This window comes from Elaeis guineensis, chromosome 2 (genome assembly GCF_000442705.2).
Source record: "Elaeis guineensis isolate ETL-2024a chromosome 2, EG11, whole genome shotgun sequence".
Classification (NCBI taxonomy): Eukaryota; Viridiplantae; Streptophyta; class Magnoliopsida; order Arecales; family Arecaceae; genus Elaeis; species Elaeis guineensis.
Window position 1 is genome coordinate 124,984,471 of NC_025994.2, and position 71,164 is coordinate 125,055,634.

Sequence of the window (71,164 nt, forward strand, 5' to 3'; positions counted from 1 at the left end):
CATAATGATCACGAATCTCCTAGGTCAGTCCGCATCCGACACGTGTCCCACTCTCTCTGGCAGGCGGCTAAAAGCGGCTGACGGTTGGCAGGATCATAATTGCGCCGTACCTAGGCCAGTGTACCTGCGGGATTTTCGAAGTGTCCCCTCGTACCGCTCCAATTCGAAAAGACTCCGGCACGCGCTCATTTAATGCCAAAATATCTGGAGGCGGCAGCGCGCAGGATTCGAAGGGACGGTTCCGGCTGCGCCGATCTCTCTCTGTACTTCCTTCGTTTGAAATTCAAACTCGGAAGTAGGGGGACTCGTGTTGGGTATAAAATACCCACAGCCGAAACCCTTAGCGGAACTGACTGCAGCACAGCTCCGCCCGGACTCCTACGGGAGCCGGGCGCCGCCGCCGACACCGACTGCAGCACAGCTCCGCCCGGACTCCTACGGGAGCCGGGCTCCGCCGCCGACACCGACTACAGCACAGCTCCACCCGGACTCCTACGGGAGTCGGGCTCCGCCGCCGACACCGACTACAGCGCAGCTCCGCCCGGACTCCTACGAGAGCCGGGCTTCGCCGCCGACACCGACTACAGCGCAGCTCCGCCCGGGCTCCTACGGGAGCCGGACTCCGCCGTCGACACCGACTGCAGCGCAGCTCCGCCCGGACTCCTACGGGAGCCGGGCTCCGCCGCCGACATCGGCTACAGCGCAGCTCCGCCCGGACTCCTACGGGAGCCGGGCTCCGCCGCCGACATCGGCTACAGCACAGCTCCGCCCGGACTCCTACGGGAGCCGGGCTCCGCCGCCGACACCGACTACAGCGCAGCTCCGCCCGGGCTCCTACGGGAGCCGGACTCCACCGCCGACACCGACTGCAGCGCAGCTCCGCCCGGACTCCTACGGGAGCCGGGCTCCGCCGCCGACATCGGCTACAGCACAGCTCCGCCCGGACTCCTACGGGAGCCGGGCTCCGCCGCCGACACCGACTACAGTGCAGCTCCGCCCGGGCTCCTACGGGAGCCGGACTCCGCCGCCGACACCGACTGCAGCACAGCTCCGCCCGGGCTCCTACGGGAGCCGGACTCCGCCGCCGACACCGACTGCAGCACAGCTCCGCCCGGGCTCCTACGGGAGCCGGGCTCCGCCGCCGACACCGACTGCAGCACAGCTCCGCCCGGGCTCCTACGGGAGCCGGGCTCCGCCGCCGACACCGACTGCAGCACAGCTCCGCCCGGACTCCTACGGGAGCCGGGCTCCGCCGCCGACACCGACTGCAGTGCAGCTCCGCCCGGACTCCTACGGGAGCCGGGCTCCGCCGCCGACACCGACTGCAGCGCAGCTCCGCCCGGACTCCTACGGGAGCCGGGCTCCGCCGCCGACACCGACTGCAGCGCAGCTCCGCCCGGGCTCCTACGGGAGCCGGACTCCGCCGCCGACACCGACTGCAGCGCAGCTCCGCCCGGGCTCCTACGGGAGCCGGACTCCGCCGCCGACACCGACTGCAGCGCAGCTCCGCCCGGACTCCTACGGGAGCCGGGCTCCGCCGCCGACATCGGCTACAGCGCAGCTCCGCCCGGACTCTTACGGGAGTCGGGCTCCGCCGCCGACACCGACTCCAGCGCAGCTCCGCCCGGGCTCCTACGGGAGCCAGACTCCGCCGCCGACACCGGCTGCAGTGCAGCTCCGCCCGGACTTCTACGGGAGTCGGGCTCCGCCACCGACACCGACTACAGCACAGCTCCGCCCGGACTCCTACGGGAGTCGGGCTCCGCCACCGACACCGACTACAGCGCAGCTCCGCCCGAACTCCTACGGGAGCCGGGCTCCGCCGCCGACACCGACTGCAGCGCAGCTCCGCCCGGGCTCCTACGGGAGCCGGACTCCGCCGCCGACACCGACTGCAGCACAGCTCCGCTCGGACTCCTACGGGAGCCAGGCTCTGCCGCCGACACCGACTACAGCACAGCTCCGCCCGGACTCCTACGGGAGCCGGGCTCCGCCGCCGACACCGACTACAGCGCAGCTCCGCCCGGGATCCTACGGGATCCGGGCTCCGCCGCCGACATCGACTGCAGAACGGCTCCGCCCGGGCTCCTACGGGAGCCGGGCTCCGTACTCAACAACGACTGCTGGTAATCCCCGTCCGACTCCTACAGGAGCCGGACTTCGCCTTTAACTCTAATTGCAGGGAGACTTCGCCCGTACTCTTATGGGAGCCGGGCTTCATCCTCGACGCCAACAACTGCAGCCGCCAGCAGACTCCGCCCGGACTCCTGCGGGAGCCGGGCTTCGTCCTCGGCTCCAACGACTGCAGACAGATTTAGTCCGGGCTCCTACGGGGGCCGGACTCCGACCACTGCCGAACTTCATCCGATGTGTCTGCACCCTCTGGCAGGCCACCATAACGGCCACGACCCTGTTCCACTTCCTGTGGCGGATTCCACGCAGCTCCATCATTCCCTGGCAGGCCGCAGTAACCATCGCCGCTCTGCTCCACGTCCTGTGGCGGATTCCACGCAGCTCCACTACCCCCTGGCAGGCCACAATAACGGCCACGAACCTGCTCCACCTCCTGCGACGGATACCAGGCGATTTTCCCACCCGCTGGCAAGTCACGACAACGGACGCTGCTCCACTCCCCGCAACTGATTCCACGTGGCGAGCTACAGAGATAGCCACGATTCAGCTCCACTACCCCTCGCAATAAATTCTCCCTGACTACGGGCGGCCCACGACCAGACGGTTACAGACATCGCCATCAATCCGTTACCTCCTCCGCCTATAAAAGGGGGACCCAGATACGTTATTCTCTAGGCTCATTTCTTATATCAAAACTCAGCTAAATTCTCCGTTCGAGCACTCCATTCTTGTTGAGGCAGAGAACTGACTTGAGCATCGGAGGGTCTTGCCGGAGCAACCCCACCTCCGGTTTAGACTTCCTTTGCAGGTCCTGGCGGCGACCGCGGCTTCCTCGACTCCAGCTTCTCCGGTGCAAGCAGATTTTTGCACCAACAATCTTTAATTTATATTTTACAAAAATTGCTAATTATTCAAGTTACAAGATCGATTGAAACTTAATTTTGGTCGGGTCTTTTCTGTTGGAAAAATAAATTGTTTTATCGTGCGCAAAGGTGTGATCTGCAGATTTGCCGAGTCAAGCTGCTTATGTAATTTGACTTGCTAAAAATTTGATTGTAATATAGAGATGACCTGAATATATATCAAAAGAAATTTGCTACAATGGAGTTGCTCTGGTGCTTCTTAATTAATTTTTAGAAAAACGGTAGGAAATATTTTAATCATCCATTAGATAGAGATAAATGGAATTTTCGTTTTAGCAGATCACCACGGTTAAATCTTGCTTTAATTTTTTTGAAAACCGATCAGCTCCCCTCATCTCATCCATAGGGTGGGTTTTTTTTTTTTTTTTTGAAAACCGATCAGCTCCCTCCACCTCTTCCATGGGGAGAGGCTAGAAAAAATATCTATTTATATTTAAATATAGGCACAATCAGGTCTTAAATCACATGAAAAATATCTTAAAGAAGCTTAAATCATGTGGGAAAACATGAAAGAAGGAGAAGAGGCATAAACCAATCATATAAAAAATATTTTTTTCACATCATTCCCGTCGGCAACGACCTCCTCCATTTCATTGCGAAGGGGAGACCTCCGGAACCGTGATTAATTTCTTCAATTGGTGATTGTTTTTACTCCATTATTATTTGTTGATGTGTCAATTATGGATTGATGGATCTGATTCAACCAATAATTTTTCTTCATCTGCAGCCCTTCTCTCCTCTATAATCCTCGACCGCCGTCGTCGACGCGAGACCACCGTATGATAAGGCTAAACCCATCGCAGCTCGAGCGCGAATCCTCTGCAGTGTGCACGCGGCACCGTAGTGCGGCATTGTTTGATGGCCGTCCATCCTCTGATAGCGCCATAGCGGCCATCCACGCGTGCACCGCACTCTGCGGTGCCGCGCGCGCACCGTCGAGGATCCGTGGGGTCGCAGGTCTCCTTCCGCCACGTCCCCGTTCTCTCCGACCTCCTCCGGCGATCCTCCTTCCCCTTCAATGTTCCGCGCCCGTCTGCAACCGCCAAATCAAGCCAGGAGGAGAACGTTGGTGGACGTCGCAGCGGTGGGTGAGGCCCCCTCAATGGCAGGCTCTTTGGGTATGGGTGGTATGGGACACGTCGTGATGGCCTCAGGCGGGACCCTCCCGGTGAGCCCCGGGCGTGCCGGTGCCCGGATTTGGGCGTTGTCGGGTTGTTTAGTCTTCTGGAGCCCGATCGATGCTTTCGATTCTTGTGGTATGCTTTCCGAAACCCAAGCTTAAATGTTTTTAACGGCGATGCGTTCTTGCCATGCTGCGGATGTCACAAGATGAGTTATTCTCGAACAGGCTGATGGTGGTAATAATTAAACTGAATGGATATCGATTTGATTTGGTGGAGTCTTTTGCATATCTTTTATTTATGCTTGTTATATTCTAGATATAGTGTGTATCCATTTGATTTGGTGGAATCTCTAGCATATCTATTTTATATGCTTGTTGAATTCTAGATATAGCATGTACATGTGGAAAGGAGGTGGTGATTGTTCAATTCATTTTTCAGAATTTTCTAGCAGATCAAATTGTTTGTGATTTATGGCGATTAATCTCCTACGCAACTTTTGAGTTTTGTTCACCAGACCTGCTTCAATAATATGAGCCATGACCTCGAAATTGAAATTATGTGAAAGCTAAGTTTTCAGCTTGGATTAGACATCAGAATTCCCTTTGGACAACCATTGTGTGAATAGTTACCACTTACTAGAATATAATAAATATATAATTAATTAAATAGTATTAATATTTTTAATAAGCATTTTATTTAATTATCGCCTAGTTCAAATCAGTCAAGCTTTACAATAGTGTTATCTAACTATTTTATTGTCCAAGTGCCTGATCAATCTGAAGAAAAAATTTCAGTTAGTTCCCTAAAATCATTTGCTTGCAAGAATATGAATTACTATTGTTATTGGCTTTATATGCGACATCGTCACAAATGCAACAATTTAAAGAGTTCAGCTTTTCTGGAATAATCATGTCTCTCCTATGGTGAAGTAATTGTTAAAATAGCTATGCAAAACTTATCAGGCCTCGCATATTACTATTCTGTAAAATAATAAGCAAGTTATAATTTGGGAAGGTTCATTAGCTAAGGGAATTAAGCCTGACCTCCATGGTAGAAGAATTATAAAAGAGATATAATTAAACAAATTCATGGAATACTTTATGGAGCTATTGAAGAAGTATAGAAACTGCATATAAAATACCTAAATATTCTGAACTGGACATGGAACTGTTTTATATGTATTAGAACAAATTCCAGATGGCTGAATTAGGTTCATTTACGTTTTCTTTATACCTTGCTTCTTATTATTCTTGTTGTTATTTTATGGTTATTGCTCGCGATACTGGTCAAATATTTTATTATATTCTTTTTAAAGACTGAGTCGGGATAAGTTAACAGGCTGCTCATTCATGTCCCACAGCAGATTCTGTATTTGATTAATCATGAATTTGGGAACAAATTGTTGGTGTAGAGTGCGAAGGTGATGCAGACAATCAGCAGAACAATTAAAATACAATTCTAGGTTTCATTGGCTCCAACGTTTTTGTTCTGATTGTCTACATGGTTGTGTTCATTGTTATTGAATTCATATCCACCCAAATTTTCTCTCTCCTTACTTATTCATAGTATGCTCTGATATGTGACCTTTTTTGTTAGAGGCTGCAATTGATAAAGGTCAGACAATAGCTTTCCAACTTAGACCCCTTGCCTTTCAAGTTTCTCACTCAATGTTTGCAGATGATCTATTACTTATAGCCAAAGTGACAGTTCGTAATGCACATACCCTCAGGAGGATTATGCTTCAGTATTGTAATCGATCTTGTGGTACGTGAATCTTTCAAAGTCACATATGCATTTTGGACATAAAACTGAAACAACTGCCAATTTAGCATTCAAAATGTGCCGCTTATTCCTGTGAGATATGGTACATGGAATTATTTATGTGTTCCCATGTCCGACTGCTGACTGAAATCTAGTGATTTTTCCTTTCTTTTTGACAGGGTTAATAATCGACTTGATACTTGGAATTGAAGCATCTATCCCAGGCTGGCAGGGCAGCATTGCTTCAATTGGTGCTTACCTCCACTTCATTATGCTTGATTCCAAACTGCCTTGTGACTCAGGCTGTTATTCAGGCTTTTGAATGAACTCTCAAAACATTTTTGTGGGAACATAACACAAGCCAGAGGAAACTACATGTGACTTCTTGGGATAATGTATGTGCATTCAAAGCAGAAGGTGGGTTCTTAGAACAGCAATCCCTGTGGAGCCAGGTAGTTTCATCTAAATATAGATTTCTTGGGACCTAGAAGGATTATATAAAGTCGTGAAACTCTTCAGTAATCTGGAAGGTTATTTGTGGCAGTGCTTCAGCCAATTAGATTAAATTATTAGAGGATGTGTGGCATGATTAGGTGTCACGTAATCAAATACCTCTGCTGCAGAACAATACTAAATTTAATTGTCTGGAAGCTAACTGTTGCTCTAAGGGTTCAAATGCTCTGGTGGAAGATCTATTGGGATCGCCTTCCTTGTAAAACTTTGTTAGCTCAAAGGCTTCTCCTAACGGACCAAAGCTCCTGCTCTCATGTTTGCACTGGTTGAATGGAGGATATTCCTCATATTCTGGTCAATTGTCAGATGGCTCAGGAGGTGTGGAGCTTCCTTGCTGCAGAACAAGCTATTCCTGAGCTTTTTCAGATGGGGTCATGATGGAGGATCTTGTGGAGCACCAGCTAACAGAGACAACCAAGTCCTGGACCTATTATGCTAGCTGGTTCATGTGGTATGCAAGGAATCAAGGGAACTTCCCGTCTAATATCTCAAAAATTCTGCATATTAAGGGGATGGCTAACCATTTGTCAGCCAAGTTCATCAATGCTGCTTCACCCATGGCACTGGGGGTGCTTCATTTCACAAACCCCACAAGTTCACCTATTTTCATGTGGTGTGTACCCCCTCCCCATGGTGTGGTTAAGGTCAACTTTGATGGTTCACTCAGCAGAAGCGATGTGGGAGTCAGCTTCATCTTCAGGGATCATACAGGGGAGGTTCTCTATGCTGGTTCAAGAGCACTACAATCTAATTCTGTGCCAATGGTTGAATTGCAGGCAGCATGGGAAGGACTTTCTGCTGTGCACAAGCTGGATCTTCATCACATTTGGATGGAAGGTGGCTCTGCAATGGTTGATTCAATGGATCAACAATGCCACACTACCTCTAAGATGGGCCATGATTACTCCACGATATCACTGAGCTTGAAAGCACTCTCTCTCCTTTTTCCTTGCTGCATAAACTTATTGGGAGGCTAACAAGGCAGCGGATTGGTTAGCTACAAGAAGATCAAAGCAAGACTTTCTTGCCCATGCAAACATTCCCCCTGAACTCTCAATTCTGGTGGATGCTGATGGCTTCCATTGTCTTTATTTCCATTATACCTCCCATTTGCCCAAATAATAAAGTTCTTTTGGTTGGATCGTCCATTCAGATGTAAATTACTCATATCGTCTATATACTGTAGTCTAAACTGAAGCAAGTGTTGTATCAGGCCTGACTGAGTTTTTATATGGTTATTTGAAAATGGCAACGGCTTTGTTTCTTTTTGGAATGATATTAGCTGAGATTAATGAATCAACCTCATTTCAGGATTCCCCATTCTTTACCCTATAGAGATCTAGCCTACTGGTTCATTTGGTTTGGTTATTTCATTGTACCCTACTGTCCTAAACCATCTTCTCCTTCATGAACGTCCACGGAAAAAAATTGTTAATTAATTAGCAACCTGAATAACTTGGGTAGTTCATTTAGACCATGATCCGATAATCTGGATAGTTTGTCCTACATCCAATCAGTCAAGCAAGATGACTGAATTAGCAGCTTCCATATTTCAGGAGGCTCGTGATGTTTAGGATCCCATTTACCATCCCCAAGAGCTAGATCTGCAAACTGGCAATTTGGTTTCATCTTTAAGAAAATGGCTGTAGCGTTAATGTTAGGACATCCTGTTGTTTGCTAATGGTTTTTAAGTGGTAGCATTGTTGATTAGGTAGAATCCGCGCACCTCATTTGATAATTATTTGTTCGGGACTACCTTTGGGTGTAGAATAATACACCAATCTTGCGTTTTGGACTGACATCCCTTGCTGAAAGCTTCTTCATGTATGATGTACTAAATGTTAATTTGTTATTTTTAGATGAGGACGCTGTGTCGATAAACTTGAGATGAGTCAGAATGAGAAAGTTCCAAGCCACTAAAAAAGAGAGAAGGAACAGAGTGAAGCCTTTTAAAAGTTGGCTTTTCGCTCCTTTAAAGAAGGAACGTACAATAAAATTGCGAACCTCGCTGACTCAAAAGCCAGCAGTGGGGCAGCTAATGAAGAGGTGGAACTGACGCAGCGGAAGCATCTGAACAAGCCCAAGGGCACCAACCGCCACGACATTAAACAAAAGAGAGAACCCCAGAATAGGACCCTATTATAATAACCTTATCTTAAACAAACGCATGAAGGACAAATCTGGTCTTGGCCCAAAGAATGAAATGGACCAAGGAAACGAATCCTAGAAAGGCATCTCGATGGTGACGGAGCTGAACATAAAACTAATTAATTATCAATTGGTCCAACATCAAGATAGTCTACCTAGGCACGATCATGGGGAGCCACTGCACAATTGCAAATCTCCTTGGCACTTGTCACTTAATCACACCTGGAGCGGTCCTGAACCTTACACCTCAAAACTGTAATTTTTTTTTTGGGTACAAAGTCAGAGACGTTGCCTGGAATGAAAAGTATAATCATGCAGACAGCGGTTCTGTAACTAAAACTGTTGCAAACAATGTTAAGCTCTATATATAATACCATACACCTACAGTTAAAACTGTACTTTGTTACTTGCAGTTTCACATTTTCTTTGCCATCCATCTAAAGTATAGCTTCAATATTTTCTCACCCATAGTTCTAAATGTTTATATTGGTTGTGACTGGTAGTACTCTAAATTCTGTTTGCTTATATTTACGTTACAGTAAAAACTGGAGGTGGGACTGTGGGTACCTTGTTAGAAAATTAATGTAATATTGTTATAGCTGCATATCTAGAAATATTCAGAAATCCGGACTGCAAGATGTATATAATGACTCCAAGCTCAAAAGTAAACACTTGTTTCGTCTCTCTTAGAGAAAATACTTTTGATCTCATGCATCAAATCATTCTTTCAGTACATAAAGGAAGGCTTCTTAGAAAATTCACCACAAAAACACTCCAATTTCTATACTCTTCCTCATTTTTATTTTTTAAAAAAATCCAGTTTGCCCAACCGAACCATCTTCTCTGTTGACGACTCCTCAGTTTATTACCATCCCACAGTATGTACGTAACTCGATTACAGTACTCTCCCACTTGCCCTGCTGCGAACTGGAACCTACAGCAACCGATCCGACAAGCTTGGAAGCCGCCGGAAGAAGTTGAGGCTGGCCGGCGGCATGGGGTCCCTAAACATGGGGTGGCGGAGGAAGTAGAAGCCAAGCGCCACCGCCACCATCTTGGGCGGCACCACGTACAGCACCAGCGACACCAGCAGGCACACCCCGATGAACAGCCTCGTGGCCCTGGGGTCCCTCCAGCTCACCAAGGCCTGCACCCGCTCCACCTGCGCCGCGAAGTCCCCCATCACCCTCTGCACTCTCGCCGACAGAGTCCTCAGCCTGTCGTACCTCGCCCTCACCACCTCCGCCGGCTTCGCGCTCGGCACCGGGTCGAACTCCTCGTCCAGCTCATCCGCGTCGACGGTGTCGGCCTGTGACAACCTCATGTCCATCCCCACCGGCGTCCTCGGCCGGAAGCGGTAGTACCACGCCCCAACGAGGAACACGTAGAGCGACGCCGTGGGCATTACCAGCTCCGGGTACCAAACCAGCACCAGGTACAGCACGTGCACCAGCACCGTGGTCACCGGGTTGCGCCACCGCCGGACGTCGTCCACCCACCGCGCCAGCCCCACCGCCCACGCGATCACCCCCATGATCCGGAACCAGTTCGCCTTGCTCCGCCGCATGCTCCACGTGTGGCCGTCCACGTCCAGCATGTAGCGCACCACCTCCGGCCCCAGTGGCGGCTCCGACCGCGCCAACCACCCGGCCACCATCCTGATCGCCGCCACCCGAAGCACCTCCTGCTGCAGGACGCCGATTGGACGGAGGTAATGCATCCGCGGCAGCATCGGCTGACTGTACATCGCGCACGTGTCCGGCAGCAGCGCCGTGCACGCGAATCGGACGGCCACCTGCACCTCCCCCATCTTCTTCACACCCGATCTCAGCAGCACCAGGAGCGGGTACGAAGCCGTGTACACCCGGTTGCTCTCCAGCGTCGACACCCGGATCCGCACCTTTCCGATCCGGTAGTCCGGCCGGTCGTCGACCACGTCGGCGAACATCCGCCAGTTGTCGAACACCCCTATGGTCAGCACCGTGCAGGGGTCGTACACCTGCCATGTGTACTGCTCGTTCCACCGCGGGTCGAAGTTGTCCGTGATGGTCCGGGTCCGAACCCACTTCTTGCCGTACTTGGCGACGCAGTAGGCGTCCGTAGATCCCTTGGCCCCGCCCTTGGTCTTCATCGGGAGCAAGCCACGTGCCCCGATGATCCCCAGCTCCAGCACTCCCACCGGGGGTTTCCACAGCTGCTTGGCCGTCGGCCGGAAGTCGCTGCACACGTGCGCGGCCTCGTCGAGGACGTGATATCCTCCTTCCAAGCACAGCCTCAGGTGGACCCGCCCGCTGTAGTTGTTGGGCCCATGCTCCAGATTGTACCACTTGGACGCCACCACGTGCCGCTCGTCCCATCGCTGTTCCACGGAACCCATCGGCACCGTCACGAGGCCCACGAGGCCCACCTCTTTGATTGAACGGTCCTCCACGAGTATGATCATCTCGTCGTCGAGCGGCTCGGACGCCACGAGGAAGAGGTCTTCCATCCAGGAGAACACAGACAAGCTGCTGTTAACCGTCGATCTCCTGGTCCTTGCCGACTGGAAGCCTAGCTGGATCTTGACGCGTATGTCGCAGGGCGTGCCGGGGGGCGGTACGGTGATTCGCAGGTCCTGAGCCTCCATGACGGAGACACGCAGGTACCAGAGCTTGGGCGACTGGTACACCTTGGACCGGGTGTAGCTCACGTAGGGCGCGGGCGCGTCCGAGTTGAACGACTCGGGAAACGCGTCGTCGGCCTGGGTCCCCATCCAGACCGCAACCATGATGTCCCCCATGTCCTCGCCCCGGTCTTCGCCGCCCTCAAGCCGGTACCACTGCGGGGCGAGCGGCCCGTCCGGCGGGTCCCGGACCGGCACGTCCGAGAGGTCCAAGCACACGCCGCCCAGGAAGCCCTCGTTGGGTCCCCCGTCCCAGACCGAGATCTCCAGCGTCGACTCAGGCTTGGCCTGGTTCAAAGCGAAGACCTGGTTCCACTCCGGATTCCCGGACCCGTTCCGCGCCGGCTTGGACCGCATCGTGTGCGACCCGGTCCGGACTTTCACATAGGGGCTCTCGCACGGGCGGAGGCCCCGCGCCTTGACGATCCGGACGAACAGGTACTGCATCGGCTCCACCAAATCGTGCCTCGACCGCTGCCGGTCGAGCGACTCGCTGCATGACACGAACCGGCCGTAGATGACCCTCGGCGCGGCCGCGCAATCCCCGCCGCTGGAAGTGGAATGCTTTGGGTTCCTCTGGTCGCAGCTGGTCTCCACCTTCCTCACCTCCGGTGGGTACACCTCCGTCTTCTCTTCCGTCACCGGCGTGTGCACCACCGCCTCCTGCACGTTCGCCATGGTAGCAGCCGAAGGCGGAGGCGGCGGGGCTTCCTCCACCACAACGACGGAGACCGGATGAGGCGGGATGGACTGCGTCTCCACGGCGGTTGCTGTCGGCGCCGGGGGCTCCTCCGCTGGGGGTGGCGGGACAGGGGATTGCTGCTGGGGGTCCGCCGGCTGCTGCTTCTCGGGCTGCTTCTCCTCGATGGGCTCGTCGGAGTAGTAGATCTTGAGGCCGATCTCGCCGCGGATCCAGCTGAGGAGGTTGCGCTTCTCCAGGGGGAAGTAGATGAGACCCTCCTCGCCGCGGCGGTAGAACTGGGTGCCGTAGATGCGGACCCGGCCAAGGAAGTGGTTCTTGCGGGCGCCGGCTGCGGTGCTGCCGAGGCGCTTGTCGTTGTAGACCTCGACGTCGAGCTCCTCAGCCTCCATGGTGGCGGGGTCGGAGACGACGAACTCAAGGTGCTCGTGCCACTGGGGGTTGAGGTCGCGGGGAACGGTCCGGGTGCGCTTCCGCTGCCCGTCGAAGTCCACCACCACGTAGGGGCTGGAGGTGCCCTGCCCGTCCTTGGGAAGGAGATCCCGGGCGTCCACCACCTCCACCACCAGCTTCCGGACGGTCGGCGGTGGTGGTGTGGCCATCATGCTCTCATCTCGATCACGATCTCAATTCCAATCTCAGGCGAGAGGTAGGGTTTGGTTGGAAGAGAGGAGAGGAGAGCTGGTCTCTTTCGGTGGTTCTTTTTGGTGCTGTGGTTGCTGGAAGGGAGGAATTTTTTTTAAGAAAGCGAAGAGGGGGAGGGTGCTTTGCTTTTGCTTTATCTAGAGAAAGCTTTTGCCGGATTCCAAGACAAGGATTTCTTGTGACGGAAGCTCTGTTTTCGCTTATTCTCTCATCTGCTCCGTCCGATCTCTTCGTCTTTTGCTCTGCTGACTCTAGTGTCAGGTTCCTTCCCGCGATTTCCCGAATGGAATGCGGCTTTGGCCGATTATTTATCAATATCCAGCCTTAACCATTCCATTTATTCTCGCACTGTACGGGGAACGTTCTAATATAATACTGTTGCTGCTGATTAAGATTGACATTGAGTCCGAGCCGGTCCGATGGCCTTCGGATCGGGTCACAGACTATGTCCGAATAAAATCAAACATAAAATTAAATCAGATTTGAATTTAAATATATAATTTATTTTTTTTCAGATCAAACTCTGATATACTATTGATCTGGCCTGAATCCGATCTCGATTATAAGTCCGTTCTTTGATCCGCTTAATTCTCCTATCCCTTCTCTTCCTCTCCCACCCCTTCGACTCAGGCTTGTTGAGCGGTGCGGTGATATTGAATCCAAGAAGAGCGAAGGAGATAGAGATCTTGCAATAGAATTAGAAAGTAAGAAAGAGAGAGAAGGGGAGTGAGTGAAAGAGGGATCTGAATCGACGGTGTGTGGATTGGATCGGAAGAGAGCCACATTGTATGGATTCGATCAGGCACATAGTACCATTCAGCATCGAGATTCACATTGGGTGACATTGCAGCCTGAGGTATTTAAATCAGCCCCGCTCGTAAATTGGGATATTCTTTTCGAGATCCTCCTGGACTCGTCGAGATCTCTCTCTACTTGATTTCGAATCTAGGGTTTCATCTCATCTCGTCGCTCTTCCGCCTCTCCTCTTTGAGATCTTGATGGATGCCTTGGATTTGGCGGCTGAATCCCATCGAGGTTTCGTCACCTTGTCAAGAGGTGCCACAAGCCCGATTGCAAAGGTTAGTACTTCGAACCTGCACCAATCTTTATCCCCACCATCGATCTATCATGATTTTTTGATTTTTCGAATCTACAGCGATTCTTGATGAATTTATTGGTGAGCTTTAGACTCTTTCTGATCGCTTGTTGCGAGTAATCAAAGATAAAAATCAACTCCGATTCAACTATTGGATAGAATAGCGTGAGTCGGATGTCGAGTCCACAGGGATCAAATGGCTAAATTGGTTCAACAAAATAAAAATTAAGAATAAAAGATTTAAGATTTTATAGAATTGAAAATTTTTTATAAATCAAATATCTTGAAAATTATGAAAATAATTAATTAGAAAATAAAATTAAGAAAAATCATATGAAAATGAAAGCTTCAAGGTTTCAAATCCATCTTTAATTACAATCTTGGTATTTTTCTAATGATGCAATTATGATAGTCAATTAAAATATTTTATAATCAATTTTTTGGCATATTTTATCTCACTTGAGCATGGATCGTATCTTCCAATCATGATCCGTCTCCTTAGAGTTATAAATTATTCAAAGCATGAATCATAAAAATCTTGAGATTGAAAATAAGGAGATTTAAGAGTAAATCCTCAAGATAACCTATTTCGCTTGAGCACATATCATATTTTTCGATTACGATCTGTCCCTACAAATACATAGGCTATTCAAGAACTAACTACACATACCATAGAGCATAAGAACTTAAAAATAATCTCATGAATAGACAAATCTAATCAAAACTCAATATGAAAGAGAGAGTCTTACAAGTTTACTAATAATTAATTATGCTAAAAATACATACATAAAGATATTCAAGACTAAATACAAGATTGAAAATAAAAAGCTTCATCTACTCTCTCGAAGACTAAGCATTTAGCCTTGCATGGTATTGATTCCGCTCGCCATCGCTCCCTTCATCTTTTTTCTTGCTGGAACACTGGAGTAAAGGCTTGGATTTATTGGATAAATGCTAGGTTAAGGTGTTGGGACTAATTTATAAGTGCTAGGAGGTGTGAAATTTATTTGTTTTAGCAATGTGGGACTAATGAAAATAAAGATGGGAATAAGGATTGGTGGCTAGGGTTTCTTAAGTGGTTTTATGAGGCTCCCTAACAATGGATGGTTGTGATTTAATTTGGGGATCAAGGGGCTTGAGATGAGGAGAGAAAGGGGGGTGTTAAGATGTTGGAGCGTGTAAGAAGTTGGGGTGCTTAATTAGTTGGGACGTGAAAGATGAGAAGGGTTGTGCGCAAGAAAATAAAGAAAAGAGTTAGGGTGTGAATGGTTCGATGAAGTGGCATGCAAGAAATAAGGGAGGAGGCACAAGTTTGTTGGGAGTATAAGAAAGAAGGCATGAAAAAGTTAGGCTAGAGAGTTTTAGCATGAAGTAAAGAAAAAAAGGAGATTTGGGCATTGGATTTGCATGAGAAAGAAGAAAAGGTGAGGAGTTATGAGTTGGCATGCTAAAAATAAGGGGGGAAAGGGCATTGGTTGTTTCATAAGTTGACGCCTCCTAAAAATAAAGAGAGAGTTTAGGATTTCTTAAGTGATGCCTCTTTTGATGGCCTTTGGATCTTGAGAGCTTGCTTCTTATCCCTTGAATCTTAGATCTCTAGAGTTTTCATGATGTAGCATCATAAATCTTGATCGTTGAGTGGAGCATTACTTCTTAGCTATTAGATTACTTTCTTTAGCCCTTCAAATTGATTGCTCTTAACCCCTTGGTTCTTCAATTTTATTTTGGATTTGAATCAATTTGAATCTTGATTAGTCCAAGCTCTCAATTTACTACAAAAAAGATAAGAAGTATCAAATTTTACATAATATATATTAATTAATAAAAGATTTAATGCTTGTATGTCCTAATTAATGTACTTATCACTTTCAAATCTTTTAAATTATTGCAATCCTTGTTTTATTCTTGACGGCATTTGATGGATCACTTGCAAAATTCATGACTCGACGGAGGGCTCCCCAGAAAGGGAGCGAGAGGAGAGGAGGCGAAGGATTGGCCCAATCGGGCTCCTTTCTTTTTATCTGGCATCGGGTTGGCCCAATCAGGCTCGAATTAGTTTTTTTCCAAAACAATCAGGTCTAAGCCTGGTCCGAAGCCTAAAAAATTATTTTGGTTCAGGCTTGGATAGGGATATAGCCCGGCCCAGTCTGGCTTAGTTCCAGCCCTACTGCTGACGGCCAATTTGGTACTGGAGCAGATAGATCTGTAATGACTGGAGCTTGATGCCACACCAGATGAGAGAGAACCTACAAGTCAAGTTCTTTATTAGAGTTGTTTACGATGGAGATCCTTGGATGCTCAAATTACTCACTAGAGAATATTGAAAAGGAGAGGGAGAGTAGAGCCTAAGAGCTTATTTGCAGGTCTCCATGCCCCCTATTTATAGGTGAAGTGGCCAACCAGTTTTGGAAGGAAGGGCGGGAATGGTAGAGAGGATCATGATGCTTCTGCATTATCTGGCTAAGATAAACTGTTATCCGTTGATTTGGAACATATCCAAATTGTGGAATAGATTGGGTAACTATTTAATTTGCAACTGCCACCGCACATCACATCCTGTTACCTCGGCTCAATATGGCTCGAGCTGACCAGGTCAGTGTCTAACTAAGGTTAAACTACCATCGAACATGGTCGAGGTAAACTACTATCCCATATTAGATGCTATCCACTCTCGAGTCCCAACTATTAGTAGTTCGAATGATGAGAATAGAAGTGCAGAATGAAGTGATAGTTATCATGCTTGATGCCTATCATGCTAGCTCATTTAATGTGTGGACATGTGGCATAGACTGGTTGGTTGAAATGAACCATCATATGCCTTGGGCATCGTAGTGGAGATCCGTGGGAACTCGACTCAGCCAATATCGAGCTAACACATGGCGAACATCCTTGGTTAGGTTGGGGTTGACGTCGGATCTAAGCCATTCCTACTATTTATCTATAAATAGTGGTCTACAACATTCAACGCCACTTCCTTGCACTATTACTGGCCTTTAGCAATTTTCAGGGAGAGCTCGACGAATGAGAGTGTGGTGATAATAAGGAAAGAGGATATTATTAGTCCTATATTAGTTGTGAATCAAGAAAGGCTCTGACTTATATAGGAAGTCATCATCTTTTCTGTATGAGGTGCTTTTTGGATTGAAATCCAGAAGGACAAAATCGTGAGCTCTATGGGTCAGAGTGGACAATACCTTATGCCGGACCATAAGTCCTTAACTGCAACATTGGTGGCCCATGCAAGTCTTGAGCCTGTGATTGTGATGCACCTCCCACTCGTACTCAGACTCTCTCTTGATTGAGGGGGCTATGGTGATAATAAGGAAGGAGGTGAGTACCATTAGTCTATATTGGTTGTGAGTCAAAGGGAACTCTGACTTATATGGGAAGGAACTATCCTTCTCCACATGATGTGTCTTTTGAATTGAAATTTAGAAAGATAAAACTATGAGACCCATGAGCTAGAGCGGATAATACCTCCATGTTAAGCTATGAGCACTTGGCTGCAACATTGGTGGCTTATATATACAGACTCTCCTTTTATTGAGGGGGCTATGGTGATAGTAAAGAACGAGTAAACCTCCTATATGTACACAGACTCCTTATTGATGGAGAGGGCTATGGTGATGATAAGAAAGAAAGGGACTAATGGAGGGCTATAGTAATAATAAGGAATGAGGACACCATCAATCTCATATTGGTTGTGAGTTAAGGAGCACTTTGACTTACATAGGAAGGGACTACCCTTTCCGTATGAGGTGCTTTTAGATTGGAATCTAAATGGACAAAACTGTAAGCCCCATAGGTCAGAGTGGATAATACTTTATGTGTCAGATAGTGAATCTTTGACTGCAACAAATATTATTACAATTTAGTAGCTAACATAAAAGATTATAGTATTGCATGTATTGAGGTTGGTGCTGGAAGTATATTAGTTCACATGATAGTTGCATTAAGGGTGATCTACTTGATGCAAATGTTAATTTTGGATCGATCATTGTTGCCATCCAAAATTTAACTTAAAGGAGTTGTTGTGGAGTTGGCATCGACGAAGATTGATTGGCTCATATGCTCTTGGTGTGCATGGCAAAAGCAATTAGGGTTGCTGAAAATATATCAGTCAAAGGACTCTTTAATATTTAAAAAAAAAAATCAGACAGTGTTTTGGTAGACAGAGGAGACATGAGGGTGCCAGACATAAGTTAAGAGCATGGTGAAAGGTCTCTTACATAAGGATTTCTTGGTCTAATTTATATAAAGAGGAGGGTGAAAGTCTGGTCACAAGATCTCCAAACAAGCGGTTTCACTCTTCCTTATCAACCGCTCTGGGCCATTATATTTTTCTTATCTACTGCTACGAGATCGTGCCAACCTGTGACCATCCAAAACTGTTCGCTTGGAGATTTGCCCTAACGTTGATTCCGTGCACTGTGTGTCGCTCAGCCATTAGTTGGCCGAGTTGACATCCATGATCTAAGGGTCATATTAATCATGATTGTTAATGATTATTCTCTTCAAAATACCTAGCTAACTACATATTTTTAAATGATGGCTGCAGAATTTGATGAGCAGCGCCATGTGAGAAGTTGAGCAAATCGGCAGCTTCCTTGAAGACCAGGTGAGTTAAGGTTGGGATTAACAAGCATCAGTACTTGGATGGTAAGCTAAAGTAGGAATGTGGAAAGTAGAAGGGTTGATGTTTTCATATTCATAGAAAGGTTCAGAATGAAGAAAAGCTTGATGGATGTGATGCAATTAAAAACAGTGGCAAATAGCTGGTGTCACAAAAAGATCAATTTCATTCTAAAGTGTATAGCTTACTTAACCGTTGGTGATATTGCCTCAAACATGTTCCCCAACCTTATGAAAATTATGAGCTCCATAATGGTTATGTGCAATTCCATAACTGAAGCCAGATGAAATTCATAGTCAGGATCCGAATTAAACTTTTGTGATAGTTTGATGATCTGATTGCATCAAATTAAAATTTAAGATGAATTTAAAAATCTCTAAATAATTTAATATTTTCTCCATGATTAAGCCTTACGTGTAAATAAAATCTAAGTCGAATGACAAAAACATAGATGATGATCCAACGTGACAACAATTCAACCTTATTCGATTGTGTGCTTTTCTTCTGCATCCAACAATAAGATTTTTCTTTCGTATGTATATGGTTGAGTCATATCAGCCTTTGAATTCACAAGCATGCTTTCTTTTTTATTTTTTATTTTTTGCTCCATAATTATGCAAATTGTTACCTACTTAACATTCTATAGTTCACTTTTTTTTACCTTGTAAGTATCAAAGATATTGTTGTGGCCATGGGCTCATAGGTTGGCATATAAGGTATTGTCCACTTTAATCCATTGATTTTATTATTTTATCCTTCAAAAAGTATCTCAAATGGAAAAGATTATCTTTTTCTATATAAGATAGAGTTTTTTTTTATTTACAATCAATGTGAAACTAATAATGTCCTTCTTTCTACACCATAATAGATATTGTTGGGAGTATTCTTGGGTTGGCCGAAGATGTATATTGGCCGAAGACGAAGCGTAGAAAATCTTTGAACCACCCTAACCATTATGTGTCTGCACTTGAGTCAACCGCACCTAATAGAGGTATTAATTGTTTCCCTCTTTCACGTCCTATTATGAGCAAAGACAAAAAAAAAAAAAGGATGAGGCTTGAGAGAAAAAAGGTGGTAGGGAAGGAAGAAGAGGAGAGATGCATCCGCACATCCAACTTTGACCCACTGGTGCCCACACCCTTTGCATATGTCTGGACCCCATTTCAATCGATGAACCCATAGCGGCAATGGCCCCTACATCGGCTACCGATCCTAATATCGACCTTTAGCCTCAGGCTTTGGTCATTGGCCCTCAAAAAGCCTTATGATAGTTTCTGTCTTGTCATCCCATTTAGAAAAAGACAATAGCCATGGATAAGTCATTAATGAAGGCGGCTCCCACTTGCTATATAGTGACGCTATTTTTCATCCCTTAAAAAATCAAAAGGCCAAACACAGTTCCCGAGGACATCGTGAGGGACAAAAGAAAGGAAACTCAAGGACTCTCTCCCTCTCTCCCAAGCTCCCCATGTGCCATGAGGCAGCATGCCAGATACTACTTTCGAAGAACATTTAGTGGGAAATAAAATATCTGTGACTACTCATGTTCTCCTATGGCTCCAACCTCCATATATAAATAAAGGTAAAGTAAGGACCAAAAGGTACACTTTCTCTTCCTCTTGTAAAATGCTCGCTCTATTCCATCTGTTACAGAGAAAGCTGATTTGAGCATCGGAGGGTTCCCACTGGAGCCACCATCGATGGAGATTTTTTTTGTAGATCCGACCGCTGTCGACACATCGGATGTCTCGTAGTTCCAGCACTTTCGATTCAGGACGGATTTCATCGGATTCCACACACTTCTACTACCATTGGAGCCCAGATGATGCCGGAGCTGCTGACTCACGGCCCTGTGATTCCTGCATGTACGTCATGTGCTATTGCTGTTGTCTTCTGTACTTCTGTATATCATGATAGTCTACTGATCACCCTAAAGGCCTATTCACTAGAGCATCTTTTGGTTTACTCTCCATCTGGTCATGTGATTCGACATGAACTTCCGCCATCCTCCACAGGGTCATCTATTGGTAGTTTAAGGGTTGGATCTGGTTCTCTTTTATAACTTAAAGATGAGGAGTTATATGTAAATGTAGAATCGGTTCAATGATAAGATGTCTGCAGAAGATTTAATTGGCCTGAAAGAGAGGAAAACATCCCCAGAATTGTCTTTGACCAATAGAATGCTGAGACCACCATGGGTTTTTCTTAATGTGAGGATGAAGAAACCTTATGTTCTATGTCATCGACTAATAATATAGCTGGTGAAAAGTCAGCAAAGAGTCATGAAAGATCCAACCGGTACCTTTCTAATGCTGAGGTTTAGATTAGCTGTGCGAGCATTCTAATATGGCAGACATTTAAGATTTGTTTTTATTTGATGGATCTCTCAAAAGCTTAAGTGAAGGGATGATCTCAGCACATCTTTGACAAATTAGTAGTACTCCCTTTGTCCGATCTGATTATGATTCGGACTCGAGAGTAAGGGGGCTATTGTTAGGGGTATTCTTGGGTTGGCCGAAGATGTGTATTGGCCGAAGATACAGCGTGGAGAATCTTTGAACCACCACAACCATTATATGTCTGCTCTTGAGCCAATTGGATCCAATGGAGGCATTAATTGCCTCCCTCTTTCACATCCAATCATGAGCAAAGACAAAAGAAAAAGAAGATGAGTCTGGAAAGCGAAAAGATGGTGGGGAAGGAAGAAGAGGAGAGATGTTTCCCCACATCCAGCTTTGGCCCATCGGTGCCTACACCCTTTGCATATGTCCGAATCCCATCTCGGTTGACGAACCCGTGGTGGCGATGGCCCCTACATTGGCTACCGATCATGACATCGGCCTCTAGCCTCAGGTTTTGGTCATTAGCCCTCAAAAGATCTTATGATAGTTTCTGTCATGTTATCCTATTTAAAAAAAGACAATAGCCATGGATAAACTATTAATGAGGGCGGCTCCCACTTGCTATATAGTGACGCCATCTTCCTGCCCTTAAAAAATTAAGGGGCCAAACACAATTTCCGAGGATATCATGAGGGACAAAAGGGAGGGAACTCTAGAACTTTGTCTCCCTCTCTTCCAAGCTCCTCACGTGCCACGAGGCAACATAGGCAGACACTACTTTTGAAGAACATTTAATGGAAAATAAAATAACCATGGCTACTCATGTTCTCCCATGGCTCCAAGCTCCATATATAAATAAAGGTAAAGTAGGGACCAAAATGTACGCCTTCTCTCGCTCTTGTAAAATGTTCGCTCTTTTCCATCTGTTACGGAAAAAGCTGACTTGAGCGTCGGAGGGTCCCGTCGGAGTCACTTCCGATGAAAACTTTTTTTAGAGGTCCAACCAACGTCGACACATTGGACGTCTCGTAGCTCCAGCACCTCCAGCTCAGGATGGATTTCATGTTCTCCCATGGCTCCAAGCTCCATATATAAATAAAGATAAAGTGGGGACCAAAATGTGTGCCTTCTCTCGCTCTTGTAAAACGTTCGCTCTTTTCCATCTGTTACAGAAAAAGCTGATTTAAACGTCGGAGGGTCCCATCAGAGTCACTTTCGATGGATACTTTTTTTGCAGGTCCGGCCATCGTGGATACATTGGACGTCTCGTAGCTCCAGCACCTCCAGCTCAGGATAGATTTCATCCGCAACAGATACGAAACCCAAACTGATCTAATAAAAGAACTTTGTATGCATGGTGGCACATGATAACTGGCTTGCAAGCATGAATTCAAGTAGTCCTTCCTGTCAAAGACAAGGCAAACCACATCTTTCCTCTTACCGGAACAAACTTCTCTATACTAACAATAGAGCATCCGTATTAGTAGTACGAATTCATGACTTGGCATGGGAGATGTACAAAGTCAGATTTGTTTTCAGTAGAGCAAAGAAGATTCGAAAAGGCTTCAGTGGATAAATTGATAGAGGTGAATGATCTTGTTACCAAATTTTTGATGTCCTCTTTCCAGTTCTCTTACTAGATAAAATGTCCTTCGAAGTTCTATTTGATGAATTAGTACCTACTTGTGTATCTAATAAGTTTGTCAACACATGAATGATTTATATACTTCTCATGATCGCTTGCTCGATGTTTTATATCACTTTTAATTCAACATCTGGGGATGAAGGTCCATCTCTTTCTACATGTTTGAGTTCGAGGAACTCGTGAGATTGGTGGTGGATATTATTATTCTAATAGCAAAGAAGCGGCTTAAGTCCAGTCTAAAAGAAAAAAAATCGACTTACTGCTCTTTTCTATACGATCCTGGTGACAGAATTGGTCATGCTTGGAAGAGCAAAGATGATACATTCATCCCCTTATTTATGATTAATTCTTTTATTTACATTCATGTTGTATCACAAACATTAATAATTCAGTTCATTCGCTTTTCACTCTCCTTTTATATATATATATATATATATATTAATGGCTCAGCAAATAATACGTCTTCTTTCTTGCGGCATGAAAAGAACCAGGACATTCAGATTGATCTGAAATATGATCGGTCATAAAGAGGTAATTTAAAAATAAGAAAATAATTAAAAAAAGCCCTAGTGTGTCCACAACCCAGGATCCACCTGAACTTTGTGTTGGTTGAAAAGTTAATTGTGCTAGGATTTAGTAGAAGTCCTAAACGGCTGAAGTCTGGAGTAGCTATGCAGGTTATTCTAAGGTAAAAATGCCTGCAAACCCTGCCATCCTACAAGAAACAGCAAAGACATCAATATTGTCATCCATCACCAATAACTATGGAAAAAGCAAAGTGGTTCCTGTCGATTGCGGATCTTTCAGTGCTCCTTAAATCTATCTAAGCTAAAGAAAACCAAGCCTATCTTCCCAAGGTTCCTTGCATTGATCTTTTTAAGCTCGGGCAACATGTTAGTACCAAGGTGCACGCACCACAAAGGGCTTGAACAGCTTCGGAATCGTACCCTCCTTTCAACTTGCATGAGAACAATGAGGCAAGGAATCATTGGCATGATGCTTCCCTCTGACATCTGTTTTCTTGCTCAGCAAACAGCCTACTCCATGAAGGGGCAATCGACATGCAAACATAAGGAAGGCATCAGGGTTCACGAATGTATCTGGTTTCAAACAACCTCTGTGCTGCCCCACTGGGTACAGATGATTTGTGCACTCCCTGTATCCCTGACACAACATTCCTAGATGTTTCTGAGCTCTTTCCATACAACTGTTTGATGATTACTGCTGGTGGTGAAGGATGGAATCTATTCTCTCTCGCTTTGGAGATTATGTTTTCAGGAACATTTGATTTTATGCAGGGGACCACCAACATGCAGAGGAATGTAGGAGAGATGAGAATATTTGGCATTCTTCTAATCTAATTTGCTAGACCTTGCTTTTATGACAAGAGTCTAAGGATGGTCTAGTGACTGAGTCAACAAATTATCTGAAACATCCTGAAGGTGCCAGTTGAGAATACAGGGGCAAAAGATTAGTGGTTCCATCTATTTTTAGATTGGGCGACATGAACCTTAGACAAGGTGTGCACAAGTATTGCAGTGCATCCCATGCAAAGTTGAGCTCTGTTGTAGGTTTGTCAGTTATTTGGCTTGGTCAATCAAGCAAAACTGAGATGCCTTTGTGTACCCATTTGGTATCACCCTCCACCAAGGTTGCAATGCTCTTATGGTTTTGTTGGCATATGAAAGTAGATGTGGCTCTCTCTTGCTAGATCTATACATCTAACAGATATTTATCTCCATTTGTTCAATTGAAATCCTCACTAGTTTGGCACAACTAAAAAGCAAAGGCGTTTGTACCAAAAAAAAAAAAAAAATGCAAAGGCGCTAATACCCAATGAGAACCATATATGAAAAGTCCAAACAACCTAGATACCCCTTTAAGACAAAATCTAGTGAAACACATTGACAAGACTGCCAGAAAATTCATCTGTTGCAGATCCTTATAAGCTAGACAAAATAGTGTGAATTTTAAGAACATTATTATGTGTGTCTAAAATATAATTTAGTTTAGTTTCTATATCCATATGCGATATGAATATTGCATATGCCTCGCAATCCTTATTGTATATTATTTAGTTATACCTATGTTCTCTACCATCCAGTTATTTACGCTCCCTTTTGTACATGATTGAGTATAGCTATAGCTTATGTGCTCTACCATCCACGTATTTATTGGGTATAATTTAGGCAGGCGATTACTTTGTAGCGTTCCAAACAGAATTCATCGTGCTGGGCCCAGCATCTTTGCGTGTTCGAATAAAAGTACATAAAAGTATGACGTGTCGGGATTCGATTGCTTGGCAGAAGAAATACTTCACAAGCTTCTTAACAGCCGATGACTACGAATTTTGCGCCTGGCGATGTCGAATTGTTACAAACGCCCGGGAGACTTCATAACGGCATTTTTTGAGTTGCTATTTATAGACCTTCTTGAGAGCCTCCACGTAAAGATCGCCAGCGTATCCTTGCTGCTTTTATGCAGCGTTCGCTCTCCTTGGCCCTCTCCTCTCTTCGACGTGGAGATGGAAGCTCCCTCGCTTGATCCGTTACCCCAAACCCTTCTTCCCGGCTTCCGGAGGACTTTCCAAGAACTATGCTCGAAGAGCTCCTCCGATCGTCGGCGCAGGGTTGGACCTGACGCCGTCTCTCGCCAACACCGGGGAGACGGAAGTGTTGTTCTAGGAGACGCGCGTTCCACTTGAAGCGCACCCAAACGGTAACTCCGATCTTGTTCGATTTGTCTCTCTTTCCGGTTCCAAATTTGTTGGAGAGATGCCGGATTTCGATCCGTTACTGCTCTTGGCGTATCTTGAGGCGATCGAGGTTCTTGCGATCGCCTTGAGATTCGCGTGGCTCTGGGTGGCAGCCCAGTGGTCGGGGTGCTGCATCGATTTTTTTTTTTTTTTTTTGATTCTAGGGTTTTCTTTTTGAAGAACGGAGAAGGTCTCCGATGCCCAGTATTAGAAGAACAAACACCAAATACAAAGATATTTGTGAAAGAAAATAATATTGGAGAGAATAAAATACTTTAATTAAATAACAAAAGTATTCCGGGACTCACAAATCCAAAAGCCAAAGAACTGTTGTATTCTCCTCAAGAACTCAACGCCAATATCATGGGACGCTCAAGATACTCATAACACTGAGCCCTCCATAATCCTCAATACTGACAGGAGGGGGATGGGTCGAGATGGCGGCTGGTGGTAGTGTGTAATCTGGAAGGGAAGTGGGTTTTGCAATGGGGAGTCACCCATTGCGATGAACTGGGAAGGTAGGCCACAACCCTTTGTTATCTTTTTCGTAGAATCTTCATTGAAAAGAAAAAAAAAAAAGGAAACGAAGGACAAGGAAGATGTTTTTATCTACATACCAGGGAAAAAAGAAAAGAAAAGTAGATCTTTATTTAATCTCAAACTAGTATTAAGTGCCCCCTGCATCTGTTTTCATTTATGTATTTCTATATATTATTTTGCAAACTAGACTTGCATAGTCTGAGTTAAAATATGTAGTCTGTTGGCTCTAATCTGCATGCCATGTGGCATAAGGGGATATGTGCAGTTTACGGGAATTCATGCGGTATATTGGGGTTGATCGAATGTTGAGTTGCCAAGCCAACAAGGCAACTTCTTGTGCACTAAGTGGTGCCCCAAAGCATTTTCTGTTCACAAATGGCTGTTCAAGACTTGTGTGATCTATTGGGTCCTGAAAGATGATTCATACTTATGCAGGTCCTTTTTCATTGAATAAACATTTGATTCACTGGATGCTTTTACCTTTTCCTTTGGATATGTTGCTGGAAACTTGCCGATTGATTGAAATTAGTCACTAAATGTCGATCCATGAAAAGTGTTTAGTCTAATTTATATGAGATTACTCTGTTTTCATTGTTACAAGCCTACTCGCAAAGTTGCTTAGTGCCTGTTTGTTTCTTTTTAATATTTGAGTTGTAATATTCCTTTTGGCTGCAGTGAATGGGATCAACCTCTGCTGAGATGATACCTCCTGGCTCAATTCCCATCAAGGTATCTACGGATGTGTTGGTTATCCCCTTTGTTTTCTCATGCTATTTTATTTACATCTCTTTTCATAAGTACTATTGTTCCTTTTAGTTGATCTTGTTGACTTTGGCATCCTTTAGGATCATGCAATAGAAAAACCTTTGAAGAAATCTTCAGCTGCTTTGGAGACACAGATACTCCATGAAGTGCTTATTGATTTCGACAGTAACAGTCCAATTGCAGCTATTCATTTTGTTATAAAGGTTTTTGGTTTTAAAGAACATCCTAGTTCAACTTAGTCTTGTCAGTATGCTAGCTTTTCACTCTAGTTTTTCTTCAGAAATTAATGACAAATCAACATATATTTTTTGCTGATCAAGTAGTTACAGTCATCAAGTTTATTTTAACGTTCCAAGTTGGACCTGTTAAACTGATGGTTGACTGGCATATCAAATTCTGATGACTCAGTAATTGGGAGATAATAACATTATACCTATTTTGAAATATTTTTTTGTCTAACACTTCACATACAATGGTATTAGGAAGAGGAATTAGGAGCATGCTTTCAGAACAAGGGTAAGGATTTCAGAATTTCCTTGAAGGATTTTATTGAAGAGGACAATGCTTCTAGGGGAAAGCAAGGATTCGGCATATGGCTAGGTTGAAATGCTTTTAACATGTTGTTGTTTTAGGCCATAGTCTATACTCAGTGCGTCTTATTGATTATAGGTGTTAGGCCATCTGGAACTTATTTTTATTTATTTAACTAGAAAATTCTATAGTGCTGATCAAAGATAATGTTTAGATGGAAAGCGTTTTTAAAATCTTGCCTTCTAAAATTTTAGAATATTGAATTTGCAAGCCTCTGAGCAATCCTTTGCAAAACTACAAGACTGAAGTGTGAGGGAGACCATCAAGTTGTAATTTTTTGTTTACTAAAATCTAGTACATGCTCTGCACATAAAGGGAGAACAGAGGAATGAACGGGCAAAAAACTGATAACATTTTGAAAGATATTTTTGTAATTTTCTTAAAAGTGGAGTTGAACACCCAGGTTGGAGTTGAACCATGAGCATTCCTTATATTATTAGCTTATTTCATACAGTTATTAGATGTTTCTATTTTTCATCATATAGATTTTTCAAGCATCTATCTATTTTATCGATTTGTTTGGTGGTATATTAGCCAAATAGCTTGAAATGACTGCCTAATGGTTGGTTTTGGCTGCAGGAGCTGGGAACCTTTAGAAAATGCCTCCTAACTGTGTGCATGGTAAGATATTGACTACTGCCAAATTGTAGGGTTTTGCAAATTCCCAGCTACTCTATCCAGTAGAAGCATTGAGTGGGGCTGTATTGACTACTCTAATGTTTTTGTGATATCATATTCCATTTTCAAAGTAATTTTGTGGTTTCCAGAAATTTTGGGGTTTTGGCATCAGCATCTTTCCTTTTAAATTTCTCCACTTTTTGTCTTTGTCTGAAAACAGATCAAATATCAGTTTGTCCATACCCATATCCATTTTTATTTGGATAACATGGATATGGATATGTAAATTAGTTGGATGCTACAATACATATCCATATTTGTTTCAGTCTTATGAGGATACATAGCGGACATTGGCAATACTGGTCTAGATGTGGATATAAATCAGATAATTAAACTTTATGAGCTACCAGATCAAAATATTAAATTGAATTAAAGACAGTAATGTTATCATTTATTCTCCTTTGAAATTTTAGAGAGTTATATCAGACTAAATAGTACAGCAAATGGAATTAGATAATATTTTGCAGTGGGCGGGTATTGGGACTCTCTCAATTATGAATATGGTGAGATGGACTATAATCAAGATGCTCACAGGCAGAAAATCATTGATTGTATAAATGCTAAAAATGGAGCTGCCAGTGCCTTTGATGTCACAACTAAAGAAATCCTTCAAACTGTAAGATCTAATAACTCTCTTTTCCTTATCTTTTTAACATCCCACTTTTCTCTTTTGAAGTCATAGCAGGTTTTACTCGTTAGAGAACTATAACATGCTTATCTACTGAACCTCATCTGAGCTCTGAGGCTGGCAGGTTATGTGATCTTAAATGCTGTAACCCATTTCATATGGTCTAGATCTTTTGCTATTATTTTTGTACTTCTTATACTGCACTGACTTAAATAAGGAACGCTTAGAAGTTATATAAATAAATATTTCTATATTATCAATTAAAGAATATAGAGATAATAAAATTTAGTTGCTAGTTCTGCGGTCATTTATTCTTGCTGAGGAACGCTAACTTAATGATGTGGCTTATATGGATTTTCACATTAGTCAACCATCAGATGAGCAAGATTATTATGTAAACCAATCCATCAACTTATATGATATTAAGCCTTTGGGAAGGTTAAACCCAAAGCTTTTAAGGGGTATTGTTGTCTAAAATATCTATAGCTATACTTTCAACCTAACATCTGTTTGTCTACTGTGCTCTATTGGTAAATGTGGAGCATCATTTTCTGAGAAGTTGTGCTTTAACTTTCAAATAATGCAACGTCCTTGCTTGAATGGTGCTTTAAAATGCAATAAAACTTTATAGAGTGGTGAGCAGAATGACCAGGATAGTCAAGTGCTATATGAAGTGTCTGAGTCAAATTTCGACTCCTACTAAAACTGTTCACAGGGTTACATTGACTTTTGTATTGCAATATGCTTTTAGCTGTAGGTTGCAATATATCCTAATGACTGCACACATATAAGCACAGATGCACAAAATTGTAACGATGATGATGATGACAAGATTATTGCATGTTCTCAACTTTGTTTTTCTGGTGTTCAGCATGACTGATTTTTTGGGTCATGGAAAGTTGGAAACTTCCAGTTATCCTAGAAGTCTTTGTGATGTCTTGGCTACAAATGGGGGAATGCCTAGGATATCTGAGCATTCGGGAGAAAACCTGTGGAAACGTAGTTTCTGAGTGAATCACAAGATGCTTCCTTCATCTTTTTGTATGGAGAATGCATCTTATGCTATTTGAGAGATTATCTTGATGCTTATCTCTTGCTTCTTGTTCTTCTATCAATTTTCCACACCCATTTCCCACAGTGACGACTACAATACATCTGAGTTCAAGTTAAGCTTATTTTCATTAATTGCTTCATGTAATAAAAATGTCATTGGACCAATTGTAACTTAATGGCCTATTTTCTTCTTCTAGGCCTTGGAAAAATGTGAGTATTGGCAATTATCTGATCAAAAGGGAAAGCTGCCTGTGGTTGTAGGTTGGTGGCCATCTTGTACTGTTACATTTATAGAGAATCATGATACTGGCTCTACTCAGGTATGAATCATGCTGTTATATTTATAGGGAATCATGATATTGGCTCTACTCATGTATGAAATGCCTAAAGTTATCGTGCCCCTTCAGATCTTTCATAGTTTCATTTTTCTACATGTTGGGAAACAGCAAAGTCTAAAGTGAAAGTTTTCTAATTTATCCACTTTAACTTGATTCTCTATAATTTTAGTAAATTTTCAAAATAGTCACGGAACTGTATCCAGAGTTCTTTCTCTTGATTTGACACTATTAAGCAAGGAAGATGCATATCTTAGAACTCCTAATGAATACATGAACAATTCGTGGACTAATTTTATTTTATTTTATTTTATTTTTTTAATCACTGTCCCTTTTCTTTATGTGAAATGCACCTTTGTGGTATCCATTCTCTATTTACTTACCAACCTGTCTTAGGCTTGCCAACTTCTATGTTTGTTGCCATTGTTGACTTAATCTCCATTCCTGGTCTTAGCATTATGCTTTTCTTTTTCTTTTTCTTTTTCTGTTCTACTCTTTAACAATATTGTCTTTGCTTATCCCAAATTGTTGGCACTGGTAGGAATAGAAAGAATTTTGTTCTTATGTACACATATTTAATTGTGTTGCTAGTATTTGATATTATTTGCTTCTTCTTTATATACATAAAATGAGCTCATTAAATTGCAAAATCAGCTTTTGATTTTTCCATATTTTATTGATCGCTTCACCATTGTTTACAAATATCTTGATATGCCGTATGCATATCTTATACTTAACCTTCATGGTTTCAGTCTACACTTGTGAAAAGTCAGATTCCTATCCACTGCCTGCTACTAAGGATTACCAAATCCATACCTGCTTGTAGGTTGATCCGCATGACTTGCCTCGAATCTACCCACTAGAGAGTAGAGGCAATGTCGAAGATGAAACAGGCTAGTACAATATCAGCCCAGCACTGTCATAATCAACAAGGACTCGACAGTTTGTGGAGGTAAGAGAAATTTTTTGTACACCGCGGGTGGTGTAGAAAATTCGACATAGAGTGCACTGTCTTGTCCAATTGGTTTACGCAGTCACCACTTTCCAACGCGCATTTAATGCCTGCAAGTCGGTCTTTTCATCTAAAAATTTTATATGACGAAAATATCCTTATCTTTTGAAAAAAATTATTACATCCTGTGGTGTATTATAGTCTAAGATGTCACAATATGGTCCAAAATATCATAAGATAGAAGGAGCATTTTTGTCCAACCACTTTTCAATGCACATTTAATGTCTGTAGATCGGCTTTTCCATTTGAAAATTTTGAATGACGAAAATGTCCCAATTTTTTTAAAAAAATTATGACATCCTGTATATATTATGACATCCTGCATTATATTATAACATCCTGTAGACAAAAATTATGACTTTCTGGATCTGGATGTCATAATAATATAGATATAGGATGTCATAATTTTACCAAAAAAATAGGGATATCTTCGTCATAAAAAATTTTAAGTGAAAGAGCCGATCTGCATGCATTAAATACGCATTAGAAAGCGGTGACTACATGGACCAACCGGACAAGATGGTGCGCTCCGCGTCGGATTTTCTGCATTGCCCGTGGTGCACAAAGAATTTGCCATGGAGGTAAATGCTCAAAACTTAGTATAAAGGATCATCCAAGTAGTAGAAAACTTGAACCATACAATTATACAAATTGAATGAACATTTGTAAAATATAACCAACCTTTTTTCCCACTTCGAGCTCCATTCTTGCCTTTCTTTTGTAACTATTTCATTCACTATTTGAGCTAATATTATTTTCAAGGATGACCAACCTGAACAGGACGAATGGAACCAATCAAGACCCAGAATAGTTTAGACGGTCGGGTTGGTTTAGTCCCTTTAAAGGCACAGGCCCTAAATGCCTTCATTCTGCTATGATTGGGGCTTCGGATATCCACTTGTCCTACTTATTTGGTTGTTTGTCAATCTCCTCTTCGACTCTTCGATACTGATCGATACTAACCAATGCCCAGGTAAGCTCCTTCGCCTCTCTCCCTCTTTCATAATATGGTATGAATCCGTACCATGCCAAACCAATTTTCAGCTGGTATATTCTTTGATATTGGTTCGGCAAACCTTGGTTATTATTGTTGGCCGACCCATAAAAGGTCATGTTTTTAGTTTTCTTATAGATGCTTCCAAATTATCTGTTTGAAAAGTCATGTGGAGAAACCACCAAGGCCACTTCCTTGAGAATTATTTTTTCCTACCAACCTTCAAATTGCATTTCATTGAAAATAAAGGACATTTTAGAAAAAATTCACTTGCCAGAACCAACAGTATATTTGGAATTTAGTATTTGTGGCCCTTTGTTAACAATGAATTGATTGCTATCTTATGGACACCATACTTGGAATGAAGGAAAAACACTGTCATTGAATATCTAGCTGTTTGCTTATGAAAAAGCACCATTAGAATATGTTAAATATTGAAGCCTTGTATCTGTAAAGATGTTTATTGGGAGTCTACATCCCTTCTGTTTTTTTTTTGGTGGATATTATAGGACATAGGTTGACTTGGTGCTCATTCTATCCATCTCAAACTGTTCATATTTGTGCTCTATTAATTTGAGCACTTGCAATGTCTTGCATAATGGTGTCAAAATAAAGACAATTTATTTTTAGATGTTTGAAACATGTAAAGAATGATCCCTTGTTAGACATGGATATATAAAAATAACTTTTTTAAACCACGTTCTTTGCTAACTTTTCAATTAATGCTTTGGTTGGACTGTTTGGGTAATTAGAAACAACTGAAATTCATTTTTGTGGTCAAGTAGAGCAATATTTATCATGATCAAAACATTATGCAAAAAAGAAAAATAAAATAAAAGAAAACAGGAACATTATTTCCCTCATCGTGTTTTAAAGTTACGATCTTCAGTGAGAGCAGTTTGATAATGAATGAGTGCATGGTTAGTTATTTAGAATGGCTTTCACTTCTGACTGACAGTGAATCCTCTACGAAATGTCCAAATGAGCACCTTGTTTCTTTGCTTTTCATGTGCACTGCCTAAATAGTGTCATTTTAGCCTTCCACGTTCTAAATTTCACAACTGATCGCATGCTTCAGATCAAGATAACCAAGTCAGGTTATTATGAGCCATCAAACAGTCCTAAGAAATGGATTTTGGCTGAATACAAGGTCCGGGAGGCATCTTGAACTGTATGTGGCATCAACTCTAACCAAATTATTATTTTATTATACTTGATATGTAAAGTTTACATCAATATTACATAAGAAAAATAATATTAATTGTTAACACAAACTCCTACATGGAGTCCTAGATAGGGCTAGTATATCAATAAAGCCTTAAGCTTGCGTTTGGTAGCTGACAATCTATTCAGATTGTTGATAATTTAAAGGAGCTCCATCAAATTATTACATTTGGTATGTTTTTTAGATTGGTAATACGGATTATCAGGTAATCCAGTACCAAAAGAAGGGATGGCTATCCAAATTATTATTACTTTGGTAATCCTATAATAAAATTTCTGAATGAAACTATCCTCCTCCCCTCCTCCCTCCCTGCGTGGTGCCATCCATCGCTCGCCCATGCCTCTGACGGCAGGGTTGTCTCCTACGTCACCATTGTGGTCCTCGTCATCGTCCTTCCTATCGCCACCATCCATCCCACGATCTTTTTTCTCATGATGGGCAGCGAAAAAAGGGAGGCCAAAATCGGTGTCCTCTTCTACAAAATTCGGCTGGTGGTGGTCAGAAACTAGTCGATCAGCGGGCCATCATTATCTCCTTGACGGCAGCTGTCGGCAATTAAGGTAAAACCGTCGGTCTTAAGGGGATGACCGTGCGTGGAAAGAGGAGACAGCTGATCGATCATCTCTTTCTTGACCCTCGCCGTCTTCTTCCATCGGCATGGCCTCCGGTGGAGTGGGTGAGGGTGGCAGTACGGGTGGGCGAGGGCAGCGATGGAGCAGGAGGCGCAGGGTGCGAGTTCGTCGGGGGATTAGGGGGTGGTGTGGGGGGGGGGGGTGGGGGGAGGCACGGACGGCTAGAGAGCGGTGCCAGAGGTGCGACGACTGGAGATGGGGGGGAGACCGGGAGAGGGAGGGAGGTCGGGGTGTGGCGTACGGAGGAAGTAAAAGGAAGGAAAAAAATAAAAAAATAAAAATAAAAGTAATAAAAATAATAATAATAAGTATTAAAAAATATAAAAATTAAATAATTTGATTATTTAATTAAAAAATAATTTTTTTACATATATTAATTTTTATCATTAAAAGAATTAAATAAATATTTTAAAATATTAAAATAATAATAAAGATATTTTGAGAATTTAATGTTACATTATCAGTAATTTGATTATCATACCAAATATATCAAATATTTTAAAAATTTAATATTACATTACCTACGTGTATCAAACACAGTAATCAACATTACTGGTAATCTATTCATATTGTAGGTAATCCATATTATCATTGTTTGGTAATGGATCAAACGTAACCTAAAAATTTCGATTCTTGCTGCTGTTGAGAGCATTGGGGAGCATGTATACGGTATTAGTGCGTCCATAAATATATTTGTATTATAAAACATTTTTTCATACGTTGAATTAAATTTTGCACTGAATTCATGTGTCTATGTGCGTGCGTGCGTGCATGTTTGTGTGTACTATTATTTCACGTTATGCCTCTATATAAGCTTCATCATATCTAGAGAACTTTGCTTGAACAGTTGTATTCCAATGGTTAACAAATCACTCCTTACACATGAGTGAAAAGAAAATAATTCATCCGTAATTTTCAAACTCTGATCTTAATGCAGATCAAAATAATTGCCGTAGTTAGTGTATTTTAGCACTTCACAAGCGATATGACAGCATTATATATGGCAAGGTTAACTGCAGAAGGCTGCTGGATGTCCTCATCTTCATAGTTTTCGAGATATATAAAAGCCAGCGGTGAAGGCTGCAGCAGCTACCGCAGTGGCCTTTTTGTTCTTGCTGATTGTCTCCAGTAATCCATCTATCAATCCATAATCCAGCCACCCTTCCATCTCTTCCTCAACTTTTACTTTCCAAGCCATCGCTTTCTTTTTACATTCTTCAAACTTGTCATCACTGACCGGGCTGCTTCTTGGCTTCTGCTGTGGAATAGGCTCTGGTTGGGCAGCAACTGGTTCTTTTCTCATCTCTCCACATTTCGGCTTCTCTTTGTGGATGGATTCATCCTTTTTAATATCGCTACTCTTTGGTTGGTCTTTCTGAGTTTTGGCTTCATCTTTCTCGCCGCACACCGCTGGTGGTGGTTCTCGCTTTGGCGTTTTTTCACATGAAACAGCCCTTTGAGTTTCCTTTTCTGTCGCCACCTTCTTTGGCATTAATAAAGAGAGACGTGCGTCGTCAAGTTTCCCTTCGATCTTATCGATATGTGAATCTTTAGGAACGTCAAAAACCTGCTCCAAACGCATGTATTTGCCATCACCGAGTGGCTTCCTGCCTCTTATTGTTAGCTTTCCGCAGTTGTCAACCTGGACCTTGAATTCATGGAAACCTTTATTTTTTTTTTTTTGGTACAGAATAGAAAAGAGAGATCAGATTTGGAATGACCAATATTTTTTCATGTAATTAGATGGCATGAGAGACTCTTCTTATGCGGCAACCACATTGGCTATGCACCTGGTGGTAGATATCGGGTACTTGTATATAGGGTCAGCTAGCTTTTTTTTGGATGAGACCATAGTTGGTTATAAATGGTATTAGAGTAAAGCTGGTTACGGTAGTCATCCTCCAATGATTCCCCGGTGAGAACTAGGTTAGAAAATAAGAAAAAAGTCAAATGCTCATTGAGGATTGACGTGAATAAAAATTCAAGAATTTTTCTTTTTCCGCTTTTTGGTTGGAGTTGAATGTAATGCATGGTTAACATCTTATGTCAATCATAGGACTTATTTGATTTATGGGAAGGATTTTTCTTCTCAGAAAGTAATTTTTTGAAAAGTTATTTTTTATGGTAGTCATCCTCCAATGATTCTCTGGTGAGAACTAGGTTAGAAAATAAGAAAAAAGTCAAATGCTCATTGAGGATTGACGTGAACAAAAATTCAAGAATTTTTCTTTTTCCGCTCTTTGGTTGGAGTTGAATGCAATGCATGGTTGACATCTTATGTAAATCATAGAGCTTATTTGATTTATAGGAAGAATTTTTCTTCTCAAAAAATAATTTTTTGAAAAGTTACTTTTTAGATAGTTATGTCATGAGAATAGGATTTTGATATGTTCAATCGACGGTGGGAAAATGATTTAGTGTAGAATGGCTTATATTTTGTTGAACATAGATATTTTTGAAAAAATTATATAGAATATCTATTATATCTTTAATAGATATAAGGCCATACTTTTTGCTTATAAATTTTATATAAATAATAATATAATATTAATATTAATATATTATAATATAATAATATATTATAATAATTTATTATATTAATATAATATTAATATAATATTAATATTTTAATATAATAAATTAATTAATATAGATATTATATAATATTAAGGATAAATTATAAAAATATTTTCTTAACTTTAACTCAATTTTATTTACATTCCTATATTTTAAAAAATATCAAACTAACCCTTCTAGTTAGTGATATGTTCCAATATGGTCCAGCCATTCATTTTATCAATAAATGATGTTAGATTTCTTTTTTATTGGATGAAAATGTCTTTTATTCATAGATGGGCTTGTAAGAGGAAGATGCGAAGAAAAAATGGATGAAGAGAAAGAGAAGGGAGAATAGTCGTGGGTAAGGAATAGATTAGAGAAGGAGAAGGAGGACAAGAAGGAGAAAATGGTGGAGTGGAAGAAGAGGGAAAAGAATGGGTTATCGGTGGGAAGAGATAGGTGGAAAGGGCTGCCATGAAGAGGATGGCTTATGGGTGGTTTGAAAGATGAGTAGGTGAAATGGATAAGAAAAAAGGAAAGAAGGTGGAGGGAGCTATCGTGAAAGAGAAGAAATAAGTGAGAGGAAGGGAAGGGGGAAGGATTTTTTTGTCGGTAAGAAAGAATAATGTAGAGGGGGCCATCTAAAGGGATAATGCTTATGGGTTGATTTAGAAGAGAAATAGGATGATGACAAAGAGAATAAGAAAGAAGGAGAGGAGGGGAGAGGGGCCATCGGTAAGAAATAGGGTGGAGGAGGAAGAAGGGGAGGAGAAAAGGATGGGGAGAAAGAAGATGGGGAAGACAAAAAGGGATGAAGATAGAGGAGGTCGCCGTGTAAGGGCATGGTTTATGGGTGGCTTGGAGAAAAAAAGATGAGGAGGAGAAGTGGATGGGAAGAAAGGAGAGGAGAAAGGAGAGGAGGATAATGGGTGGAGAAAGGGGAGGAGAAAGGAGAAGAGAGAAACAGAAAGAAGGAGAGGAGGAGAAATGGGTGTAAAGGAAGGAGAGAAAGAGAAAGGAAAGAAGGAAGAAAGAGGGATATCGGCCATAGAGGAGGAAGAAAGGAGATGGATATTTTTGTCATTTTAACAAAATTTTATTAATGAAAATAGATGGCTGGACTACGTTAGAATATATCGATAATTAGAAGGGTTAGTTTGATACCTTTTAAAGTACAGGAGGTATAAGTAAAATTGAGTTAAAGTAGAAGGGATGTTTCTATAATTTATTCTAATATTAAATATAATATAATATTAATATTAATATTAAAATATAATAAATATAATAATATTAATATTAATATGAGATAGGTTAGAATCAAGTCGATCGGATTTGGACTCAGATCCGATCAAATCAAAAGTCTATAATAGAGGTTCTACATCAATGATCCAAGTCGCTGAATATGATTTACCACTTCAAAATTTTTTGCACACAAAAAATTATATGATTTGATGGAGACTCCTAGCATATGCATTAAGTAGTCAAAAATCAGATAGTCTAAATAAAATTGAATTAAACGTATTTTTTGATCACTTGATGCATAAGCTAGAAGTCTTCAAATTATATAATTTTTTATGTACAAGTAGTTTTGAGATAGTAGATCACATTCAACGGCTAAGATCATCGATGTAAGATCTCTATCATCTAGTTTTGACCTAATCAAATCTGAGTCCAAATTTGATCGACCTTATCCAAGTCTGTCCCATATTAACATTATATTAAGATTCAGTATTTCATCCTAATCATTATTCAATATTTCATTATAACCATCTATTGATATTTGCAAGATCTTGACTATGAATCTTAAAAAGATATTTTTGAAAAGAAAAAAAAATTATCAATTTTTATCCTATAAAAAATTTCAAAACTCACCTCTCTAAGTATCTTCTCATAAATTTTTTTTTTTTCATTCTCTCTCTTATTAAAATTCTAACCAAAACCCTTTTTCTTCTGTTTAGAAAGTGCCTCTCTTCTCCTCTCCATTTTTTATGAACCAAATAAGTCCATAGCAGCAGTCGTAATGAAGCGGCGCTTATCCTGATGGTCATGCCCCTTTGTATGGGAACCAGTAACCAAGATTTTGGCGGTGCAACCCAAAGCTAGTGGTAGCTATATATTCATGCTATACGGTTGGAGACAAGTTTTCTTTTCATACCTGGGAGGCAGACGTGCAGCACATGATGATTGGGATCCTGTGTCCATTGAGTGGCTGGCTGGAAAAAAGTGGAGCCTTGCGTGCAAGCCATTTTGGAGTTGAGAGCAAAAAAGCGTTGATGTTGGTTTGCATGCGGGTGGCATATATATGCAATCCTTGTCCTTGTCACAAGGTTGCATCCGCGAGTGCTTATGCCAAACTTTTCTTCGTCGGTGCTCGACTAGTCGTAGATGAAAGGCAAGGAAGAATTCTTCGCATTTTCGATGCTTGGAAAAGAGAATTTCTGGGCTTGCCTCAGTTCCCACACTGTCCGATTCTCGGATAAAACAAACCTTGACTTGGGAATGGGAAGAATTTAATTCCCCAAGCTATGGCTTAGGCCGGTGGAGCAACAACCACGATATGTAGCATGGGCATATAATTATTCAAGCTGGCCCTGGTATGTTATGGATGGGCTCGGCCCATTCCATTGTCCCCTCACTTAGTCAACGGCACAACATTTAAAGAGTAATTCTTTGTACACCATAAAGGGTGCAGAAAAAATATACCATTTCACCTGATGTGTAGTCATCATTTTCCAACACGTATTTAATATCTATAGTTTCATTTTTTCATTTAAAATTTTGAATAATAAAAATATTCTTCTTTTGAAAAAAATATGACATCCTATGATCATATTATGACATCATGTAGTCAAATTATGACTTTCTGTTCATAATTTGATCCCAGGATGTCATAAAAAATGGAGGGACATTTTTATCATTTAAAATTTTGATAAATTTTTAATGATGAAAATATTTTTTCTTCTTTATAATTTTTTTAAAAAAATATGATCTTTTGTACACAGAAAGTCATAATTTAACCGTATAATATCATAATATGATCACAGGATGTCATAATTTTTTTAGGGCAAGATAGATATTTTTGTCATTCAAAATTTTAAATAAAAAAATAGAACTATAAATATAAAATATATTATTAAATATATTATTAAATATATGTTGGAAAACAATGATCAGGTGCTCCAATGTAATTAAATGGTATGCTTCATATCAATTTTATTGCAGTTCACCAAGGCTTTCTTAAGTTTAAATATTTTTCATACAACTTTCTAATTTGTTACACGCAAGATCAGCCGAACGGTTGACTTATTTGCGTGCAGCGCGTGCTCATTTAGTGCTCCCTCCTTGTTTGTAGGGATGGCAATGGGTAGGGTTTGGGTCGGGTAGTATACTACCCATCCCCAAACCCGAACTTAATACCCTATACCCAAACCCTACCCGATACCCAATCGGATAAGAAAAGAGATACCCATCCCCATACCCAATGGGTTCGGGGATACCCGTGGGTAACCCATTCCCCATATCCAATCCATACCCGCCCCATACCCGTCCATTCTATACCCAAAAAAAAAGTAAAATAATTTTATGCATATTATCAATCAAAAATAGAATTATCAATTGTATATATATACATACATACATACGCACATACACACTTCTAACACACACACACATACATGCATACATATATGCATGCATACATATACATACATACATATATATAATTATATATATATATAGAGAGAGAGAGAGAAAGAGAGAGAGATCATATATGTGTGTGTGTGTATATGTGTGTGTGTGTATATGTATGTATATATATATATATGTATATGTATATGTATATGTATGTATGTATATATATGTATATGTATATGTATATATATATATATGTATATATATATATATGTATATGTATATATATATATTCGGATATGTATATATATATATGTATATATATATATATATATATATATATATATATATATATATATATATATATATATATATATATATATATATATATTCGGATATGGGTTCGGGTATTACCCATATCCATAGGTTCGGGTCGGGTTCGGGTAGAAAATAGCACTATCCATACCCTACCCATACCCGTACTATAATTTTCGGGTTTTACCCAAACCCGAACCCAAACCCAGTCAAATCCTATTTTTTGGATTTGACCGGGTTCGGGTAGGGTGTATACCCATCGGGTCGGATTAATTTTGCCATCCCTACTTGTTTGGGATGCATCCTCTGGGCCATGACGAGTAGGGTTCACCAAATCAAATTTTAGTAGCTTAGGTAGAGCGCCACTGCTGTTGGCCACTATCAGCGGCAAAGCAAGCCAAATGCCTAACATACCAAAGCGTCCGTCCATACATATAATGGTATATGGTATATGCTGGGTAGAAAGTTTGCAAATCTGCAATTTCCCTTGGGGAAAGCAAAAAATTTCAACTGCCAGATTTCGGTCCATCGCAAGAAGGAGAGCCAATCTATCAATTACCTCCAGAACGCTGCCTGCCATTAGCAAGTCCCGTTTAAGCTTTAAGCGCCATAAAAGATGAAAAGGTAAACATCATCATTTACAATTAGGGAACAGCATCATTTACTGCTAGAGCATACAAAATAATTTCAACGAAACATTCCATTAAATTTTTCCTCTATTATCACCCAAGTCAACGTGTGGAACACTGACCATGCATAAAGCAACTCTTTTAGTATAATTGCACTTTTCAGGGGTAAAAAAAAAAAAGAAGGAATGTTCGGATGGAAAAAAAAAATTCAATGCATAAAAAGAATTAAAGAAGAAAATTATTATGAATTTTATTCATTTCCCTTTGCTTAGGACAATACGACCTAGAATTTGATGTCTGCGCATCAACTTAGCACTGAACAGAATGCGAGAGTGGAGCCTCCATAATGGTGAAAAGTTGTGTTTACTAATAAATGATCTCTCAAAAAACTGGGCCTTCGTACACTGTGAGAGGGAGCATTTCGAGTACATTCTCTAGTCACCACAGCCTCAGAATCTTCTGAGTAATCTACGACAAGAACTCACCAGAGATAGAGAGATTACCAAGCAAAACAACCAAAATAAAGCATCGTTTCCTTAAAAAAAAAATTTATTATGCAACCAAGTGAGAGACGACTTCATAAAAAATTTACCAACGATCAGAAAGTAACAAGCCACCTCTTCAGTTTGACTGAGCCCATGTTCATCTCTTGATAGCAAGCGTGATGTATTTTGTGTTGAAACAACTTTGTGAACTAAAAAATGGAAAATATTAAAAACACAATCATGCACTTATCTTAATAAATATATATAGGGAAAAAAGTGGGAGCTTGCAGTGTATGCGGTTTGCACATGCGCATGTACATAAACGAGAGAGAGAGAGAGAGAGAGAGAGATTTTAGATTTTAGATGCCTTTAGATCTAATTCATCTGGGACTGGAAGTGGGCTTGGACCGATCCAAGGTCTATCGGGTCGGGTCGACTTCGGATCGGACTTCGGATTCAGTCCAAAATAATTTAGGTCGGATTTGGGTTTAAATATAGATTTATTTTTCTTTTGGATTGGGCTCAGGCCTGCTTCTGACCCGGTCCGAGCCCTAGTCCGAATGGCAGCCCGATTAATAGCCCGAATTTGATTCCAAGTGGGTAACTGGGCTCAACCATTATGAGTTAGACGAGTCAATTAGAAGGATTAAATGGCTAATTCGATTATAGTCGAGTCAAAAGCCGGATTAAATGGCTAACCCAATTAATAAAATCTCTCAACTTCTGAACTCTGTGTCTCCATTCTTCTTCGTCTCGATTAAAACCCTTCCTCCTCTCTTCGCTTCTTCGATCTCCATTTGGTCTTCCCCCATCGGCATTGCTGACATCCTCTCGAGTTCTCTTTGTGGCCGTCTCCATCACCGGTGGCCACTTCAAGGTTCGTCATCTCCCACCCTCCATTCGCTATTCAATAGAGCCTCTAATTGTACGGCTCCTACTGATGTCGGTCACTGACTCACCTCACCGTTCGCCGTTCATCACCACCTCTAAAGTTAACAGTAGCAGGTACGGCTCTTACCACCAAATGAATCCCCTCTTTTTCGGTCTTCCCTCATCATCGGTATATCCCTAATCCTTTTGAAATTTTGGGTCCAAGGTTTTGATTCTTTTGAAGTGATCTCTGCCTCCACTGTCGATTGATCTCGTCGACATCCGTATCGACCACCTCTCTACCATCCGTTGGCTATCGTTGCCCACTATCATCACCTACAGGCTACACGTACTTCCACGACAAATACAAAGGTAATTCAAAAAAATCTGGGCTGGGCTCGAGCCATAGTCGGGCCAAGCAAGATCTCAGGTTGGCCCGAATGAGTTCGGGCCGGGTTCGGACCTGAAAGTTTAGAAAATAATTAGGTCTAAGCTTGGTCCGAAGTCCAAAAAATTTTTTCAGATCGGGCTTGGATAGAGATAGGGTCCGGCTCAGTTCCACCCCTAAATTCATCTCATTCCAAGGACGAGTTAGTTCCTTCAACAATCGCAGCACCAGCATAAACCAATGTACCAACACCCTGGAATACAGGTAGTTAAAGCAGGTTAAGCGTAAAAAGTTACTAGCCAATAAATGCAAAGAAAAAATAACAAAAGAATAGTATCATGTTATGCAGTCAATTTAATATGTCTTATTTGATCTAATCTAGGGTCATAAAGAAAAACAACAATAGATTGATCTTAAATATTCTTGCAATTCTCTTCAACAGCTATAAGATTATGATGTTGTATTGTATCATGATATTAACAATGAAATAATATGCTGCTATGCTTATGGGGAAAGCATTTTAACAGAAAAGATCAATTTGTGGAAATATTGTGAATAAGATACTCCGCCATTTGGATGCTTTTTTTTAGAAGGATAGAACCTCATGTTCAGGTACAAGGTGAAATTTTGCAATAGTACCAAAATCACTATTTCATTCTTCAACAACATATTATATAGATGTCCTTCAACAACTTCAGTTATCGCACAAATTTAGGAATAAGGTAGGATGATCTGCTTGGCCTACAAATCCAATGAATAACCAAATTATGTAAGTGATCATAAACTTTTGTTAGAAATCATGCAAAATTTATAAAGTAGCAAAGACATCAATATTGTCATCCATCACCAATAGGCATGGAAGAAGAGAAGGAAGAAGAGAAGTGGTTCCTATGGATTGCCGATCTTTCAGTGCTCCTTAAATCTATCTAAGCTAAAGAAAACCAAGCCCGTCTCTCCGAGGTTCTTTGTGCCGATCTTTTTAAGCTCTGGTAACATGTTACTACCAAGCTGCACCACCAAGGGTTTGAACAGCTTCGAAATCGTACCCTCCATCCAACTTGCATGAGAACAATGAGGCAAGGAATCATGACATGATGCCTCCCTCTGACATCTGTTTTCTTGCTCAGCAAATAGCCCACTATTTAAAGGGGCACTCGACATGCAAACATAAGGAAGGCATCAGTGTTCACGTATTGAATGTATCTGGTTTCAAACAACCTCTGTGCTGCCCCACTGGGTACAGATGATTTGTGCACTCCGTGTCTCTGGCACAACATTCCTAGATGCTTCTGAGCTCTTTCCATACAACTGTTTGATGATTACTGCTGGTGGTGAAGGATGGAATCTATTCTCTCCTGGTTTGGAGACTATGTTTTCAGGAACATTTGATTTTATGCAGGGGATCCCCAGCATGCAGAGGAATGTAGGAGAGATGAAAATATTTGGCATTCTTCCAATCTAATTTGCTAGACCTTGCTTTTATGACATGAAGTCTAATCTATGGATGGTCTAGTGACTAAGTTAACAAATTATCTCAAACATCTTGAAGGTGCCAGTTGAGAATCTAGGGTCAATTCATCTATTTTTAGCTTGGGCGACATGAACCTTAGACAGGTGTGCACAAGTATTGCAGTGCATCTCATGCACAGTCGAGGTCTTTTGTAGGTTTGTTAGTTAATTGGCTTGGTCAATCAAGCAAAACTGAGATGCCATTGTGCACCCATTTGGCATCACCCTCCAACAAGTTTGCAATGCTTTCATGGTTTTGTCGGCATATGAAAGTAGATGTGGCTCTATCTTGCTAGATCTATACATCTAACAGATATTTATCTCTATTTGTTCAATAGAAATCCTCACTAGTTTGGCACATCTAAAAAGCAAAGGCGCTAATACCCAATCAGAACCATATATGAAAAGTCCAAACAACCTAGAATCCCTTTAAGCCCAAATCTAGCGAAACGCATTGACAAGACCGGCAGAAAAGTTGTAGGAATTTTAAGAGCATTCTTTGTGTGTCTAAAGTATAATTTAGTTTAATTTTTATACTTTCATGATATGAATATTGCATATACCTCAAAATCCTTATTGTATATTATTGAGCGTAGCTATGCCTATGTGCTCTACCATCCACTTATTTACGCTCCTTCTTGTACTTTATTGAGCATAGCTATAGCCTACACTTATGTGTTCTACCAGCCTCCTATTTATCGAGTGTAATTTAGGCCGGCGATTACTTTGTAACGTTTCAAACAGAATTCATCGTGCTGGGCCCAGCATCTTTGTGTGTCCCGATAGAAGAACATAAAGGGTATCACATGTCGCGATTCGATTGCTTACCAGTAGTATCCTTTACAAGCTTCTAACAGCCGATGACTACGAGTTTTGCACCCGGCGATTTCGAATATTGATCGTTACAAACGGCCGGGAAGACTTCATAATGAATAACGGCCTTTTTTTAAGTTGCTACTTATAGACCTTCTTCAGAGCCTCCACGTAAAGATCGCCAGCATAATCTTGCCGCTTTTTATGCAGCGTTCGCTCTCCATGGCCCAGATCTCTTCTCCTCTCTTCTTTGTTCTCCGCGCTTCTCTTTCTCTCTTGGCTCTCTTCCCGTCTCCGATGTCGATCGTCCGGTGGCGGCCGGTCCTCCACCGGCCTCCCGGATTTTTTCCCCTCGAGACGCTGAGGTGGAAGCTCCCTTGCTTGATCCGTTACCCCAAACCCTTCTTCCCGGCTTCCGGAGGACTTTCCAAGAATTATGCTCGAAGAGCTCCTCCGATCGTCGGCGCAGGGTTGGACCCGACGCCGTCTCTCGCCAACACCGCGGAGACCGAAGTGTTGTTCTTGGAGACGTTCCACTTGAAGCGCACCCAAAAGGTAACCCCTATCTTGCTCGACTTGTCTCTCTCTCCAAATTTGTTGGAGAGATGACGGATTTCGATCCGTCACTGCTCTTGGCGAATATTGAGGCGATCGAGGTTCTGGCGATCGCCTTGAGATTCGTGTGGCTCTGGGTGGCAGCCCAGTGGTCGGGGTGCTGCACTGATTTTTTTCTTTCTTTTTTTTTTTGGGGGGGGGGGGGGGATTTTAGGGTTTCGTTTTGAAGAACGGAGGAGGTCTCCGATGCCCAGTTTTAGAAGAACAAACACCACGTACGAAGATATTTGTGAGAGAAAATAATATTGGAGAGAATAAAATACTTTTATTAAATAACAAAAGCATTCCGGGACTCACAAATCCAAGAGCCAAAGAACTGTAATATTCTCCTCAAGAACTCAACGCCAATATCATGGGACGCTCAAGATACTCGTAACACTGGGCCCTCCATTATCCTCTATACTAACAGGATACTATAAAATCTACCATGTCAATGACTTACCATCCTTCAGTTCAATACGTTACTCATTCTCTACAAGGCCTAAGCTTCATACATACATCCACTTTATACACTCCCATTGATCCTATTACTCTGACATGCCACTCCTAATCAAGTATTAGAACTCTTGTTAGAATAGGACTCGTTACCTTGTCAAACTCTCTTGCTAACAACCCGTGTCTAATAGAAAGAGCTCTCCAGGAGAGCAAATAACATGCCTAGCTGGTCCTACTTCATCTAGCACTCCAAGATGTTCAAAACCAAAGTCGCTTATATTCTGGCGCAAATAATGAAGCCTAGCAAAACTGGGACTCGCAATGAACCACCAACCCTCTCCCTTATTATGAAATCTGTGCTAATGAATTCATAAAACAACTCCTCGCTGGCCCATGCTGTCCGATGTGTATGCTGAAATCAGCAAAGACTTCTACAGGTTTTGGGCACGGCAGGCCGAAGGGAAGATAATGATGATATTGGATCCGAAGGAGGGGGATGGATCGAGATGGCGGCTGGTGGTGGTGTGTAATCTGGAAGGGAAGTGGGTTTTGCACTGGGGAGTCACCTATTGCGATGAACTGAAAAGGTGAGCCACAACCCTTTGTTATCTTTATAATAGAATCTTTCATTGAAAAGAAAAAGAAAACAAAAAGAAGGAAAAGGAAGATCTTTTTATCTACATAGCAGGGAAAAAAAGAAAAGAAAAGTAGTTCTTTATTTAATATCTTACTAGTATTAAGTGCCCTCTTGTATCTATTTTGATTTGTGCATTTCTAGTTTTTTGCAAACTAGACTTACATAGCCTGAGTTAAAATATGTAATCTCTTGGCTCTCTAATCTGCATGCCATGTGGCATAAGGGGATATGTGCAGTTTACGGGAATTCATGCGGTATATTGTGGTTGATTGAATGTTGAGTTGCCAAGCCAGCAAGGCAACTTCTTGTGCACTAAGTGGTGCCCCAAGGCATTTTCTGTTCACAAATGGCTGTTCAAGACTTGTATGAACTATTGAATCCTGAAAAATGATTCATACTTATGCACGTCCTTTTTCATAGAATAAACATTTGATTCACTGGATTCTTTTACCCTTTCCTTTGGATATGTTGCTGGAAACTTGCCGATTGATTGAAATTAGTCACTAAATGTCAATCCATGAAAAGTGTTTAGTCTAATTTATGTGAGATTTACTCTGTTTTGATTGTTACAAGCCTACTCACAAAGTTGCTTAGTGCCTGTTTGTTTCTTTTTAATATTTGAGTTGTAATATTCCTTTTGGCTGCAGTGAATGGGATCAACCTCTTCCTGAGATGATACCTCCTGACTCAATTCCCATCAAGGTATCTACTGATGTGTTGGTTATCCTCTTTGTTTTCTCATGCTATTTTATTTACATCTCTTTCCATAAGTACTATTGTTCCTTTTAGTTGATCTTGTTGGACTTTCGCATCCTTCAGGATTATGCAGTAGAAAAACCCTTGAAGAATCTTCGATCTTCAGCTGCTTTGGAGATGCAGATACTCCATGAAGTGCTTATTGATTTTGACAGTAACAGTCCAATTGCAGCTATTCATTTTGTTATAAAGGTAGCTGGTTTTAAAGAACAACCTAGTTCAACTTAGTCTTGTCAGTATGGTACCTTTCACTCTAGTTTTTCTCCATAAATTAATGACAAATCAACATATATTTGCTGATCAGGTAGTTGCAGTCATCAAGTTTATTTTAACATTCCAAGTTGGACCTGTCAAACTGATGGTTGACTGGCATATCAAATTCTGATGACTTGTTAAGTAATTGGGAGATAATAACATTATAACCATTTTGAAATACCTTTTTCTCTAACACTTCACACACAATGGTATTAGGAAGAGGAAACAGGAGCATGGTTACAGAACAAGGGTAGGAATTTCAGAGTTTCCTTGAAGGATTTTATTCAAGAGGACAATGCTTCCAGTGGAAAGCAAGGATTTGGCTGCAGGTTGAAATGACTGCCTAAATGGTTGGTTTTGGCTGCAGGAGCTGGGAACCTTTAGAAAATGCCTCCTAAGTGTCTGCACGGTAAGATATTGACTATTGCCAAATTGTAGGATTTTTGCAAATTCCCAGCTACTCTATCCCATAGAAGCATTGAGTTTGGCTGTATTGACTACTCGAATGTTTTTGTGATATCATATTCCATTTTCAAAGCAGTTTTGTGATTTCCAGAAATTTTGGGATTTTGGGATCAGCAGCTTTCCTCAATTCTTTTTTTAAAAAATTCCTCCACTTTTTTGGTCTAGGTCTGAAAACAGATCAGATATCAGTTTGTCAATACCTGTATCCATTTTTATTTGGTTAACATGGATATAGATACGTAAATTAGTTGGATGCTACAATCCATATCCATATTTGTTTCAGTCTTATGTGGATACATAGCGGACATTGGCAATACAGGTCTAGATGTCGATATAAGTCAGATAATTAAACTTTATGAGCTATCAGATCAAAAACATTAAATTGAATTAAAGACAGTAATGTTATCATTTATTTTCCTTTGAAATTTTAGAGATTTATATCAGACTAAATGGTGCAGCAAATGGAATTAGATAATATTTTGCTGTGGGCAGGTATTGGGACTTTCTCAATTATACATTTGGTGAGATGGACTCTAATCACGATGCTCACAGGCAGAGAATCATTGATTGTATAAATGCTACAAATGGAACTGCCAGTGCCTTTGATATCACTACTAAAGAAATCCTTCACACTGTAAGATCTAATGATTCTCTTTTCCTTATCTTTTTAACATCCCACTTTTCTCTTATGAAGTCATAGCAGGTTTTACTCATTAGAGAACTACAACATGCTTATCTACTGAAGCTCATCTGAGCTCTGAGGCTAGCGGGTTATGTGATCTTAAATGTTGTAACCCATTTCATATGGTCTAGATCTTTTGCTATTATTTTTGTCCTTCTTATACTGCTCTAGCTTAAATAAGGAACACTTAGAAGTTATATATATATATTTGATATTATTTTTGTCCTTCTTATACTGCTCTGGCTTAAATAAGGAACACTAAGAAGTTATATATATATATATATATATATATATATATATATTATCAATGCAAGAATATAGAGATAATGTTTAAAATTTAGTTTCTAGTTCTGCTGTCATTTATTCTTGCCAAGGAACACTAACTTAATGATGTGACTTATATGGATTTATACATTAGTCAACCATCATACGAGCAAGACTTGCTCATTATGTTGACCAGTCCATCAACTTATATGATATTAAGCCTTTGGGAAGGTTAAACCCAAAGCTTTTAATGGGTATTGGTTGCTAAAATATCTATGGTCATATTTTCAATCTAACATCTGTTTGTCTACTGTGCTCTATTGGTAAATGTAGAGCATCATTTTCTGAGAAGTTGTGCTTTAACTGTTGGAATTCAGTAGCATGCTGGTGTATGCTGATTTCAAAATCCTTTTGAAAAGGGAACGCAACGGAATAATAGATCAAAATCTCTTTTCGTCTAAAACATGCATACATATGATCAAAACACCTAAAGATCTAGTTCATATGCTGAAAATAATACATGCTGATTTTTTAATTTGAAAATAAAAATATGTGAACAGATCACATATCTGTTTCGCTTTTTTTTTTTCTTTAACTTTGGATCTAAAAGAAGCACAGTTTCTACTTTAGCCATGCCACTGTCCGGCCTCCATGGGTATCCATGCAGAAACTACTTAGATTGCTCCTCTTCTTTTCTTCGCATGCAATTAATCAACTCTTGATCAGCCTTTGGACCTCTTGATATCAACTCTTTGATCTACCTTTTATTCTTAGATCTTCCTTGATGTAGATCAACCACCAACCAAAGAGAAAAAGGGGAAGAGGGGATGCCCAAACACATTTGGGCGTGGGGAAGATGGGATGCCCAAGCCATTGGGCGTTGGAGAAAGAGAGGGAGAGAGGGGAGGCGTGGAGAGCTCTTTATGGGCTGATTGCTTGGGGCTTGATTGCTCCTAAAAGTCATGGGGTGGTCCCCTTATATAGGCTTTTAATTGGAGTCCTAACCAAACTCCAAATCTTTATTTAAAGAGGATTCATAATCTCATTAGGACTCCTTCTTTTAAAGCCTTAAACCCTATCACTTGTCCTTATCAAATAAAGAAAGGGGAGTTGGCGCCCACATGATGTCCTCACACCACAAGGGATGGGGTGTGTGCCCCATCCAAGCTATCCATTGGCCCACATGCAAATCTGATTTGATGAAGCCATGATCCCTCTAATTCATCCATATTTTGTGCATCCAATTTAATCAAATTAAATGGCACAAATAAGGCTGGATCCAAAGCATGTTGGTGCTTAACAATTGAGCTCCCTGAACCCAATTTGAGGAATTCAATTTGGATTAGGCCTAATGCATGTAACTTAACTTGATCTAATTCTTATCAAATAAGAAATCCAAGTTCAAAGAAGAATTGAGTTTAACTATATGCTAGCAAGGCTTTCTTAACCCCAATAGGATTTCTCTAAATCCTAATCCAATTAGGACTTCACAAGTCTAATTGATTAATCTAAATTAGTTTTCTTGTTTGTGTGATCCCATAGGTCCAATTCTTTCTGGTAGTGAGATATACTATGATCTCTATCATAGTATCATTGAAACTCTTTTCAATGGGTCAGAACGATTTCATTCTAACTCAACAAAAATCGTCGATCCAGAACAATCTTAGTGAGCTCTCACAATCCACCAGTGACACCTAGCAGTATGCAGTGGCAACCCAGCAAAATCGAATAAAAAATCTCTAGGCATAGTTTTCGTATAATTCAGTCCATCTATCATGAGTCCCAACTAGATGGCAGGTCATGGATAAATCGTCAAATCTCGACATCAGTCATATGATAGATTTAATCAATACAAGTCCAAAAGTGATTCGCATGGAAACTCTTTGTATCAATCATACTATTGTGGTCATAGATTTAAGGACTCAGCTTCTCAAATCTCATAGAACTACTCTCTTTTAAGATCGATAGATTCTATCTAGATGCACATCCTGCTTTTACAGTGGACCAACTTTCGCCAACATATATTACAAGGACTCAAGTGGTTAAAAGACCATGTTTATATGCAGTCAAACTTCAGCAGCCTCACTGTGAGCAATCGTACCATCGTAGGTCAAAACATCATTCACACAACTACAGCATCAAGATGATCACTGATAATTGAGTAGAAATTCACGTGATCTCTCGTATGGTCATGTTTAATACTAATTATTCTCTAACAACTATCTACACTTGCCGCTCAGTGTCTCTACACTGTAGATTAGAGACTCATTTATCCCGAAGAAAGCGATCTGTGCGTCGGTCTATCCAGATCGATCACCATCCTCATGATGATACTATGACCGAGAGCAATTTAGGAATTAATTATACATGTATCTAATTTTTAACACCTTGAGAATATGTATCATAAGTATTAATTTCTTCGATGATTCAAGGACACATCATACTTGAATAAAAAATAAATACTGTCCTTTTATTGATCAAATTAATGTTTTAAGTATAAATTTGTGTCCTAGAGAATTACAATATGCCAGCCATATTGACTTTTAGGACATGCATCTAACAATCTTTAACTTTCAAATCATGCAATGTCTTTGTTTGAATGGTGCTTGAAAATGCAATAAAACTTTGAGTGGTGAGCAGCGTAACCAGGGTTAGTCAAGTGCTATATGAATTGTCTGACTCAATTTTGACTCCTACTAAAACCGTTCGCAGGGTCACATCGACTTTTGTATTGCAATATTGCATTTAGCTGCAGATTGCAATATATCCTAGTGACTGCACACATATAAACACAGATGCACAAAATTGTGATGATGATGAGTTTATTCCATGTTCTCAACTTTGTATTTCTGGTTTTCAGGATGACTGATTTTTTGGGTCATGGAAAGCTGGAAATTTCCAGTTATCCTAGCAGTCTTTGTGATGTCTTGGCCACAAATGGGGGAATGCCTAGGATATCTGAGAGTTCAGGAGAAACCTATGGAAATTTAGATTCTGAGTGAACCACAAGATGCTTCCTTTATCATTTGTATGGAGAATGCGTCTTATGCTATTTGAGAGCTTATCTTGGTGCTCATCTCTTGATTCTTTTCTTCTATCAATTTTCCACACCCATTTCCCATAGTGACGACTACCAATACATCTGAGTTCAAGTTAGGCTTATATTCATTAATTGCTTCATGTAATAAAAATGTCATTGGACCAATTATAACTTAATGGCCTATTTTCTTCATCTAGGCCTTGGAAAAATGTGGGTATTGGCGATTATCTGATCAAAAGGGAAGCCACCTGCATTGTACGTTGGTGGCCATCTCGTGCTGTCACATCTATAGAGAATTCATGATACTGGCTCTACTCAGGTATGAATCGTGCTGTTATATTTATAGGGAATCATGATATTGGCTCTACTCATGTATGAAATGCCTAAAGTTATCTTGCCTCTTCAGATATTTTATTTTTCTACATGTTGGAAAACAGCAAGTCTAAAGTGAAAGTTTTCTAATTTGTCCATTTTAACTTGACTCTCTGTAATTTTAGTAAATTTTCAAAATAGTCACAAAACTGTATCTAGAGTTCTTTCTCTTGATTTGTCAGTATTAAGCAAGGAAGATGCATATCTTAAAACTCCTAGTGAATACATGAACAATTCATGGACTAATTTTAATTTTTCTTGGTCACCGTCCCTTTTCTTTATGTTAAATGTACCTTTGTGGTATCCATTCTCTATTTACTTACTGGCCTATCTTAAAATTGTCAACTTCTATTTTTATTGCCATTGTTGACTTAATCTCCATTCCTGGTCCTAGCAGTATGCTTTTCTTTTTCTTTTTCTGTTCGACTCTTTAACAATATTATCTTTGCTTATCCCCAACTGTTTGCAGTGGTAGGAATAGAAAGAATTTTGTTCTTATGTACACATATTTATTTGTGTTGCTACCATTTGATATTATTTGCTTTTTCTTTATATACCTAAAATGCACTGATTAAATTACAAAACCAGCTTTTGATTTTTCCATAGTGCATTGATCATTTCACCACTGTTTACAAATATCTTCATATGCCGTATGCATGTCATAAACTTGACTTTCATGGTTCAGTCTACACTTGTGAAATGTCAGATTCCTATCCACTGCCTGCTACTAAGGATTACCAAATCCGTACCTGCCAGTAGGTTGATCCGCATGACTTGTCTCAAATCTACCCACTAGAGAGTAGAGATAATGTCGAAATGAAACAGGCTAGCACAATATCAGCCCAGCCCAGTACTATCATTGTCAATATGGACTCGACAGTATGTGGAGGTAAAAGCCCAAAACACAGTATAGAGGATCATCCTACATTAGACAGCACCCGGTCCAAGCAGCGGAAAACTTGAACCATGCAATTATACAAATTGAATGAAGTATGAACTGGTGAACATTTGTAAAATATAACCAACTTTTCCCACTTCGAGTGCCATTCTTGCCTTTCTTTTGTGACTATTTGGTTCATCACTAGAGCTAATGTTATTTTCAAGGATGACCAACCTGAACGGGATGAACCGAACTGATCAAGAACCCGAATGGTTCAGGCTGTCAGATTGGTTCAGACCCTTTAAAGGCTCAAGCCCTAATGCCCCCATGTTGCTGTGATTGGTTACTTGTCCTACTTGCTTGGTCGCTTGTCAATCTCCTTTTTGACCCTGATTGATCTTAACTAATGACCAGGTAAGCCCCTCTGCCTCTCTCCCTCTCTCACAGTGTGGTATGGATCTGTACCATGTCAAACCGATCACTCGCCAGTATGTTCTTTAATATTGGTTCAGCGAACCTTGGTTATTATTACTGATCCACCCATAAAAGGGTCATATTTCTAGTTTTCTTATAGATGCTTTTCTAAATTATCTATGTGAAACGTCACGTGGAGAAACCACTAAGGTCATTTCCTTGAGAATTATTTTTTTCCTGTCACCCTTCAAAATGCATTTCATTGAAAATAAAGGACATTTTAGAAAAAATTCACTTGCCAGAACCAACAATACATTTGGAGTTTAGTATTTGTAGTCCTTTGTTCACAATGAATTGATTGCTATCTTATGGATACAATACTTGGAACGAAGGAAAAACACCGTCATTGAATATCTAGCTGTTTGCTTATGAAGAAGCACCATTAGAATATGTTAAATATTGAAGCCTTGTATCTGTAAAGATGTTTATCGAGATTCTACATGCCTTCTTCTTCTTCTTCTTTCTTTCTCTCCTCTTTTTTTTTTTTAGCTTTTTGTTTTTTGTAGATATTATAGGTGATAGATTGACTTGTTGCTAATTATATCCATCTCAAACTGTTCATATTGGTGGTCTATTAATTTGAGCACTTGCAATGTCTTGCATAACACAGTGTCAAAATAAAGACACCTTAATTTATTGTTAGATGTTTGAAACATGTCAAGAATGATCCCTTATTAGACATGGATAGGATATATACAAATAACTTTTTTAAACCACATTCTTTGCTAAGTTTTCATTAATCCTTTGGTTGGCCTGTTTGAGTAATTAGAAATAACTGATTCATTTTTGTGGTCAAGTAGAGCAATATTTATCATGATCAAAACATTATGCAAAAAAGAAAAACAAAATAAAATAAAAGAGAAATGTTATTTCCCTCATCGTGTTTATAGTTACGATCTTCACTGAGAGAAGTTTGATTACGATTGAGTGCATTATTAGTTATTTAGAATGGCTTTCACTTCTGAAATGTCCAAATGAGCACCTCTATTTTCTTTTCATGTGCACTGCCTAAATAGTGTCATTTTAGCCTTCGACATTCTAAATTTCACAACTGCTGGCATGCTTCAAATCAAGATAACCAAGGCAGGATATTATGAGCCATGAAACAGTCCTAATAAACGGATTTTGGCTGAATACGAGGTCCGGGAGGCATCTTGAACTGCATGTAGCATCAACTCTAACCAAATTATTATTTTATTATTCTTGACAAGTAAAGTTCATATCAATATTGTATAAGAAAAATAATATTAATTATTAACACAAAGGCCAACATGGAGTCCGAGACAGAGCTGATATATCCTATATATTAAAGTGCAAGTCGGAGATTTTCTTGCGCACCACATGGCATGTGACACGTTGGAGCTGATTGTGCACACACGTGGCTACTTTATTTTATTTTTTTGCTCAGTGCACTGTGGACTTTCCTGAATATTCTTGAAGATCTTTTTTTTTCCTCTCCGTAGATCTCTGCCATTGCTGTCCTCCCCAAACCCCCTCCCCTCCTCCGGCTCCGGCGCCACCAACCCCCTCGCCTCTCTCTCCGGCCCTGGGCACCTCCTGCACCTCGCATGACCGGCCCTCGCACCCTCCGCAGCCCCACCCTGCTGCCTTCTCCTCCTATTCCCTCCCCCAGCCTCGGAGAACCCAAGCCCCCGTGGCTCCGCACGAGCATCGGGTCCTTCATTCTTTGCTCGCCGCCACTTGCCGCCTGTCCCACCACCACCAGCCTACTTTTTCTCTCTCCCTTCTTGACTTTCTATCTCTGCTACAAGCTCCCCAAACACTGCGACAACAACGAGATCCTCAAAGCCTTTTGTGTTGAGGCCGGCTGCGTCGTGGAGGAGGATGGCACCACCTATCGAAAGGTATGCTACTAAAAAGCTTTCACCTTTAATCTCTCTCTCTCTCTTTCTCTCTCACACACAAGGCGAATAGGTCTCATCATTTCCTTTGATTTTTCCTTTATTTCTCTTTTGACTTTTGTGTTTCTTGCGATTGGAAGAAACGGGAGATGGTTGCTATTGTACTTAGTGGTCAGTGGATCGTAGAAAAGTTTTAGTTTTCATGCCAAAATAGATCTCTTTGCCTGATCTCCTGTTTATTTGTTCGGATGATGTTTAATAAGTTTTTAAATCTTCCTTCATTTTTAACAAAAAAATAACAATCTAAATCTAGAACTTTTTTTTTGTTTGTTGGTGTTGAAAATGGGAGGAAGGATGTTTTCTTGATGCTTTTATTGATGGTATACCTGGGTTAAAATTCATTTTTTTGGGCTTATTTTATTTTCTTTTTTTTTTAACAAATGGATATGTTGTTATTTAGATCTTTTAATGATGGTGCGGAGCAGATGCTATAGTTGGTGTTTCTTTTTTTTTTTTTCTTTTTTTTTGATCTTCCCTCTCTTGACCTCGGCGAACCTAAGCCCCTGCGGCTTAGCCACCACCACACCCTCCCGGACATTTTCTGTTCTCCTCGCCGCCATCTCCAGTCAGTCTTTGCCGTCGCCTTCCCCTCCGATCTCCCTCAGGTGCGTGCCTTCCTTTCTTCATCTCTTTTCTTTTTTTCTTTCACGCCTTGACTTAGAAAAAATAATATTTTACAAAATAAAAATAGGGGAGGGATAAGAGATGAAAACAAAATCTTTAATAAAATATTTAAAAAATATTATTATTTTATTATTAATAAAGAGAGGAGAGGGGAGAGTATGTGGAGGAGTTGTCTTATTTTTTTATTAGGAGAAAGAAAATCGGACTGTTTGATTTTATCTGTGGATGGGAAGAGAACAAAGGAGAGGGGAGAGCACGTGGAGGAGGTGCCTTACTTCTTTATTAAGAGAAAGAAAATCAAACAGAAGAAAAGAAAGGAGGGAGGCCTTAGCTTTTTTATTAGAAGAAAGAAAATTGAATAATTTGATTTTAATAAAGAGAAATAAATCTTTGAAAAAAATATCCGGACATGTCTGAGAAAAAGATTGTTGCCTTATTTATTAGGAGAGAGAGAGTTACATAATTTGAACGAAGAAGAGATGATTGTTTGAAAAAAAAATTCAGAGATGAACAATAAAGTTGTCAAATTCGAGTCATTTCTCTTTTTGTTTCATGCCCATTGTTCTATATATGTATGTAGTGAACCAATTGCACACATCAGCGAGGATGCCACACGGCATGTTGGAAGAAATGGAGCAGCACGCACAGTCAGCACCAAATACATCCGTCAGCACACACGTCATGTGGCACATGGTTCACTGTGTAGGTGGTCGATGTGCATTCTCCCATCGTGATGTTCGATGAGCATTGGATCTGTGGATGGGAAGAGAAGAGAGGAGAGAAGAGAGAACGTAGAAGAGATGCTTTACCTCTTTATTAGAAGAAAAAAAAATCGAATAGAAAAAAAGAGTAAAAAATAAAAGTGGGAGACAAATAAGAGCAGAAAACAATACTTTTAAAAAATATTATTTTTAAAAAATAAAATATTATAAAAATAATAATAATATTTTTAAAATACTAATTTATTATTATTTAAAAATAGTAATGTATTATTTTTTAATTTTAAAAATGATAACATACTAATTTATTTTTTTTAAAATAATATTTTTATTATTTTTTAAAAAATATATTTCGAGATCTGAATCGATCCACCAGATCCGATCAAACAGTGTTGTCTTATTTTATATTGATTGTTATTATAACTATCTTTTTATATTTTATAGTGTAATAAATAATTTTATTATCTTATTGTTAGTATCTTTGTTAGGATATTTTCTAAATTTAACTTACAATATCATCTTATTTTATATTGATTGTTATTGTAATTATTTTTTTATATTTTATAGCTGTATTTATTTTGTTATTTATTCTATGTTGTTGGTATTTGATTATAAATATCTTGATAAGCAAGATTTAAGATATGTTTAATACGGACTGATAAAAATAATATTAGTATTAATTTTTGTTTGAGATTTTTTTTATTTTTATAGACATGATGGATGGCTGCTAAATTCTAGCAGCAACCTCTGTCCAAGTTTATGAGCACTGGAAGGCTGCTACACCACAGTGGCAACTGTGTTTCGAAATTTTTTTTCGAGACAGTAAGGCTACTGCACCGCACCAGCAACTGTGTTCGGATCTTCTGACCGACCCTCCCACCAAATGATGTTATAAAATAAGGAGCGAAAGGCTGTCATTACTAAAATAGCAATCCTCCTATATAGCTTATGAGAAATTGAATTAGGTTTTTCATATGATGCTAAAAACTATATGATACTGATTGGAAACAAAAAAAAAAAAATCTGATCCTGCTCTGGTTACAGATCTCTCGCTCAAAGCAAGGTATGGTTAGTGATATTGTTTCTTATTGATTTTTTTTTCTAATTATTATTTTTTTGTTGCTTCATTAGTTTGCTCGAGAAGAAACTCAGAGAATTAAGCCATGAAAGATGAGTTGCATATCTTTTTCCTTTTTGTTAGTTTGTTTGATCATTCATTATACTTTGTATTCTCTCATTAGCTTAATGAAATGATATCGATACGAATATAATAGTTTCTAGATTTTGAGAGGAGAGTTCAATACGGCATAACGAAGTTGAGGTTTAATATATGAACTTGAGGTTCGATACAACATAACGAAGTTATTGACTGCACTTAGCAGGTAAGACTGTGAATCTCATCGTCATTTTTTTTATTATTAATTTTTTTATTATATTTCAAGAATATGTTATTATTTTTGTAGCTTTTGGTTTGTGAAAAAAAATTTAAATCTATGCAAAAAAAATATCTTGCCTTTAAATTTTTCCACCTTTTCTTTATTTTCGTTGATTTTTTTATATTTTTTTAAATTTTTTTTTTACTTTGTCCATTCGTAGAACTCTCAATTGGATGGGAGGTTCGGAGTGATCGAATAGAAAAGTTTAGATTCATCTCAAACGGATGGGAGGCTTGAAGCAACAAGGTAGCTTTCTTTCCTCCTCTCAATAAAATTTATTGAAACCTATTATTTTTCATAGATTAATTATTATTATTATTTAATAATTAAAAATTTTATTATTATCTTGATGTTAATTTGGTTTCCAGATTGAACAGCTTGAAGGTAATTAAATGATGATAGAAAAATTTATTAGTATAAATTTAATTTTAAAATTATAACTTTTCTACTATCTCAATAGATTTTTCAATAATGAAAATAATATTTATGGTATAGATATATTTTTTTATTAAAAAAATGTATTATAACTGTCTTTTTTGGATGATTTTGTAGTTTTGAATCCATTTATTGAGTAGATATCTTTAAGAATGATTTCGTTTCTTTTTTTTTCATTTGTTTTTATTTTTCAGAGACCTATTCAAAGTATCCGAGGAGGGTCGAACGAAAGGTCGAGTCGGTGATAATAAGAAGAAGGGTGAGACTGATAGGAGGTGGTGACGAGGAGGAGAATAGGGATGAGATTGGCCTATTTTTATTTTTGGAGATCTGTAAGAAAGAAAGCCTTACAATTGTCCACCTCCCTTTTGTTTTCATTAAATTTTTTTTATATTTTTTCTTAATTTATCTCTTGCTTTTTCTGATCATAGGAGTTTCAATCAGATTATTTAGAATATTTGATCATTTAGATGGTCTTTTTTTCTCCTATTATATTTAGCTTTTCAAGTCAATTTAAACAGATTTTTAAATCAAGATAAAAATATTATTCTAAAGACATGATGTGTATGATGTTAGGCAAGTTTAAGAAAAAGAATGTATCAAATTTTAAAATTTTTAATGAAATATTTTTAGTGATTCTAACTTCATAACCTTAAGTATGGGTATCTATGCTATAAATATTTTAAAATATATTTAAGATTATTTTTAATTAGTTTTTTTAATTTTTATAATTATTTATTTTTTAATTATAATTATATAAATGAATATTATTGAAATTTTGTTACAAAAAATGAAAGAAATTATCAAGAAGTTAGAATTGCTTAAATCAATATATGAATTTGAAATTTAATAAAATAATGAAGTTATGGACTGGACTTAAAAAGTAAGATTGTGAATCTCATTGTTATTTTTTAATTATTAATTTTTTATTATATTTAAAAAATATATTATTATTTATATAATTTTTGGTTTGTAAGAAAAATAATTTTAAATCTATGTAGAAAAAGGTGTTGTCTTTTAATTTTTTCATCTTTCCTTTGTTTTTATGGATTTTTTATTTTTTTTTTCTGATTTTAAATCTATGTAGAAAAAGATGTTGTCTCAGCTGGATGAGAGGTTCAGAATGATTAAATAAGGAAGTTTAGATCAATCTCAATTGGGTGGGAAGCTTGAACCATCAAGGTAACTCTCTCTCTCTCTTTCTCTTAATAAAATTTATTATAATATATTATTATTTTATGAATTATTTTTTATTGTTATTTGATAGTTTAAAAAATTATTATTGTCTTGATGCTAATTTAAAGTAGAATTTTAAAATTAAAGATGATGTTGTATATAAGGATAAAGATGATACTTAATGTCTCATAACATGTATGTAGCTGTGTGTTGTGCCACTGTTAGGCACCAACTATTTTGTGTTGAATGATTTTATGTTTAATAATTTTTAAAAAATAAATTAAAAATAAAAAAATTATTTTTAATATTATTATTTTTAATTATTATTTAACTACAGCCCACTGCAAGAGCGGGTTGCTTGCTAGTATATCAATAAAGTTTTAAAATTTTCGGTACCACTCCTTACACATGAGTGAAATGAAAATAATTCATCCGTAATTTTCACACTTTGATCTTAATGCAGATCAAAATAGTTGCGGTAATTACTGTATTTTAGCACTTCACAAGCGATATGACAGCATTATATATGGCAAATTGGCAAACAATTGTATGCAGTATGTGCAGAAGGCTGCTGGATGTCCTCATCTTCAACTTGACCTTAGTTTTCGAGATATGTAAAAGCCAGCGGTGAAGGCTGCAGTAGCTACAGCAATGGTCTTTTTGTTCTTGCTGATTGTCTCCAGAAATCCATCTATCAATCCATAATCCAGCCACCCTTCCAACTGCTCCTCAAATTTCACTTTCCAAGCCAGCGCTTTCTTTTTATATTCTTCGAGCTTGTCATCAGCGACGGGGCCGCTGTTTGGCTTCTGCTCTGGAATAGGCCCTGGTTGGGCATCTGTCGATGGCTTCTCTTTCTGTTGGTCTTTCTGGGTTTGGGCTCCCTCTTGCTTGCCGGACGGCGCTGGTGGTGTTTCTTGCTTTTTGTTTTTATCACATGAAACAGCCCTTTGAGTTTCCTTTTCCGTCACCACCTTCTTGGGCATGAATAAAGAGAGACGTGCGTCTTCAAATTTCCCTCGGATCTTATCGATGTGTGAATCTTTAGGAACGTCAAAAACCTGCTCCAAACGCATGTATTTGCCATCACCGAGCGGCCTCTTGCCCCTTATTGTTAGCTTCCCGCAGTTGTCAACCTGGACCTTGAATTCATCCTTTTGGAAACCTTTTTTTATTTTAAGAAGGGGAAAAAAAAGAAGAGAGAGAGAGAGAGAGATCAGATTTGGAATGACCAATATGCCTTTCCTGTGATTAGATGGCATGAGAAACTCTTCTTATGCAGCAACCAAATTGGCTATGCACCTAGTAGTAGATATCATGTACTTATATAGGGTCAGCTAGTTTTTCTGGGTGAAGCCTTAAAATTGTCATAAATAGTATTAGAGTAAAACTGGTCATGGTTGTCATCCACCAATGATTCTCTGATGAGAACAAGTTTTTTTTTTTTTGAAAGAAAAAAAAAAAAATCAAATGCTCGCTAAGGATTGATGTGAACAAGAATTCAAGGATTTTTCTCTTTCTGCTCGTTGTTTGAAGTTGAAGAAAATGCATGGTTGATATATTACGTAAATCATAGTGGTAGCCTAATGAAGCGGGGCTTGTCCTGATGGTCATAGCCCTCCGCATGGTAACCGGTAAGCAACCCAAAGCTAGTGGTAGTTATATGGTCATGCTATACGGTTGAAGACAAGTTTTCTTATCGTACCTGGGAGGCAGACGCGCAGAATATGATCATTGGTATCCTGTGTCCATTGAGTGGCCGGCTGGAAAAGGGTGGAGCCTTGAGTGCAAGCCATATTTGGTGTTGAGAGCAAAATAGCGGTAATATTGGTTTGCATGCGGGTTGCATCCCTACATATATACAATCATTGTCACAAGGTTGCATCCGAAAGTGCTTATTCCAAACTTTTCTTCATCGGTGCTCAAACTAGTCGTAGATGAAAGGCAAGGAAGAATTCTTTACATTTTCTATGCTTCGAAAAGAGGATTTCTGGGCTTGCCTGAGATCGCAAACTGTCCGATTCTCGGATAAAAGAAACCGTGACTTGGGAATGGGAAGAACTTAATTCCCCAAGCTAGGCCTACGCCAGTCGGGCAACAATCACGTTGCGTATTTTTCCAAAAACAAAAAGAACAATCACGTTGCGTAAAACGGGCATGTAATTATTTAAGCTGGCCCTGCTATGTTACGGATGGGCCCTCTGGGCCCACTCTATTTGCCTCCTTCACTTGGTCAACGGGGCATAAACCATCAATCTCAGGAAAGTTTATTTTTATTTTTATTTTTTGTAAACAAAGTTTAAATATTTTGCACACAAGATGAGCTGAACGGCTAATTTATTTGCGCGCTGGGAGTGAAGCAGAAGCACCAAATCAAATTTTAGTAACATAGGGCGCTACTGCAGTACGCCACTATTATCAAAGCAAACCAAAACATATGCAAAATATTTACAATAGAATATACCTAACATATCACAGCGTCCGCACATACACGATAGTTTAAGTTATTATAAATATATGCTGACTAGAAAGCTTGCAAATTTCCCAGGGGAAAGCAAATCCTTCTTCATTAGCTCAATCAACAAATTTTAATTGCCAGATTTCGTCATGCGCGTCTATCGCGAAAGGGAGAAAGCTGAACCAGCCAAGCTATCAATCACCTCCAGAACCCTGCCTGCCATTAACAAATCCCTTTTTAAGAACCGTAAATGACAAGGTAAATATCATCATGTACAACTAGAGAACAGCATCATTTACGGCTAGAACGTACAAAATATTTCAACGAAACAGTCCATTAAATTTGTCCTCTATTATCACCCAAGTCAATGTCTGGAACGCTAACCATGCATAAAGCAACTCTGTTCGTATAATTTCACTTTTCCGAGTTAAAAAAAAAAAAAAAAAAAAGAATGTTCAAATGGAAAAAAATTCAACGCATAAAAAGAATTAAAGAAGAAAATTATCATAAGTTCTATTTATAACGGACAATACTAGCTAGAATTTGACGTTTGAACATCAACTCAGCAGTGAACAGAATGCGAGAGTGGAGCCTCCATAATGGTGAAAATTTGTGCTTACTAATAAATTATCCCTCAAAAAACTGGGCCCTCATACACTGTGAGAAGGAGCATTTCAAGTACATTATCTCTAGTCATCGCAGCCTCAGAATCTTCTGTATGAGTAATCTACGACAAGAACTCACCAGATACAGAGATTACCAAGCAAAACAACCAGAAATAAACCATTTTTCCTCAAAAAAAAAATTATTATGCGACCAAGTGTGAGAGTCACGTCTTCATAAGAAATTTTTCCAACAATCAGAACGTAACAAGTCACCTGTTCAGTTGACAGAGCCCGTGTTCATCTCTTGATAGCAAGCGCGAGGTACTTCATGTTGAAACAACTTTGTGAACTGAAAAAAATGGAAAATATTAAAAACAGAATCATGCACTCATCTTAATAAATATATAGGGAAAAAAGTGGGAACTCACAGTGTATGCGGTTTGCACATGCGCAAATACAAGAGAGAGAGAGAGAGAGAGAGAAAGAGAGAGACCTGGGATGCCTTTAGATCTAGTTCATCCCATTCCAAGGATGAGTTGGTTCCTTCAACAATCCCAGCACCAGCATAAACCAATGTGCCAACACCCTGGAATACCGGTAGGTAAAGCAGGTTAAGCTTAAAAAATTACCGGCCAATAAATGCAAAGACAAAAAAAACAAAAGCATAGTATCATATTATGCAGTCAATTTAATATGTCGTATTTTCATCTATATCTAGGGCCATAAAGAAAAACAACAATAGATTCGTTTTAAATATTCTTGCAATTCTCTTCAACAGCTATAAGATTATAATGTTGTATTGTACCATGATATTAATAATGAAGCATTTTAACAGAAAACATCATTTTGTGGAAATATTGTGAATAAGATACTCTGCCATTTGGACGCTTTTTTTAGAAAGATAGAACCTTGTGTTTGGCTACAAGGTGAAATTTTGCAATAGTACCAAAATCACTATCTCATGTTTCAACAACATATGATATAGATGTCCTTCAACAACTTCAGTTATTGCACAAATTTAGGAACAAGGTAGCATGATCTGCTTGGCCTACAAATCCAATAAATAACTAAATTATATAAGTAATCAAAAACTTTTGTTAAACATCATGCAAACTTTATAAATTGGACGGATGATAGCAGGCAAGATAGCTCACACCAAAAAGTTGGGAGAGATTTAGATTACTACTTGCAAAGAGCAAAACCAAACTTCTATTTCAAACTATTGCAAACTGCAACACATTTTTCCTTGTAAAATCCTTTGTCCTGTAACTTCCCTGTAACAGTTTCCTATAGCACACTTTCAATACCGACAAATTCTGAAATTACATAATACATTTCTACCTCATGAGATGTTGGACTGACTGTAGAATGAAAAGAGTCAGGACAAAACTGGTAATTCTTCTACGTCTACAAGTTAGATCCAGTTGATTATACCCTCTGCTAAGATCTTCATGACACCTTCTACGTTTCTTTTTCTTTTAGCATCATTATCTTCATTTCCTCGAGGTCATACACATGCACTGTCTGGTAGAACCTATTAAGCTTGCCTCATATGAATTTCTTGGGTTTTCAACAGACACAGTAGATGCTCTAAAAGACGACTTCATGCTGTAAAAGTTAGCTTGACTTTTGGTTACTAGTTTAATATCTTGGTTCACGTTTAAAAGGAGGATTTTGAAAACTTCCATGGATAAATCTCTTATTAAAAATAACCACTATTTTGTACTATTTTTCTAATATTTTATAAACAAATTACTTATACCTTATAAAGAAACAGTAGAAAGACATCCTCTGCAGTTTGATGAATTAATAAGGTGTTCCATGCTGATACCAGAAGGGCATTGGATTTAAAATAGCTACAATAAATTTAATGGTTTTAACTTGGATCTCAAAATAGATCCTATCTATTTTCATCACCATAACCAACAGATTTCATCTCAACTATTTGCTTTATGACTACTTAGCTCAAATATCATATTTAAGATTCAAACCAGAAAATAATCTAAAATATACAATATAAATCTGAAGAGAACTGAATAAGGACAGAATATAGGTAGTGATGTATTCTGGTGAAAAACTGTTAGGGTATGCCACTGATCAAATCATATGTTAGCAGACATAATACTCTCTAAATGTAGAGCTACATTTCCAGGTTTGAAAGCATCTTCAGAAAGGAGGTTTTTTTTATCCTTACCTTTCCCACTAAAGCTGATCTGATCCCAACAGCAAATTCACTTTCTCTTCCTCCAAACCAACCAACAGGCCCAGCATACATACCTCGATCAAACATCTCTAGCAAAGTAACAAAAAAAAAAAAAAACCTACATATAAGTCTCCATGAGAGATTTCCGACAGTCATAGGTGCTCTAGTGCATAACACTTCAATAGTAGACAATACCTTTCATTTAGAATGAAATTAGGTTTTCCTTTTTTTTAAGGAAAAAAAATGAAAATATTTGAGTTGTTTTTTAATGGCTTATGATGTGATGGACTTCATCTATCTCAGTGCCTTTTCTGTGACATCAGTATTGTGCTCATCAATCCACCTAAAGAGTACTAACTCGAGTGATATTCAAATTGGTAGCATTTTAGGCTTACGCAAAGAGCGAAAAGCATATTAAGATTGACTAGCACCTCTTTTGAAACTTCTGTCTTCATATCTATCAGTTCATTAAGTTAATCTATAAAGAAACTTGCAGACCCCTTCGCAAAGATCGGCAGCACAGAATGCTCTCAATATAAGTCAATCTGTTCCAACTATAAGGAGGGTATTAGAAATGTTGTATGACTTAAAGTATTATGTGTAAATAAACAGCTTAATCATATGTACATATTTTGCTAGAGGATTATAATGCATTATAATTGCATATTTCGACTTATTGCCTTGTATAGTGAATTCTTGCAAACCTGCAGCATTTCCAATTGGTCTCCGAGCTTCAACCACTTATAATACTTGAACACACTACTACCATATTGCTTCTCCAATCTCCAATTTAATGATAAGATCCATTTTTTAAGGCTCATGCTACTTCATGTTTAGTCATTAGTCATCAGTTTTGACTTTGGTGAATGATTAGTCATCAGTTTTAAGGGAGTAAAGACTTCTCTAAAGGATAGGCTGCACTTTTGTTCTCAATCAATCTCAACAACATGTTGCCGCTATTCTGAAAGGTAGGGAAAAAAAAATGCAAAGATTGCTGTAATCTTAAGAGGAAGAGGAGGACATATTCCTTTTATGTTAGAGGCTACTGAATAATTATGTCTCTTTTTTTCAATTGTTGTTTTTTTCAATTGTTGATTTCCATCTTTAGTACAAAAGAACATTCAATTTGATCTTTGATTATTGATTATATTTTGTTACATTGCTTCACTCTTATATGACCAATTTAAAAGGTTCTATTGTCAAATTGGAAAACATGAATATGAGACCCTTGTTCTACTGATTATTCTTGGTTGTATAATTTAAATATAATTCAAACCTGAAATGAAGTTTAGGAGGAGGAAAAGGAAATAGTGATAATAAAACCTAGTTCTGCTTGTCATGAAGTTTAACATGCGGAATTATAAATCATAGGTCTCTAAGTATCTTACTATTTTTGCCCCCTCTGGACAAAAATCCTGTCTCTGGCATTGCTCACCCTCCCTCCTAGGCTAGCAGTCTGCTCTTCGTACTACAACTAATGCCTAGCTTTATATTTTTCTATTAAATTATTTAAAATTTTATACTGAGTTTATATATTTTCCAATTTCATAAGTAATTTTAGATGTTCTTAACATATGAAACTACTGCAACCAGTAAGCAGCTTACTGCCCAGGTGCTTTGCAAAATACTCTGGCTGCTTGCATGCTGGAATTGCCTCCTAGAAAATGAGGTAAGAAGTGCAGAAGTACCAATTCTACCTGCAATGTATGTCCACGATGCATATGCCCTATTTCCATACCTTGTAGCTATGTTGTGAGCAAGGGATGTAGTCTAATGCAAGTACAGACATTGAGCTAGTTTCTCACTAGTGGATTACTGGTTTAATTTGGATTTATTACAGCACCTGCACCTCAACTTTCAGTAGTAATTTGAAAAGCAGAATAAACTGTCAAAACTGCATATTTTAATTTTGATATCTTTTATAAGGCTTTACTGGAGGCATGCAGCTAAGAAATCAAACTAAAAGGTGATGTATATACCATTTTCTTCTATAAATTGGCGTGCCTCTTCCGTAGGCAATCCACAAACTGCTGGACTTGGGTGGAGACATGTTAGGATGTCAAACTACAAAGAAATTACAAACATTTAGAGAAGGCTAAATGAAAATATACAAACATACCAAATCTACATACAGAAGAACTGTAAAATTTGAAAATGCTAGATGAAACTATTCGATGTATAATCTGTAAAAGTTAAACACCATAGAACCCACACCATAAGAGTAACAGACAAGTTAGAATGACATATTTTATAAGGTGATAACTCCATCTGAACAGCTCACAATACAGAGAGGTACAACAAAACGACAACAAAGATTAGAAGGTTACAAACTGAAAGATGGTGCCACCCTACACAAAATTTACCTCATCATCTTCATTCCTTAGTGTCCCTGATAACTCTGCAGATAAATGTTGTACTCTAGGAAGTTTTCGAAGTGCTTTACTGGGTTCAACGAGCACCTCATTGCAAGTTATCTGCACAAGAACAATATGAAGGGAATCAAGATGCAGGAAACATCAATTCAAGAGTTGATTGAAAGTACTTTCAGGTGAGCAAAGTAAAAGCACTAGCGGGCATCAGTGTTAATTTTAGAACTCAAGGTGCTATCAGAAACATCTGAACTCAACTTGCCTCCATCTTTCTTCTAATGCTTTCCCGTACTATTGTAAATTCATTATTATCTTTAGGACTGCATGCAAACAAGAGATTGCTGTCACATATATGCAGAAGTGATATCTCTTAGAACAGCATTTTGCAAGTTGATGTAGATGAGATCTTCATACATTGAAATGCACCTCAGGGCCAGTTACATTGTGTTGAGATATATTATGTTATGAATCAGAAGACTAAATGCAAACATCTAAGCACTGCCAGCATAAAGCAGGTAAGGCATGAAGTCCATTCACAACATGGTATGTCTTTCTGAAAAGTCATCCCTCATATTTTTAAAATCAAAATAACCAAAAAAAAAAAAAAACATTTATTTTATGAGGCAATTCATTGAAGTAATTATCTCATAATATCTAACTGATTCTGATTGTTTACACTTTAGATTATGATGTTTATTTGTGAAACAAAAAAAATTAGCTTCTATTACACCACAAGGCTTACAGGACTTTCCAGAACGATACCTGCAACAAGTTCACTACTGTATTGAATTAACACTTGCAAATCTAAGTTGAAATATGTTGTCTTTTTTTCCATCTTTTTTTAATATCCAGTTTCTTATGACCTATGGGTGGTAAAAATGAGTGCTCATGTTGTTTTGGAATCATAATACAAAAACACAAAAACAGCAAGGGGCATTAGAGGGTCTTGGATCTTCTGCACTAGCAGAATGTCTCCCTCAAGATTACCTGGGCAATTGCCCTAGAACAAGTAATCTAGTTTCTAAAACCTATGAACTATTTATAAAAATATTCTCTGCATTACTCCAAGAACAAGGGAATAAGAGAAACTCAAGACCCATTCTATAACCTAATTCATAAAGCTGAATATAGTCAGTACTTAGAAGGAAATGATATGTGCCTACTTGCATCTTCCAGTCATTATGCCTTGAATAAAGATATGTAAGGATAAAAGGGAAAAGTGGAAAAAAATGATGGGGTCATAAAAACACATCCACAACTAGGTTGCAAAGTTCACCATTTCTGACATTTCAAGGAACATGTTATTCTATGATTCTGATGGGATGTAGAGTTTGGATACCTATCAATCTATATAGATACAAAGAAAAAGTTCTCTAAGGTTGAGACTTGAGAGTCCTCAGGACTGTTCCATCATGAATATCTTAAAATTAGTAGCTGTTTGTATAGAGGGTAGGTCAACAAATCAAACATATATTTCACCAGATCTTTAGCCATTCATGTCAATCCTATTTGAGGCGCTCCAATCATTTCATTGATATGATCAGTGAACTATTGTAAAGCTGCTTGATGGCCTTCCATTAGATGGTTTTGATTGTTCTATGAAAACTGAGTGGTCCCACACTTCAGAAGTAAAGTTGTCTAGACCAATTAAGATCATGCCATAGTCCCCCCATATACAAGATCAGTATTTGTCAATATGAAGCTTACTTGTGACATCTTTTATGTCTTTAGAGGCTTCTGCAAATTGGGAGAATCTCCATATGCTTTGTCAGTTTTTTAAACTTTTCTCAAGTGGACAAGATATTGTATTTATAATGCCAAAACATACCTAGCCTTCACTATAAGTTACACTATTAATATTCAAAGAGGGGGAAAGAGTGTAACACAGATTCCACATTTCAAAAACAACAAAGGAGTCAGGGAAAAGACATAGAAACAGAATTAGAACTCGCAAAATATCAAGTTCCGGCACAAAACAGAAACAGTGTTGCATCTTAATGCAACATGTTATGCTGAGTTAAAGGAAAATTGCATCATTAAAAAGATAGAATACCCTATGAAATAAAAAGGGAAAAAAGAAAAAAAGAGAAAACCTTGAAAGTAGATCTTGACCAATTTGAAGATCTTCAACCTTTGTAAGACCCCTAGCGCGAGTTCCAGCTAAAGCCTCACTTGTAATATTGGAGTATTTTCGATGAAATAATTTCTCTGGCTACTCAAAAAAAAAGAAAAAAAAAAAGAAAGAGACTCTTAGTTAGAATATAGCTACATAAAGTAAATCTAGTAATCAGTTATCTGCACCAGACTTTTTTTTTCCTGTAATCAATGAGCATACCCCAAAAAGAAACAGTTAATAATATATATGTTATATTCCAATAACCAGATAGAAATGACAGAACCAAGAGAGCTCATATCATTCTCGTCACAATAGCACACAATAGCTTTACAATGGAAAAATGGAATTATGAACCCAAGTCAAATTCATTTTCATTTAGTACCATGATTTGGATGAACTTCTCCAAATATGCTCTTCTTATTTCAGAATCGTAACTATCAGAATTGCAACATTTATCAAGTGCATTAAATTAACATACATACTTGACATGATAGTAGACAATTATTTGTGATTCCTTTGGGTGCGCTGATAAGTACCATCAAAAAGTTTTGAAAGGTCATAAGCATTTGGAAAATATTATTCTCACCTCAATAACAGAAAATAATAGGAAAGCAGAATTCACTGTGACACTAGTTAAGATGCAGTACACTCGCAAAAAGTATGAAACAATTACTATTTTAAAGGATGGCTACCAAGGCAGGCTGCCTAGGTGCCCACTATAACATTTTGCATCACACATGAGTACAGAGGAGGAGACTGATTTATAAATCCATATTACATTTTGCCAAGTTGATACTTACTATTGAATTAATACATCTTATCTGATATGCTATGTTTCATTTATTAGATTATTGCTACTTTTAAGTTTATCCTTATAGCTATCATTTTGTATGATTCATTACTTTTGTGCCCCCTTGATCTCTAGCAACAGCCTATGTGGCTGCCTTGGGCCTAGGCATTAGGTGGTCACCTGGCCGCTCGTATGCCGCAATTTTCAAACAAATGAAAATAATGACAGTATCACTAGACTTCAAACGTATCATTAACATTGAACAAATTAAACAAGGCTGAGGCTCTGTTGTTCTACTTAGCGTACAGTATTTCCAATAAATGCTGGAGCATCAGGTGGCTGAATAAAGAACTGGTAAGCATTTTGGCCTTCAACCTGCTGACAACGTGCAAACAATTGAGTTCTTAGCCCATAAGTATATGGTATAACGAAAAGATATAAACAGGAACTGCATGAGAGGGACCATACCTTTAAACAAGCTAAAAGTGATACAGGATCAATGCTAGTATCAGTAGCATATCTACTACACCTTGCAAGTACAACCTAGAGAAACATTCAGTAAATTACTATGGAAATGTAAAGAATTTGCAATAAATGTAGTAACTGATTTTGAAAGCCCCATTAACAAGCGGTTAACAAGACAGAAAATTGCCAAACTTAATTGCATGTCATATAAGAGAATATCTAATGATGATATTCTCTAGT

The 71,164-nt window shown here is 39.5% G+C and overlaps 5 protein-coding genes, 1 long non-coding RNA gene and 1 pseudogene across 35 annotated transcripts in view; 3 read left to right on the forward strand and 4 right to left on the reverse strand.

Annotated features, from left to right (window-relative positions):
* The first annotated feature begins 3,518 nt into the window (after positions 1-3,518).
* LOC105053785 (uncharacterized) lies at positions 3,519-7,723 on the forward strand. 4 transcript variants are annotated; one of them, XR_012138219.1, is made up of 4 exons: positions 3,536-3,694; positions 3,784-4,414; positions 5,777-5,944; positions 6,121-7,723. XR_012138219.1 is itself a non-coding variant. In XM_073250957.1 (4 exons), the coding sequence occupies exons 2-4, from the start codon at positions 4,075-4,077 to the stop codon at positions 6,261-6,263; spliced, it is 549 nt and encodes a 182-aa protein (XP_073107058.1). In that variant the 5' UTR covers positions 3,537-3,694; positions 3,784-4,074; the 3' UTR covers positions 6,264-7,723. The 4 variants fall into 4 exon arrangements, 2 of the variants coding, with proteins under 2 accessions (XP_073107058.1, XP_010933484.1); XM_073250957.1 differs by having other exon boundaries at positions 3,537-3,694; positions 3,784-4,312; XM_010935182.4 differs by having other exon boundaries at positions 3,537-3,694; positions 3,784-4,312; positions 5,858-5,944.
* Positions 7,724-9,380: 1,657 nt separating this feature from the next.
* Positions 9,381-12,856, reverse strand: LOC105053703 (protein QUIRKY). Its single transcript, XM_010934994.4, has one exon. It carries the CDS (start codon positions 12,567-12,569, stop codon positions 9,537-9,539), a length of 3,033 nt encoding a protein of 1,010 aa, XP_010933296.1. The 5' UTR covers positions 12,570-12,856; the 3' UTR covers positions 9,381-9,536.
* An 11,908-nt stretch (positions 12,857-24,764) lies between these two features.
* LOC109506773 (alpha-amylase 3, chloroplastic-like) lies at positions 24,765-38,857 on the forward strand. Of its 7 annotated transcripts, none has more exons than XR_012138223.1 (6): positions 24,765-25,043; positions 25,886-26,055; positions 26,296-26,349; positions 27,556-29,447; positions 29,533-29,655; positions 38,051-38,857. XR_012138223.1 is itself a non-coding variant. In XM_073250958.1 (6 exons), exons 4-6 carry the CDS (start codon positions 28,163-28,165, stop codon positions 30,566-30,568), a joined length of 303 nt encoding a protein of 100 aa, XP_073107059.1. In that variant the 5' UTR covers positions 24,765-25,043; positions 25,886-26,055; positions 26,296-26,349; positions 27,556-28,162; the 3' UTR covers positions 30,569-33,614. The 7 variants fall into 7 exon arrangements, 3 of the variants coding, with proteins under 3 accessions (XP_073107059.1, XP_073107060.1, XP_073107061.1); XM_073250958.1 differs by lacking the exon at positions 38,051-38,857 and adding an exon at positions 30,497-33,614 and having other exon boundaries at positions 27,556-28,270; XM_073250959.1 differs by lacking the exon at positions 38,051-38,857 and adding an exon at positions 30,497-33,613 and having other exon boundaries at positions 27,556-27,597.
* Positions 34,192-38,390, reverse strand: LOC105053613 (uncharacterized; annotated as a pseudogene).
* A 5,877-nt stretch (positions 38,858-44,734) lies between the features above and the next one.
* On the forward strand, positions 44,735-60,649 carry LOC105053364 (alpha-amylase 3, chloroplastic). Of its 15 annotated transcripts, none has more exons than XR_012138236.1 (14): positions 44,738-45,286; positions 46,219-46,368; positions 47,066-47,120; positions 47,238-47,366; positions 47,646-47,838; positions 48,387-48,528; positions 52,078-52,199; positions 55,070-55,471; positions 55,929-56,133; positions 56,733-58,253; positions 58,468-58,553; positions 58,937-59,074; positions 59,830-59,924; positions 60,474-60,649. It is a non-coding gene; the product is annotated as an alpha-amylase 3, chloroplastic (long non-coding RNA). The 15 variants fall into 15 exon arrangements; XR_003800121.2 differs by having other exon boundaries at positions 44,749-45,286; positions 58,003-58,253; positions 60,382-60,603; XR_012138237.1 differs by lacking the exon at positions 58,937-59,074 and having other exon boundaries at positions 44,736-45,286; positions 60,382-60,603.
* On the reverse strand, positions 60,506-61,803 carry LOC105053414 (uncharacterized). The gene is given in 4 exon segments (XM_029263144.2): positions 60,506-60,730; positions 60,824-61,083; positions 61,624-61,714; positions 61,717-61,803. Coding segments are annotated over 4 exon segments (663 nt in total).
* A 493-nt stretch (positions 61,804-62,296) lies between these two features.
* The window catches only part of LOC105053482 (isochorismate synthase 2, chloroplastic), a 12,584-nt gene continuing 3,716 nt past the window's right edge, over positions 62,297-71,164 (reverse strand). For 2 of the 7 annotated variants that reach the window (XM_029263136.2, XM_073250961.1), the window contains exons 7-16: positions 70,928-71,002; positions 70,766-70,837; positions 69,647-69,765; positions 67,816-67,873; positions 67,548-67,658; positions 67,164-67,248; positions 65,176-65,273; positions 63,475-63,567; positions 63,255-63,330; positions 62,297-62,592 (exon numbers count right to left, since the gene is read on the reverse strand). In XM_029263136.2, the coding sequence (XP_029118969.1) occupies positions 63,259-63,330; positions 63,475-63,567; positions 65,176-65,273; positions 67,164-67,248; positions 67,548-67,658; positions 67,816-67,873; positions 69,647-69,765; positions 70,766-70,837; positions 70,928-71,002 (783 nt within the window). In that variant the 3' untranslated portion in view covers positions 62,297-62,592; positions 63,255-63,258. Of the gene's footprint in view, positions 62,593-62,811; positions 63,104-63,254; positions 63,331-63,474; positions 63,568-65,175; positions 65,274-67,163; positions 67,249-67,547; positions 67,659-67,815; positions 67,874-69,646; positions 69,766-70,765; positions 70,838-70,927; positions 71,003-71,164 lie in introns of those variants that run through there. The other 5 variants (XM_073250962.1, XM_073250964.1, XM_073250963.1 and 2 more) reach the window with 5 other exon arrangements.

Coding starts and splice junctions, on each gene's coding strand:
- LOC105053785 (XM_073250957.1), top strand. CDS start 4,075: ATGTTCCGCGCCCGTCTGCAACCGCCAAATCAAGCCAGGAGGAGAACG. Junction 4,313..5,776: donor CGATGCTTTCGATTCTTGTG/GTATGCTTTCCG, acceptor CTTTTTTGTTAG/AGGCTGCAATTGATAAAGGT. Junction 5,945..6,120: donor GTATTGTAATCGATCTTGTG/GTACGTGAATCT, acceptor TCTTTTTGACAG/GGTTAATAATCGACTTGATA.
- LOC105053703 (XM_010934994.4), bottom strand. CDS start 12,569: ATGATGGCCACACCACCACCGCCGACCGTCCGGAAGCTGGTGGTGGAG.
- LOC109506773 (XM_073250958.1), top strand. CDS start 28,163: ATGGACTATAATCAAGATGCTCACAGGCAGAAAATCATTGATTGTATA. Junction 28,271..29,532: donor CTAAAGAAATCCTTCAAACT/GTAAGATCTAAT, acceptor TTCTTCTTCTAG/GCCTTGGAAAAATGTGAGTA. Junction 29,656..30,496: donor ATGATACTGGCTCTACTCAG/GTATGAATCATG, acceptor ACCTGCTTGTAG/GTTGATCCGCATGACTTGCC.